This window comes from Trifolium pratense, linkage group LG2 (assembly GCF_020283565.1).
Source record: "Trifolium pratense cultivar HEN17-A07 linkage group LG2, ARS_RC_1.1, whole genome shotgun sequence".
Classification (NCBI taxonomy): domain Eukaryota; kingdom Viridiplantae; phylum Streptophyta; class Magnoliopsida; order Fabales; family Fabaceae; genus Trifolium; species Trifolium pratense.
This window is the reverse complement of record NC_060060.1, coordinates 22068560-22140648: the sequence shown is the minus strand read 5'-3', so window position 1 is coordinate 22140648 and position 72089 is coordinate 22068560. Positions and strand designations below refer to the sequence as shown.

Here is a 72089-nt window from a genome sequence, read left to right as displayed (position 1 = left end):
GAGTTGGATTGAATTAATATAGGTACAAGTCGTCCTCATGTTTTTCTACATTATTGATTAGCATTAATAATTTTATTTTCACTAAGGACTTTTTTAAACGAGCAGTTTTACTAATTAACTACATTAGTATTATTTTGATGTAATACTCGGACCATGACTTATATAATATCAAACTTTACTTTTCCGTTGCGTATTTTGAAAAAGATTTTTACTAAAGGTAGAAATATATAAATAATGAGTTTGAGTGTTACATTTTCGAGAATCGTAAAGAATAATTGTTTTCAATTAAAATGCATATATAAACCATTAATATTAGTAAGTCTCTATAACTTATCAACTGATTTTTTTTAAATGTTTATGAGTGATCTATATAATATTAAATTTCAATTCAACAATGAATTTGGTAAAATTAGTATTCGTTAAAACATTATTGAGCGATATAACATTTGAATTATCTATAAAACCTCTAATAACAGCAATTGATCAAAAAAATTAAAAACAAAAACAATTCGAGAATATTTTTTTTTGACTCAAATTAAACGATATTCATTCATTCAAATTGATAGAGTACATTGATGTAATACAATTATAACGTCGCTAAAAACAAAAAAGATAAATATGCGAACAAACTCATAATATCCATGTTAATAGCATAAAACGACAAATTGCATAAGTCTACAAATTTAAATATGACTATATTGAAATGTCCGGAATATTCATGTCTTCAGATCTGTAGCGTTGATAACACTAAAGTTAACATTTTTTAATCTTCAGTAGATCAAACAAATCTTTCAACCTTATCCAAAGAAAAACATGGAACAAATTATATATCACATATTGTTTTCTCTTAAAAAATAAAAAAATACTGACATAAAGGCTAACATGTATTCTTCATGCATCCACAAGCAGAATGCATCTACAATTTTCTTTTTTATCTTGAGCTTTTGATGTTTAAAACATTCATATTTAATTTATTCTAAGTTGAAATAAAAACTGGGGAACATAGAGAAATCGGTAATTGAATCAGTCTAATCAATCCTAACAAACTATCACCGATCACCAATTAGTAAATGTCTGCAAGCACCACCTAGGGTTGAAAACTGACCGTCAATAGCCCCGTGCGATAAATCACAAAAGCATTCGAGACTCTTTTGAGCCAAACAGTCCCGTGTCAAGCCGAGAGCATGACGGGGATATTAATAAGATGGTAGTGGCGCGTTGGAGGCGAACTTGAAGCATCGCAAAACTTGCATTATCAACATATCTGAAACATTAGAGAATGAGAGAAACAAATACCAAACTCCCTGCGATGAACATCAACACCTGGATCTAACCATCAACATGTTATCAAAAATAGGCACCAACTATTTACTAATGTGAAAAACAACAAACTCAAGGCCATTTCTAGCCAATTAGTTCCAACCCATTTATAAAAAACTGAAGCAGATAACAAAACTTAAGAAATCTAGATATGAGATGATGCAACAACTGTCGCCAAAAATTTAAAGAAAAGAACCACCATCAAAAGGGTGGCAACATCGTTGAAAATTGAGAACCACCATCGAAAGGGTGGCAGCGTCGCCGACGTTACATCCCTCCGAGGCGATCACAAATCTTGTTGGGGTTTACAAATGATGCGGAGGGTCACACACCTCATCGCACAACTGTAGTTAAAGGCTACATCTTGAGAGTGGAAGTTGTGCGCGACAACGTGACAGAAGAAGGAAGCAGAAGAAATTGTATTAATTAAAGGGTAAAATTGAATATATAGAAGTACTTAAAGTTATATTTTTCATAATTTTTTTATAAAATGCGAAAATTATCATGAAACAGAGAAAATATTAATCAAAGTGATACTTAACGATTATTTTACAACCATCAAACTCTGAATTACCAGGATTCCATTTCTATGAGAACCAGAGAATTAAATTATGTTCAATTTAAATTTTAAACTCTTAGTGGGTGTTTGTGCCAAGTTATATTTGAATATTCCCAAAAATAAAATGATACAAAAATGCATTCATGTGTTTTTTACAAGTTTATTAAATTTTATTTCCAGATATCGTGGGTGTTTAATTAATGTGTTTTTTACAAGTTTATTAATTGGACCCTATAATAAATGATAAATACCATATCTTATCATCAAGGTGGGAAAAAAATAAAATTAAAAGTGACTACTAGCTAGAAGTTCTATCGTGGCAAATTTTCATAGTTGAACAAATGACTTTTGCTTTCGTTTTATCGAGCTAGACAGATTAGATAGGCTTTTGTTTTCCTACTTTTGTTTGTTTGTTTGTTTGTTTCCACAACCCTTATTTTTATTATCTAGATAGTGATTGTGACTTGGAAGGAAAATGCTTAATTTCCAAATATTATAATTGAAATTATTTAACATGGACTCCAATAAAAGGAGAATCACTCGAAGTGGAAATTAACCTAACTAATACATAATCAATGCACATTAAGTGTAGAAGATTGATGCTTGCTAGGAGTAGAAGACAGTGAAAGAAAATGACCCCAAATTCTCTAGCATATATGCATTCATATAGGGTGTCACTATCAATATAGAATGACCTTACAAAGTGGGCTCACTCTTTGCTAACTGAGGCGGCTCAAGATACCTCATAGTATTAATTTCATCATACCATTATATTTTGACACTCTTCTAAAAGACACATATCATTATTTACAATGAAGTTCTCCCATTTGAATTTTTATTTATTTTTAAATTAGGGTATTTTCTTTGCATAATTATATACTAATTTTTTGAGGTAATTAAGATTCATCTAAATTGACATCTTTTAACAAATATTTTGCATATTCGCATAAAGCTGAAATCCTAAACTAATTATTAAGCGATTCAAACTTCTAACACTTATATCACATGTTGTTGGTTCTTTCATTTAACTTTTTTAAACAGGTTCTTTCATTTTACATCAGTTTCTTGACAATATAGTAGACAATTTATATATGGAGGAATAAACTTCTAATAAAATAATAAAAAAACTGTAGTAAAAAAAAGTGTAATAAAATAATCATGTTGTCAAAAACTTGTTGTTAGAATATCATTACTCTATTAAAGCTATTAAGTCAATAACTATAAGCATCTTCCATTTTTTCTTCCTAATGGTGGTACCTATGTGCAACAAATACTTTTGGGTTAAACTACTACTCTCATTAAAACTTCACTCCTGTCGTATTAGACATTTACACTTCCATTTTCTAAAAGATTATTGAATTATATTTTTCTTCTCTCTTTATGTTAAAATCGATACCATCGCATGGACTTTGCCCTCTTTGTGTACCAAAAAAAGAAAAACTATACCATCGCCATCTCCCTTGTTAAACGTATTTATTTTTATTTTTTATTTTTTATCAAAATTTTAATATAATCAAGGCATTTTTTAAATTGTAATTCAAACATTCCTTAGATATAAAAGTATAATTTAGCGTAAGAGAGAAAGAGAAAAGTGTATATCAAATTTCACTTAAGGAGAAAAGTATAAATTTCACATAGAAGACTTTTCAAGTCTTCCATGGTATACAAATTGTAAAAAATATCATAACGGGTACAAATATTACAAAATCTATTGTTGGATTGAAAGTTTATATCACATCGATCATCCATAAATTTTTTAAAGAAATTAAAAATCATTTGATAAGTTATTGAGACCGATCAAAATTTACGGTTTATGGATTGTTATTGAATACCGTTAATCTTGATGGGTCTTAATAACATATAGAATTCTATTCAATCTCTTAAAAAAAAATTATGGATGATCTATGTGCATCATGAAAGACTTCATCAAGTCTTCTATGTTAGCCAAAACCCTCACTCTAATACTATATTTTCAAAACTATCTCTCCCTCCCTCCCTCCCTCCCTTCCCTCATATTCATGTTGGATAAAATAAGAGACTGACAGTTGGAAGTGGTGTGTTAGGGTGTTCTTAGTTTTATTGAAAATTTTAGGCCTTAATTTTTTTTTTTAGTTTTTGACATGATATATCTTTTTAGCATTGATTACTAGTAATAATTTTTTAAGGGCTCTGTTCTGGACCGGGTCTAATGCCCAAAACTCGCCATCCTACTCGATCCAATATTTTAGGAAAAAATTGACCACTTTAGAATCCATCTCCCTCCTCGAACTCCAACGGATAGATCCAACCACGTTGCCTCTCCTACCATTATTGAGAAGCTCATAACCGCCTCCCTCTCGTCAATGGCAGTGGCTATGTGTCGGAGGTTTATATGTAACCCTTCACTCGAAGGACTCAGATATACTATCTACATAATAATCTCTCACTTTACGTATCTATTAACTTGAGCGTCGAAGTGTTTGTAGTTTTTCCTCACTTCTACAACAACTAATTGAACGCAATGTGATCACTGTCTGTCGACCACTTCTTTCTGATCAGGTAGGATTAAGTCCATAATAATTTTACTTAATCGCATGAATCAATTTCAATTTCTTTTTATATTTTTTGATACCGTAAAACTTTTAATTTTATTGTTCTAAAATTTTAAAAATTCTCGCTTCAAATTTCACCTTATACTAAGGACCCTAAAACATAAGTGTGTGTGAGCTCTTGATCACAATTTTTCTTAACCATGAGCTTAATTAGCAACTATACTCTTGTCCTTGGACCACACACGAACGAGTTGTATTTTTTTTGGCAGGTGAACTTGTATTTATTAAGTGATGACGTGACAACACATGTTTAAAAATTGACTGCAAGCAAGGGGATCCTCGTGTACATTGCTCGAAGATACATAAAAGAAAAGAACGTTCTTACGTTGGTGTGAACTAATGACTCAAATGTGTGAATCAAGAAAAGACTATTCTTAGTAAATACTAATAGAGAAATGTGTGAACTAATGACTCAAATGTTTGGTTTTAGAGAAACTAATTAATGTTGAGATATGTCAACCGTGAGATAAGTCAGATAACTAATAAATTTTATATTGATAGGAAGAGTTGATATTGAACAATAAGTGAGAGAATCCATAAATCTAATGTCTTAAGATTTTGAGTGAAAGTGTAGTGTCAAAGTCACTTGTATGATTGCTCTTAGCATATGTGTTGATTCAACCCATATTGAGAGGTGTTAACTTGTTAAGTAGATAACACAATTCTCTGTGTAAAATCATGAAAATTTCATGTATAAGTTAAGTAGCAGAAGGAGTTTTTTCTTTTTCAAATTTATTATTTTTCTAATGTCCATCACTTAAGTAGCAAAAATAACATGAACACGAGCAGGGCGTGCGAGAAACATGGCTGCGCCAAAAGAAATTCCCTAAAAACTAACCAGAACCGGTCCTTCACAAATGATGTAAGTCGATCCCAAATAAAGAAAATGCAATGATTTCTCTTCCCCTTCACACACACACACACAAAAATTTCTCCTCTCACAGAAAAATTCGCAAAATGTTTTCCGAATTTTTTTAAAATTTTACACTAAAAAAATTTTCGAAAAATATTTTTCAAAGTTTTCTGAGGAGAAGAGAAATTTGGAGGGGAGGGGGTGAAGAGAAAATTTCAGAAAATGCATTGCAAATAGACAAAGAAGTCAAGCCCAAAATACATCTTCAAAATTTTAGACCATTTTTTTCCCACCACATGTTCTTCTCCCACCCCCACATATACTTCGGATTGATAAGTTTGGACAAAAATTGTGTTTTACTCTGTCTGAAAGTGTACTTCTGAACCAGTGCCTGGGATAACAGTAGTTTTCAAAATTTTCCCCAAAACGAAATACAACAGCTTCCAACCAAAAAAAAAAGTTGGGTGTTTGAACAATGTCATAAATATCTATAGTCTAGTCTACATTAAAACCTTGGACAAGGACTTTTATCACTTAAACAAATCATGCAAAGACTTTTTAAAGGTCTATTTAGTAAAAAAAATAAAATTAGTCAATACAAAAAGTCTTTTTGGTTTACCTGACAATTGTTTTAGTAGCCTAGTGACTAGAAATTCCACCTTAAATGTGAATAAGTGAACAATTTTTTTTAGTAGCCTAGTGACTAGAAATTCCACCTTAAATGTGAATAAGTGAAGTGTTCAGGGTTTGAACTCCGGCTCTTGCATAATATATGTGATGTCCCTACCAACTGAGCTAAACCGATGGACATTTACCTTACAATCTTATTTATGTAAATTATGTTACCCATAGATCAAAGTGATATTATGCAAGAAAATTTCGCATTGGGAAGTTTCTATTCCTCATACCTACCGAGAGACAAATTTATGTGCGGATACTCTCGCGAGTATTGGGTGCAGATTAGGAGATACTATATGATATTTTATGAGTCTTGTCCGACTCAAATTCGACATGTTTTTGATTTAGATGCAGCCGGATCTACTTTGTCCAGGCTAGTTGCTATGTAATTCTTTTTTGGGACTTAGTCCCTTCATTATATAAAAAAAAAAGAAGTGATATTCTTAAACCTTTATTGTTGTAAATAATTGCTTGAGGTTTGATTTTATTACACATCTATTGTGTTGTATTTTTATGGGCGAGGCATCCCACGGTGTGTTGAAATCTTGGGTAAGGGTAACGTGCCCCATGTTGTTCAAGAAGATGAAATATCCTTCTTTGTTTGTAGTTGGGTGGAATATCCAAAAGTTATTGCCATTTCAAACAAATTTAATGCAATCTTGGTTTAGAGCTTAGGCCTGGTTGTTTTCATTTAATTGAAAATTGCATTTATCTTTTGTTATAGATGTTTTTTTATAAGCAAATGCAAAAGATGAATTATAAGGAGTAGGTGTACTCAACCCTTACAATTCGTAAAAGCAATACTATATGTTTTGAATACATTCTAACGGAGCATTACACCAATCAGAAAAAACATAAGAGGAGCTATTTGCTATACGACCTATGAACCAAGATCAAGAGATAAAAATTATCTGATCCACTAGGAAATGCACATTAGCCAAGTTGCCTTGAAACATAACGTTGTTATGCGTACACCACATACACCAAGTTGCTGCTAACCAAATTATATGATGTCCCTTTGCATACTTGTTATTTTTCACTAGTGAGCCAAACATGTAAAAATGTTTCCAGCTCTCCTCAAAAGGTATAGAATCAACATTCAGCCATTTGTAAAATTTGCTCCACACTTGACTTGAGAAAGAACAAAAGAAAAATAAATGGTTGATGTCTTCGTCTTCTCTAAAACATAAAACACAACATAATTCTCTTGGATTAACAAATGATACCTTTACTCTTCAAAACCAACCGAGTCGGGAGTTTTGCTAATAATAACCGCCTCCCAAAGATACATACTTTAGATGGAACTTCGTTCTTCCATAAAAGTTCCATAACGTCGTTTTCCTCTCCTCCTATAGATGTGGTTGGTGCATGTCTTGCACCACAACATGATTTTGTTCATGTGTACTAATTTTGGATTTCTATTTATCTATATATATGTCTTGCAATATCTACGGATTTGGTTTTTTTTTTCTTTGTTACAGTAGAACGTTGTAATAGATTGGAATTGTCTGATCTTCAATCGGCGATCAAGTATATTCTTACTTAATTTTATTATGTGTAATCTGAACTGTTCGATTTTAAATCAAGCTTTTTTACAGCTGCAAATTGGGTGCTCCTGCTATACAATCCATATTTACCTTCTTTTTTGCTTCGCTCATACGTACATGCATACGATACGACACACACCACTATTGTTTCATTGACTGACATAGAGCTTTATGACTACTTTTGCTTTTCATTCCATCTGGTTGAACACAAAGTGAAAAAGGGAAAATTATTGTTGTTGTTTCAAGAGACATATTACAAGTAGATAATGGTGAATGAACTTATAACTCATAGCACTTGAGCTAGTAAATTAAACTTGCAGTATTTAATTTAATAAAATTTGTTGGTGAACTAGCTAATAATACAAAATGATTAACTATAAGCTTGTAAAAAAAACACTATTAGCTAGTAAAAAAGTTATAAGCTCAAGAGATAAATTTGTTCTCAAACAAATCAATTTTAATCATATAAATTTATAAGCTATAAATTCAAAAAATTCCTTTTAAAGAGTCCTAATATGCATTTAAACACCTGGTTGATTTTAATTTGTGCAGTTTCATCCTTGTTTAGAAGTGATTTTTATAGTACTTAGGAAAAATGGCAAACACAATTTAAAACTCACAAACAAATACAAGATTTTAAGTTTGGACTCAGATGAAAATGTTCGGCCTGACAATATCGGTTTTGCCATACAAGTGATTTTAGAGATTGAAAAGTTAGTAACTGTGATTCCAAATTATTGTAATTGACACGAGTTAGCAAAGTACATGAAATTTTGTTAACATATAAGTCTCTTATAGAAGGACAAAAAGTGGTATGCACCCCTTATACAAGACAAGATATATGCCATTGAAGTAATGGTTTCTTAAGTACATTATAAAAAAAAACTTTGCAACCTAAATTTTTTGTTGAATCTCTGCCAACGGTCGTAGGCCATATTTATTATGAACGTTGTGCTTAAAATCAGTAAAAAAAAATGTTTTTTTGTCCATAATTTGACTACACTTAATCTTAATAGTATTAAATACTTATATTTAGCAGATGTGTATCTTTCTGTAACATTTTATATTCTTCCAAACGACCATTGTCACATTTGTTTCAAAAGGTTGTTTTTATTTTTAGCAAAAGCGCACACCATATCTTAGAGGGTGAATTCTTCTGAACACGGGATAATCACTTTCTTTTCTATCCACTGCCAATGGCAAAGGGCCAAAGACATAATATAATAATATAAATTTTTAATTATTAAGATACATATCAAGAAAACTCCTAGGTCTGCATCACATTTCTACATTTAAGCTACACATTTAGAAAACTCCTACGCCTATTTTACATCCGAATCCACATGCTGATGATTCTGCTTCACTATGGACAATTTTGTAGAAAAGAAAAACCTTCTCTAAACATAATTTAGCAATAATCTCTTTATAAGGTAACCAACTCTCGTGCGCTGCAACTCGGACAAACATGCAAGAAGATTAGTGATCTGCGTGTCCGTGAGTCTGATGCTTTCTGCAATAAAATAGCCATTGACATTCTGTCTTCTCTACGCAGATGACCTGAGGCAGCGAGAACAAAATCGTAAGTTATCTCTTAAAACAATTAATAGAATCATAAATATTTTGGCAGAGTGGCGGGATGCCTGTAATGGACCGTGATTCAATGGCCACCCTTTCCACATAAAAATTGTGAAACATTCAACATGTTTTACCCAGTTAACCACATACTGTTATGAACTAGGCTTACTCATTCCGCAGTTATAACAATCTTAAGTCATAAAAATATCATTAATGAGCTCTGCACAAATAACCAGGGTCTTACTCATTCGCAACTGGCGTATTAGTGTCAACTGTTACTCATATGTAGTAATTATGGTAGAATATAAATATTACATTATTGAAGTCCGTAATCAATAGTCACAGTCCACAAATAATTCATTACACAATTGAAGTATATGGAGCAACAAAATATAATGGTGGACGGTACTGTAGTAGTGTTAGTGTAGTGTCTGTATTCGCAAGATAACCACTAAACTCACTTGTATTATATAGTTACCTGATATTTTGGCTTCTCAGTACTCCACTTGATGGAATGCCGTCAAATCTGGTGGAACTGTTACCTTGTGCACTCCCAGCATCTTGAACAAAGTTTTTAGACATTTTATACGAATGATGCCCTGAACGACCTTTCAAATCGCTTTGAATTTCTGCTAATGGATTCACAATATATCCACCCTCATCCCTACGATGCTGAAATCTTTTGCTATTTGTAGTTAATATTTCTTTGCTTCCATTTCTATCAGTTGCATTATGCACAAGATTAGTTGATGTTGAGCTTCCAAAAGAGAACCTTGGCGTTGTATACCGACTTTCTGTCTTCTTCCAGAATTTAGAACTCAAAAAGTCAGTACCAGGTAGCTTGCAACACATGTCTTCTATGGCATCACTATTGGGAATCCTGCCACTTGATACGGCCAAATCATATGATATTTCATCCAAGGCCATCTCTAGACCATATACACGTGTCTCCAGAGAATTCATCCCATTTTGAGAGGTTCCAATAAATCTCTATATATTGAAATAAAATTTGAAAACACAAGTTAGAAATATATACTTACATGATTTGTTCATGAAGACGAGTTTTCTGAGATAACATTTGAGAAAAACAATAAAAAAAATTTTGGTGACGGAAAAACAATAATTTACTACAGGTAAAAATTGCTTAATTACAAGGAAGGTAGTTCTAAATTCTGAACATTGTAGAAGTGCAGCATTCATCCAAATATACCAGTGGGGGGTGAAAAGGTGTGAGAGAACTGTGTATAATGGCATTAAAAAAAAGAAAAAGAACTGTGTATAATCGCAATACGGTGAAATATTAGAAGCAATAAATTGTGTTGCCACTTGGAGTTGAAAAGTTATATATAGGTAGACGTCTCATTACCATTTGATTCATAATCATATCTTAAAAAAGTATTATATATATAATAAAATATTTCCAATGAGACAGGTAGAATGTTGGCCAAATAAAGAAATAGATTAGTAGCTAAAAGGATGTCGTGATTTACTACAGAAAATTTTCGGTTAATATATGCAGCTTGTCAACCCGGAAAGGAAAACACCATCCTTAACCAGAAAGTAAAAACACAAATAGGATAATCAAAGAAAGTAAAAAGTAGGGGTGATGAAAAACCATGGATAGATGATGGATCAAAGTTGTAAAACACTAAGATAGCTATATAAACAACGAATCTAAAGCACAATATAAGTCAAATTAGAAAGGAATAGAACTAGCCTAACCAAGTTAGATTCAACAGAGTAAAAGGTAGCTGTATCAACACGCAACGCAATATACCTGAAGGAGGTCTAACAGGTTTGATTGCTGGTTTTCAATTTGAAGAAGTTGTTCCCGGATCAAAGACAAATCCTCAACATCTTGTGGGCTTTCACAAACATCATTTACATTGTTGGCAGTAACATCTGTGTCAAGCTGGTCATCATCAGAACATGGAACTACACGAGCTTTAGAACCACCACCAAACTTCCGCAATTTCTCGTCAGATATTTTGCTATAGAAAACTTGCTTTACATCAGCTTTTGAATTTGTCGCATTCAGATATGAGGCTGACTTTGAAGCTTCAAGATCACACCTTTTAATATCATCTTCGTTGGTCGTACTCGTATTTGAAAGGGAGGACTTCAATACTGGCATTTCAAGTTTGTCATCGGATGATTTGTCATGATCCCGCCGCTGGTACAACGTCCCCATTCTTGAGTCCTTGTCATTACTCTTTAAAAGACTCCCTTTTTTGCCAGAGGATAAAACTGAAATGGTAGATGGAGGGGACCTGATTGAAGGGACGGTTTTCTTTGGTTGGGACGATTTAGAGCCAATAAAGGGTGAACTTTTGGTCACATACTGACCTTTACCATCATCAGTGCCTATTAAAAAAAAAACATGGATAAATTTTATACAGAAAATATTACAAAAGACTCATCCCGATCCCATGATTTTTCACCACCAACTAACTTTAAGGGGATTCCAAGCCTATGAAATACTAACACAAACAGACATGAAAATATGACACTGACATGTCGGCACCGATAATAATTAGCGAAATGGTATCATAACCACATATGTAGGGGTCATGTCTCCAACACATGTCAAACACGCTTTGAATCTATAATGTCAAGTTTTACTTGGCTCCAAATTGGCTCACATCACAAATTTAATAGTAATTCTCATTACAGGTGCATTCTTAATTTCAGTTCAGCTAACCAACTAATAGAACCCCACATGAAGATTCACATCACTACAAAGATCATTCATGGAAATTAAATTAAATTCTATGACAACAATTAAACCTCACCTACTGAAGCACATGCAGGTTTAACCGGAGCAGGAACATTTTCAGAAATATCTTTTACTTCCTTCCACATATCCAATGAACGATTCATAGTCTCTCTAACAACTTTAACCTGCAATATCACATCAACATTCAACAACACTACTATAATTTTCATTTCCTTTTTCCACTTTTAAATATCACCATTTTCAAAAGTGTATAATCTTAAAAAAATAATAATAATTGACTGTTTAAAATTTTAAATTGACTTATTTGAGCTTATCTGTTGGTATAAGTTTTGTGAAACTTTTTTGAGGAATAGCTTATGGCAATTTTCATAAGTTTTTTTCAGCTTATTTTCATAAGTTTTTCAATATAACTTAAAAAAACAGGTGGTAGCATATATTAAAACAATTTATCATTTAACATAAAAATAGCTTATGTAAGCTTATACATAAGCCCTTTTACTATAAGCTGTTTATCCAAACAGATCCTAAGTTACCTTATCAAATCTTCGATTCTGCAACGAATCCAAACACAAAACCTTATGATGTGACGCCAAATCTTTCTCCACCGAAGCCACCTTCCCCAACGCCTCGGCGGCGGCTTTTCTAACAGTCCAATCCTCACTTCCGAGGAACTCAACAAGACACGGAACCAACCAGTTCATCGCTGCACGACTCGAAGCACCACCAACAGCAACCACACTTCCGATCAGCACCAACAACGGCGCCTTCGCCTTACACGACTCAGTCTTCAGAAGCTTCCCTAGCCTCGGAAGCGTTGTACGCCGGAGCGACTCCACATCCGGCTCCGGCGCCGCCTCAACAGCCGCAGCAAGACACAACGCAGCTCCGATCTGCGCATTCGCGTCCTGCTCCATCGCTAAAGCGTCCATAAACGGCCTCAGAAACGCAACAGAGAACGCCGGACGAGTAATGCGCGACGACATCTCAGCAACAGCGTCGACACAAGCAGATCTTACAACGGAATCCGGATCTCGCAACCGTCGGAGGACGGTGGCGATCATTTTAGACAAAAAAGGAGAAAGAGCATCACCGTGGAAACGCGAGAGAAGACTCAAAAGATTAACACATTGTTTACGAACCGGTGATTTGGAAGATGAATCAGTGTTATGAATGCATGAGAGAAAAGAAGAAAACGAGTCTTGGTTTAGCGTTTTAGCGATGGATTCAAGCTCTACGGTGGCGCCGGCGAGTGTATCCCTGTCGGAGAGTTTGTTGAGACAGTTGATGACTCGTTGCCGGAGCTCGTGAGTGGAAGGTGTGCCGGTGAGTTGAGGAGGGCCGCTGAGTGAGTGGCGACGCGAGGACATTGTTGTCTTTTTGGTCGGTTATGGTGAGTCAGTGAATGAGTGAGTGAGTGAGTCAGTGACTCGGCATTCGAGAAGAAAAACACGGTGGTGAAGGAGAATGAAGTAGTAATTGATGATTATTGAAGTGAGTGTATGAAACGGTGCGTTTAGAGATGAGAGTGATATTTTTGGCGGCAGAGTTTGGAAGAGTTGTTTGGTTTTTTTGTAAAGGAGTTTCGTTTTCGCCGCTGCGCTTTTTATAGCTATTATCAATGCATAACGGTGTGTAGTGTAAAATAAGTCCGTTTGGATAAAAGAGTTACACTTTTACTTATCAATTAATGCTGTGCTAGCTAAATCTAAAGTGTTTTTTTTTGACAAAAATGCTAGCTATAGTCATAGTTGTGTTCTATAGTTTTTTTTCTTGACAATAAGATTTTGTTTTATAGTTAGATTAGATAAATAATTTGAATTTTTTTTTTGACAAAATAAAAACAAAATGGTTAGAGATTTGATCACTAGACTTGTGGGCTTTTTTAAATTCGATAAAAAATTACCATAAAAATTGTAAAAGGAAAACATTTTTAAATGGATATTGTCAATTATTTTTATTTTGGCTAAAATGTAGATATAATTATATTCCAAAAAAAATGTAGATATTATTTATTAAATTATGTGTGTGACACCATATTAGGGTCATGTTAACATGTGCACAAATTGCACATGTTAAGCTTCTAAATATAGAAAATTGCATTTAATGTTCGGAAAAAAATTTAATGTTTAAGAAGTTAAATGCACAAATTTCAATATATTATTTCTACTTTTGCTTCCTTAACATGTGTAATTGGTGCACATGTTAACATTTTCCTTTTTTTTTATCGGAGAAGAGGGTGATTTTCTTCTCCTCTCTCAACCTAGCCATCACCATTTTTATTCTAATGGTGGATTATAGTCAATTTTGGCTAAGAATCATCCTTTTAAATTTTTTTGAAGAAGATCATCCTTTTAAATTATTTTTTTATAATTAAAAAATCAGCGCAATTTTTAAAAATATTTAATATTTTATTTATTTTAATTTGGTGTATTTTAATTCTCCATCTTGGTGTATTATTCATTTGTTTTAAATTTGTAGGATTATTTTTAATCTAGTATAGATCCAATAAATAACTAGTTTGAAACTGAACAATGTGTCTACTTGAATTTTCTGCTTCAGTCTGTCTGACATTCACATGTATGAAATGCCACGTATACAAGTAGAAGGAAGTCGTATGAATGAATTTAATTTACTACATATGATTAATCTCAAATGTGATACCTAGTTCCCCAACATTATAGATTGACCATATGCTTTATGGTTTATTTTATACTCATATAGGAGTATATACTAACAATGATCAGTGTGTTAGGAGAATACCAGCACATGATCAAACCACATGTACTGCAGACTGCAAGCCATTGCAAAGGGCACAAGTTTCTCCCATGTGAGATTTGGAACTTGTCAATTCTAATCAATAGAGCTTACTCGTCACCGATTAATTCAGTCGATTTTATAGGGTCTAATCTTCAATCGACGATCAGAATTCATTATCTCGTGATATACTAACAGCAAATCTAAATCCCTCCTTGAGTGGTATGTTTGTAGTTTGCCATATACTTATAGGATGTGTATTGATTTGCTAAAAAAATAGGGAATGGACCACCCTGTTTGATTTGAAACTGGTTATGAGATTGAACAAATTAGGTAGCAAAAGTCAGGATAAAAACAAGATTTTTTGTCCCTCACTGAACCACAAGATAACTTTTTGTCCACCGTAGAACTATAAAAAATATAAAACACCAATTTTATTTTCGACTATAAAAATATTATCGCCCTATATCTCTCCGATACAGTTTTGTCATTTCTGTATTATCTTGTTCTGTCTAATCTTTAGTATTTTACGAATCAAATGCACCCATAGAGTCTCAAAGGCTCGAGTCTCTGCAGTTGTGCGCTCGATTTATACTAAAAAAATTAAATAAATTTAGTCTGCTTGGTAATAATGTGTAGCATGTGAAAGATGAAAGGAGGAAATCATATAGGAGTATACTATAGTATTGTGACAACATCACATGCAAACTATAAGGACTTAACTTGTAATGTAGTCACGTGACCCTTGAATATGGATATTCATTCATTGTATTTTACCCATTTTAAAAGCAAAACATATCGATTGGTTGGGGGCGAAGATGTTATTTTCTTTTCAATTAGTTGCATTGCATACAACTTTGCTGCTACTCCACAATTGGAGAAGACCTTTGTCATCTTTGCCTAAAACAAATTCAATATGCGTAATATTCACATTTAAAAACTATAAATTTAGTGACCAAGAAATAAAAATGGGGGCTTCTATGGTACAATAGTAAGATTCTGATGTACTGATACATTAAAATGTATTAACCAATAGTAATTTGACATGCTGTAATGGTATTGACAGGTTGGAACAATTAAGTTTGACTTATATTTGTAAATTTAACACCACAAAACATCTGCATTTTTCACTTTTCACCACCAAATTTTCTTGTTGATGATTTTGTTCATCATTAATTCCAAACTCTCTACATTCATACCCGACCAGATGGTTCCGATGTTCATCATTGAAACATCATCTCTTCCGATGCGCCTCTCTTTGCCGACCAGATCCTCTACCATGACAGCGACACCGAGAACCTTCAACTCTGTAACTTTGATGGTTACGATTTTCACTTCTTTCTGGACTTTTGAATTCCTTTTCTTCATTTAGATGTGCGATTTTCTTCTTTGAATTTTGAATTCCTTCGTAAGTTCAAATTGAAACTCAATTTTGAATTCCTTTTATTTTATCGCAGTTATATTTGATTATCAGTTTATTTTCTCTCTTTTCTCCATATTCTATATTTTTACAATTTCCATTCCTTTTCAAATTGAAACTCAACTTCTATTTATTCATTTTTAATTAAGTTGTTTCAGATCAAATTAAAACCTAATTTTGTATTCTCTGGGAAAATTAATTGTGACTATTTTCTTAAAATTTAGTTACACGACTATATGCAATATTCATGCATGGAGATTTTGTAAAGATTCATTCAATATTAATGTACAGGAGAGGGCGACTTTGGGTGTTTGTTATTTCTTATGGTTGAATAACTTAGAGATTCCTATATTGAAAGAATACTACTGTGTGTTTGATATTCAGTAGGTATTGACTAGAGATGGTGAGAAAGGGGAGTGCGTGATTGAGAAATTGTGGTTGAGGAATTGGGGTTGAGAAAGGGGAGAAATTGAAGTTGGGGTTTAGGAGTGGTTGTTCTTCAATTGTGTTGATGATTGATCGTGAAACTATAGTTAGGTTTAGGATGAATTTGTTCTTTAATTGTGTTGATGATTGATCGTGAAACTATAGTTAGGTTTAGGAGTGGATGAATTTGTTCTTCAATTGTGTTGATGATGAACATAAATTGATTTTTCAAATTATTAAATTAAATATTGAAATACAATTTGTATAATTTATGGGGTTAAATTTTTATACATAAATGTACCAATACAACAAATTTAGTTGACTTTTAAAATATAACCTATAAATAATGATGTGGACAAAAGTTAATTTTCTATTGGTTGAATTGGCTATTGTACCGGTACATCAAGTTTTAGTGAAAGCACTGTAGAATTTGCCAATAAAAATTTGTCATATGCATTTTAATTTTTTTTTTTTTGAAAGTATATGCATTTTAATCTTTAAATTTATAAAAGTCGATCAATATAATCTCTAAGATTTTGTGAAATATCAATCAGACCATTTAATCATTTTCACAAATTTCGCACTCCAATTTTAAAGAGATGGTTGTTTTTTCTTTATGTCACAAAAGACTATTTACGTCAACATGTATAACTTTTTATTTTTAATTTTATGAATGTTTACTAACAAAATGTTTTGATGGAGGAGTACTATTGATATTTTTCAATGGAAAATGCTGCATATTAATTACAGAGGATAAGTGGAAGAAAGAACTATCGTAAACTTTGATCTCCTATCCACCCTCGATTTCTGCCAAATAGATAGGTAAATTGTTTCGAGATTTTATGGAAAGAGAAGTGCTATATAGACACAAAAAGGTTGGACAAAAATACGACATCATATTTTTTGAGGCATGATTTAAACACAAAATCTCCGGACAAATTTTTGACAATGTATGGGCATTAGAGTGTGCACGGAAACCAATAAAGTGGATTATATTATTTAAAAATTGAAAAAAGTATTTGGACAGTATATTTGTCCGATTTGTGTTCATAAATTGTGTCACCATAACATTTCTCATATTTTTTCCACTCACAGCACGGATATCGAGATGTGCAACAAATATTAAAAAAAGTAAAATGTGTAGTTTTGTTAAAAAATTATGTTTGAATAACATTTTCCTTATGAAAACATGTCGCATACTTGTTCTTGTGTTTCGTTGTCAAGTTCCTTCGTAATCATAGCTCTTTTTCTATTTAAGAGACTAAATTTTCACATATTTGAGAGACTATATTGACCAACCCATATAATTTCAATGACTAAAATGTCTATTTAGTCAAAGTTTGTCACTAATTTTCTCATCACAATTTAATGAGTTACATAATAATTTTATTTTATACTTTTTTTGCTAAATTTCTGTAATTTACATTTTTTTTAGTAGTAATTCACTAACCCCTAAAAAGAGTGCATTTTAAACAGAAAATGTTTAATTTTATTATTTTTTGACACATTTTTTGTCGACACCTTTTCATATTTAGTTTGAATCTTTACATTTTAATTTGAGTGTGTGAGTTTTGTTACTAATCTATTAGAGGATATGAATTACATGCGGTTAAGACATGGTGCAATCATGCGATCAGTGTATTATACACTCTTTGATTGAAATCGTATAGATTTAACACTATAAAATGTATTGATCTGATCCAATGATTAAGATTCAACTGAAGTAATTATTTGACCGCAAGGAATTCATATCCCTATTTAAAAGAAGGAAAAAAAAAGTGCACATCATTAATCAATTACCCAATAACTAAGCAAGAGTTATGAAAGGTGAAACAAAGGAACAAGAAGAACAAAAAAATAGTGAAAAACAAGAAAGAGCAAAAAAGCACTATACCATGGTAGCAACATCTAGAGGAAAATAGACAAATTAAAGATGCTATCTACATATCCGTGATTTTAGTTAAGATAAGATGCAATAAAGAGTTAAGGCATGAAACAGATAACTCAATGTGTTTCTACAAAACAGCTATATATCATATTCATATAACCCAAAATTCATGGAATAAGAAAATGACATAGATGTTGATGAATACATGTGATCATTTGTTTTTCCATTTTCGTGACAAAGACTAGACACTTTTTTTGGCTTTGTGGTGTAGTTATCGCATTATGGCAACACTGCTTGAATAAAAAATAATTAAGAAAATATTAAAAACAAATTCTTTTATTTACTAATGATGTTAATGACCAATTTACGATTGTATATTCCAACTTGAAGAATTTCACATCTTGGTAGTTTAATGTCACCAACATTTCTGCACTAATACTATCAATTGATCAAAGTTAAGTGAAATATATAGAATGTATTTTGGAAAACAATTGTGGTTCACCTCTCAAAATAAAGAAGTTCAGGTATATTATTGTATAAGGTCTGTGATTTTTTTTTCTTGTGTTAACTCTGATTCTTAAGAAAAAAAGCTTAATAATCTAAAATTTGGGTGCAGGTAAATAAAAACACATAGTGGCAAATTCAAAACTACAAAAATTACAAGAGGAGAAAAGAAAAGATAAAACAGGACAAAAACAAACGATAACAAGCTACGAACAATTAGAGAGAAGGGATAATCATATGTAATGCCTAATAGTGTCCCAAATGATCATTTTTTTTTAAACTCGGTATTCAGCCTTAAGCCAGACTAATTCGAGGGAATCAATCTCACAGCACACTTGCAGTGGGCTGCATTTAAAGACAGAGTTAAAATTGACACTAGAGATAATCGAACCTGAGACCTTGCAATGAACATACTCGAAAGACTCAATTCAACACTACTAGACCAACCCAAGTGAGTTATATTTTTCATTAATTTTTTTTTTACAAAGTGAATTTTCATTAATTAAGTCAAAATATAAATTCAATTTTGAAGCAATCACCACGGAATATAACAAAGATACAACGCATATATGGAATATAACAAAGATATATACAACGCATACACATGATTTTATTTATCGTTTGCATCATTGTACAAATTAATTATTCATAGATATCACATTTTTCTCCCTTGTCTTCATCTCTTATTTTTCCTTTATCCTCTCAATTCAAAATTTGAAAGCATATTATGTTGGAATATTTTATAATATTCCAATAATATTATGTGGGCAAATATCTTTATATAATTATATTAGCTATTTATTAATTAGGAGCCTTAATTGATAAGTGATCAAATAAAGTTAAAAGGCTTATTAGATTTCTATTTAGAAATTAATTAATTAATTGGATATGGGTTCAATATGAGTGGATGTCAGGATGACCCATTTCGGAATAATGGGAACCCTAATTGGCCATCACACTATATATAGGCTATGGTCCCCAATATACCGGACACACCGCATATTGACTCTTCTCCCCATCTGAAGAGTCCTAAAGGCATAAGGAGTCCTGGTTGAGGAAGAACCACAAGCCAACGGGTGTTCGTCATCCGATATTATTTCAGGTCAGTTCATCAAGTGGATTCATCTATCCAGGTATTTCTATAATCCTTGATAAATCAACATGTCGTAGATCCTGTTTTATATACATGCTTATGCTTATTTGGCTTCCGCACTAAAGTAAGATTATAGATTTAATCTTTGTTATTAAGAGCATGTATATGATTAAATTATTAAGTTAATTCCAACATATTAGGCAAGGGAAGATATGGCCAATATATACAAAAGGCCTCTATCAAGGGATAAGAATAAGGGCAACAAGAGAAGTTAGATATTGAACATAAACTTGTGATGATATAAATTGTATGAATTTAATGAATATGTTTATTAAAATGGACCATTGTATTGGACCATATAAATGTTGTTTCAATGAGAAACAAGACCCCATCTATTGAACTTGTCTTTGAATTAGTACAAATACAAATGAATTGGCCTATAGTAGTTCACATGGGGCAAGTTGCAATTGTAGACTAAAACCATAGAACACATTGCACATCACTGCGCTTAATTATGTGCATTTTCCTTACTAAGGTGACATCTTCACATGGTTGTGGAAGAAGAAAAATTAAGTATAGTATGGGGTGATGGTCCATTATTTGATTATTGATTGGGGAGATAAATTTGGTACAGGAAGGGAGCATCTCCCTGAAAACATTCTCTTGTTTTCACAATGACCTTTCATCACGTGACACTTGGCATGCAATCAAGATTATGGCCCTAAAATATTAAAAAAATAGGTTAATGCTGTCTAATGCCAAATTTTAAACTTATCATTTACTCCCTCCGGTTCTTAATATAAGAAGAAGTTCACTTTTTAGATATATTGAAATATTGATATATCTAAAAAGTAATATTCTTCTTATATTAAAGACCGAGAGGAGTATAATTTATGGAATGTCCTCGAAGGGACTTATGGCTTATAAATTATAATAAGCTTATATATATATTGAAAGAAAAAAAAAACTTGTTTATAACATTTTTACTTATGAACTTATAGTTTACTTTTATTAGAATATAGCGTACTTTGATAAGCTAATTCATTTACTTTATATCTTTTTTCCCCAATTTTAACTTTGTCTTCTCGCAAAAATGTAAATATTAAACGTATCTTTCTTTTTATGATATTTCATATTTTTAAGCTAGTTCAACCGTTAATTATATCAAACAAGATAAATTCAATCAGCTAACTCATCCGTCATAAGCTCATTAACTATTCACTATTTTTTACAAAATAGAATCTTAATCACATTTTAGTCTCCTATTTTTATTTACTCGCAAAATTGGTCCTTCCATATTTTTTTTGAATGACAATCGTACCCGGGACAACCGAAATCATAAGCCAATCGTACCCGGGACAACCGAAATCATACCGACCACCGATGAACCTTAGACCAAACCTCCCAAGTCGTGGAGCAAGAAGCTAACAAGTGGTCCTCCGTTTCTCTACCCTCCTCACACAACACACATCCCACATTCAATCGTTCAAAAGTGAATCCTCTCCTCATCAAGTTTTCCTTAGTAGGTAAACGACCGAGAAGAGCTTGCCATGAAAAAATAACCACTTTGGTCGGCGCCCAACTATCCCAAACTTTAGCATTAACACCCGCGGGGATCAAACCAAGGAATGAAGGCGGAAGGAATTTTCCATACAAAAACATATACATGGCCGATCCCGAAAATTGACCTCCCAATTCAAATGACCATGAATCAACCGCCTTTGTAATTGATATCGATGTAATTAATTCGGACAACTCCGCAAACAAATTTTCCTCCCAAGAAAAGAAATTCCTACGCCACGCGAACTTCCAACACCAACTCTCATTCACCCATTCACCCATATCTTTGATTATCATAGCCGATTGAAGTGACATTTGGTATAAACGCGGGAAAGTATCACAAAGAGGAGCTAACCAACCCAACGGTCTAGCCAAAAGGACGTCGAACCACCACACCTGAGTTTCTTGGAAATTTTTTGTTGAATCCAATCTCTCACCTCACTGCTTCGAACCCCCAATGAGAATTTGTTGCCACGACCAACGGACAAATTCGCACGCCCAACACCACCATATTTTGCTGCTAAAACATTTTTCCACATAGAGCCAGCTGGTCCTTCCATTTCCATATATTTTAAACTCTATCTGGTTTGGTCCGTTCAAATTTTTGGACTTAGAAATAGTGGCATGACCTATTTTCAATGAAGTGGCCTATGACTTGATGATGTAAGATAATATAGGTGGTCAGGTGGATTAATTATTTATATGTCATTAATTAAATTACCAATTAACAAATGAATAATTTCTAAAATTAAAACTACATTTTTAGAGTTTTTTTTTATAATTTCACTTCGTATGATACGTAATAAAAATAAGTTACGTCACTGTTTTTAAGTCAAAAAATCATAGTGAGGGACTAAAATTGGTGGGTTTTAAAATGAAATGACCAATTTTGTGAGCGAGTGAAATGGAAAATATTTATTTTTTGAAATTTTTAAAATTGATCCACACATTTTTCAAATTTTACAAATTGGTCCCTATTAAATATGAAATTCTGGTATCACTAGAATGATGTTACCGCAGATGTCCCAACAACTACTTTATGAATAATGTTGTTTCTATTGTTGGCACATCTTACATAACATATAAAATACTGACAGAAAATAAATAAAGTGCACAAGTAATTGTTAACCCAGTTCAGCCAACTGCCTACTCTGGGGGATACCAATCCAGGAAGGAAATCCACTAATAGCTCTAGTTACTAAGACCTCCAGCAAACCCTAGGATCTACGCCTTAAACTAAGACCTCCAGCAAACCCCTGGTTTACGCCTTATAACCTCGACACTACTCATGCAACTTCTGCCTAGGAACTCCTAGACATGAGATCCCATCTTACTTCCACTCACACAACACAACCTGTGTTGATTATACAATGTTAAGAATGATGTGGCGACAACTTGCCAAGACAACACTTCACTTTTGCTTAAAAGCTTCAAGTGAATCACACACGGTAAACTCCGTACTTCAAAGCTTAGGAGTAACCTTAAAATAATAAACTCACTTCTTAACTCGTGTTATAGAATCCACAAGCAAGAATTACAATCAAACAATAAAAGACTCAACAAAGACTCAATATGTGAACTAATATTTTCCAATGAGATACTTAGTCTTGAGCTTGGTCTTCGTATATATAATGATCTAGCACGCTCCTCTTTCTTCATTACTGATATGACGCTCCTTGTAGCTCATAAAAGGTGATCTGATTTTCTTTTGATCTTCATCAAGAATGTATAGAAACTTTCCAAAAGTGTTTAAGGACTTTATAGGATAATTGTGATCATACCGTTGTATCATTAAGTCTTATCTTATCCTTAAAGTTCCTGATCAGATCAAATCTCCATTGAGCGTGCTCTTTAAGTGGATTTCCATAAATAGCAGATGCTCTCATAAATGCGCGAGATTTCCTTGAATAAATATGATGTTGTAACATGTTTTCCAACATCTTGTTAGTATATTTGTTTTAGCAAAATTAAGCCAATTCAAATATCCAACAATCTCCCCCTTTGGCAATTTTTGGCTAAAACAATTTCAGGCCATTACCTTGAGAGATATAAAGAGCGCAATCCTTCAAATCACCATGATCACACAAAAGAAGGAATGTTAGAGCATCATTTAAACAAAATTTCACATAGGTGAAAATATATGCATCAGAGGCAGCAGCAGCGGAGTTATCATCAATTAGCCTCGAGCAAAATAAAACGTGGTATCAGAGCAAAACATATATCATATGTCATATGTCATCAAAGGTGTTGTGACATATGGGAGCACATCTTCTAGCACATGTTCGTCCAATCAGGGCAACATCCATTCAGTAGCAAACTCCCCCTGACTTCATCAGCTTGTGCATCATCTCAGGGTAAAATTTTTACTCCCCCTGAATACTTGCTTACTGCTACTTAAAAACATGTCATAATAAAAGACACAACAACATGTAGCAGAAACAAACAAAGCAAAGTACTACTCCCCCTTTTTAGCCACAAAAAGTGCCAAAACAGGAAAGTTAAGTATCCAAAGTGCAGAAATTAAAAGTACAGACCATGCACTCAGAAGGTGCTAAAATCCAGGGCACAAACAACCCACAAAAACAAATAGCAAAGTTCAGTAAAATATTAAACAGATTACAAAATCATTCATCATCACTACTGTCAGAGGCTTCATCCTCATCTGTAGCAGTAGCATAACCTTCATTCTCATCTGCATTGTTTTGATCACCTGTAGCAGCCACATTTCCACTAGCTTTCACAGGTACCTCATCAGCTTCCAATCCTTCAATCATCTTTAAGAACACATTCTTCCTTTCCTCAAGCTCAGCCTGCTGTTTATCTATTTCCTGACATTGAATCTTTAAACCAGCAATAATCTCCCTTTTGGTCATAACACCAGCTCCAGCAGCAGATGTCCCAACATGATCAGTAACATTGTGATTACCAAAGAGCTTATGATGAAAAGTAAAACCAGATTCCCTTTTCTTGGGAGTGTCAGTCACAACCTTAATGTCTGGGTATTGGGCCAAGATAATTCCACATAGCAAAGATGGAAATGCTATTGGCATCTTCACAGCTGTTGATCTAATATGCTTAATGGTTTGATCAAAAATAAAGGTTCCATAGTCATAGTCAAACTTGGTTCCTACAGCATATATAAATCTACCCAGGTTGGTTGCAACATTGGTTGCATGCTTGGTTGGTACCCAATTGGTTGACCCTATCCTATTGAGGATGGCATACTTAACATTCAATTTACTCGTGGGAATTAGCATCTTTGTAGGCCAGACCTTAACCTTACCACCAGTTATCTCAGCACTCACAACATCATTAGCAACCTCTAATTCAGCCTTAGGTTCTATAGATCTTCCTAAGTAATTATTAATCACAACAGGAGAAAAATTGATACATTTACCTCTGACAAAAACTTTGTGGTAGTCCTTGCTCAGTGGGTTGTCACATTCTTCAGGAATGTTTACCAGAAATTCTTTCACAAGCAGCTCATAACAGGGACTGAAGTCACAGACTGTCTTCATCAGACCAGCTTCCTTGATGTAGTCAAAGATGTCTTGACATTTGAGAGCATCTTTGGTCAGTTCCCTTTCAACAGCCAATCTCCTTTGGTAAATGTAGTCCCATCTCAGTGCAAAGGCAGCACGATGGAAGGAAATGTTATCACAGGGGGCTTCTTCAACACCTTGAGGAGCCTTCTTCACAGTAGTCTTCTTAGGGTTGGCAGATGAGATGTTAACAACATCTTCAGCAACATCATAGTCTGAGTCACTAGATGACTCCTTCTTTCTCTTCAGTGTTTCCTTCTTCTTGCTGGGAGGGGAGAAAACCTTACTCCAACCTTTGACTGGTCCAACACCTTTTGTTTTCACTCTTGGTGCAGGAGTCTTGCTTGCAGTGGCCACAGCCTTCCCTGTACAGCTTCTCAACCTTTTTGTTATACCACCAGTTGGTTTAACAGCAGTCTTGGTGGTGACATAATCATCAACATCTACTACATCTTTCTCTTTTTCTTTCTCAGGTTCTGCAGGCTTGTCAGCTTCAACTTCTTGCTCATCTGTAGGGATGGACTGGTTACTTTCTTCAGATTGAGTGTCCCCTTCATTATCAGAAGTACCCTCATCAGCAGTTCCAGTTTCCTCATCTGTGGACTCAGATGTTGTGGCAGTTGTCTCAACATCCTTTTCAGCAACAGTTTCCTTCACAGGTTCTTCCTCAGCAGTAGCAGTTTCAACTTCTTCATTCTCATTCAAGGATGTTTCAACATCCTGCATAACAACTTCTTCAGTAACAACAGGGGTTGATTTTTCAGCCACCATCTCAGCAATTGTTGGTGATTTCTCAGCAATATTAGGCTCAACCTCTGTAGGAGTGTCTTCCATCTCAGTATCAACAGGCATATTATTCAGATCTCTCTTCTCAGCATCAGATCCCAAATTATCTTGATTAGGGTTACCAGCAATTGAAATAAGTGTTTCAACAACTTCAGAGACAGGTTTAGGGTTCTGAGATACTCCTTCGTTGGTTTCAGATGTTTTCTCAGATGTGTTAACATTCGAATCAAACACCAAATCAGACATAGACAGAGAAAACTTAGATTTGTAATCCCTTCTTTTCCTTTTAGAACTTCCTTTACTAGATTTATTACCCAAAGGAGAGATAGCATCACTTACTTTGATGATTTCTTCCTTTTTCTCAACAGATTTTTCTTTTCCTTTCTTCTCAGCGACATTTGTTTGAGCTTTGGGTTTGGTAGCACAAACAGTCGTAACAGGAACGGCGTCCTTGATGATCTTTGAGGAATCGATCTTCGCCTTTGATCGAGTAGAACGGCCAGTCTTTGTAGTTTGTGATGATTCAGACATGTTTGAACGAAGGTCTTTGAGGTTTGAGAAGTTGAATGGATGAAGGTTGTGGTGAGAAGCAGTTGAATAGGGTTCACGATCAAAAATTAGGTTTTTAATGAAAGTGTATTGATTGCGTGTACAGACACATTTAAGGGAAGTTTGTAATGATTTCCCTAAATTAGCGTGCATTGAATGATGGGAGAGAAAACAGTTTCCTTTTGCACGCCTCAACTGCTGTAACTGCTATGCTTCTTCATGCAGGCAAATTCCCAATTTGCCCCTTAAAAATTCAAATTGATTAGCATCAAGCGCCTTTGTAAAAATGTCAGCTAGCTGTTCACTTGTACCAATGTGCTTGAGTTCCACACAATTTTCTTCAACAAGGTCTCTGATGAAATGGTGCCTGATGTCTATGTGTTTGGTTCTTGAGTGTTGAACTGGATTTTTTGATATATTGATTGCACTCAAGTTGTCGCAATATAATGTCATGACATCTTGGTCGACATTATATTCTTTCAGCATCTGTTTCATCCACATTAGCTGGGAACAACTGCTACCTGCAGCAATGTATTCAGCCTCTGCAGTAGATAGAGACACACAATTCTGCTTCTTGCTGAACCATGAGATTAAATTATCACCCAAAAAGAAGCATCCTCCTGAAGTGCTCTTTCTATCATCAGCACTTCCAGCCCAATCTGCATCACAATACCCTATCAAAGTTGAGTTCTTGGTCTGGGAATACAGAATCCCATAATTACTCGTGCCCTTAATATATTTCAGAATCCTTTTGACTTGTACAAGATGGCTCATCTTTGGCTTGGCTTGATATCTTGCACAAACACCCACAGCAAAGGTGATGTCTGGTCTACTAGCTGTGAGATACAATAGACTGCCAATCATGCTCCTGTATAGGCTTTGATCAACATCAATGCCATTTTCATCTTTGGTTAGCTTTAGATGAGTAGCAGCTGGTGTTCTCTTGTGTGCTGCAGTGTCCATTCCAAACTTTTTGATCATGTTCTTCGCATATTTGCTTTGAGAGACAAATATGGTGTCTTCCATTTGTTTTACTTGCAGACCAAGGAAATATGTCAGCTCACCTACCAAACTCATTTCAAACTCTGATTGCATTTGTTGTACAAAATGTTGCACCATCTTTTCAGACATTCCACCAAATACTATGTCATCAACATAAATCTGGGCAATCATCAGCTTCTCTTCTTGTTCTTTAACAAACAAGGTTTTGTCATGGCCTCCTTTTCTGTATCCTTGACTAACAAGAAAATTTGTCAGCCTTTCATACCAGGCCCTTGGAGCCTGTTTCAGTCCATAAAGAGCCTTCTTTAGCTTGTACACATGATCAGGATTAGCAGGATCTACAAAACCTTTTGGCTGCTCCACATAAACTTCTTCATGTAAGTACCCATTGAGGAAGGCACTCTTGACATCCATTTGGTACAGCTTAAATTTGAAGATGCATGCTATACCAAGAAGTAGCCTAATAGATTCCAGTCTTGCAACTGGCGCAAATGTTTCATCAAAGTCAAGTCCTTCAACCTGAGTGTACCCTTGAGCCACTAACCTTGCTTTGTTTCTTGTTACAACACCATTTTCATCTGACTTGTTCTTGAACACCCATTTTGTGCCTATGACATTAACACCATTGGGTCTAGGAACAAGATCCCACACATCACTTCTTCTAAACTGAGTTAATTCATCTTGCATGGCTTCTATCCAGAACTCATCAGTGAGAGCCTCTTTTACATTTTTAGGCTCAACCTTTGAGACAAAACATGAATTAGTAACCACTTCATTTGTCCTTCTTGTAGCAATTCCCTGGTTAGGATTTCCTATGATGAGATCCTTGGGATGGTTCTTCTGTATTCTTATTGAAGGAACTTTACTCACAGGGCGAGGTGTAGGAATGGTTGATTCATCATCTGAATCTGATTCCTTCTCTGCTACAGCTTCTTCAGATGTTGGCAAAGTTGTTGCAACATCATCTTCAGTATCAGATGTTTTAGCAGATGTCAAATCATCTATCACAACATTGATAGATTCTACTATTACCTTAGTTCTCTGGTTGTAAACTCTGTAGGCCCTGCTGTTTGTTGAGTATCCAAGAAACAATCCTTCTTCACTTTTAGGATCCATTTTTCTTCTGTGCTCTCTATCAGATAGGATATAGCACTTACTTCCAAATACATGAAAGTGTTTGACAGTTGGTTTTCTGCCTTTCCACAGTTCATATAGTGTAGTAGAAGTTCCAGTTCTGAGTGTGACACGATTGTGAATATAACAAGCAGTATGCATAGCCTCAGCCCAGAATTGATATGGAAGATGTTTTGCATGCAACATCACTCTGGCTGACTCTTGTATTGTCCTGTTCTTCCTCTCAACAACACCATTTTGTTGAGGTGTGATTGGGGCTAAAAATTCATGCTTGATTCCTTCAGAGATGCAGAATCCAAGAAAGCTTGCATTCTCAAACTCTTTACCATGATCACTTCGTATCCTAACAATAGCAGAGTTCTTTTCTCTTTGGAGTTGAAGACAAAGTTCTTTGAATGCATCAAAACTTTCAGATTTGTCTTTTAGAAATTCAATCCATGTGAACCTTGAAAAGTCATCTACCATGACAAACGCGTACCTTTTTCCTCCAAGGCTCTCCACTTGCATTGGCCCCATCAGGTCTATGTGCAATAATTCTAGTACCCTTGTTGTGGTAAGATGTTGCAACTTTGGATGCGACATCTTTGTCTGCTTTCCTATTTGACATTCTCCACATATACTCCCTTCCTCTATTTTGAGCTTTGGAAGTCCTCTGATTGCCTCTTTAGCTATTGCCTTTTTCATGCCTTTGAGGTGTAGGTGGCCAAGTTTTTGATGCCACAATTTTACCTCATCTTCTTTGCTAATAAGACATGTGGATACATCTTCTTCTTTAGGAATCCAGAGATAACAGTTGTCTCTAGACCTTACTCCTTTCATCAACAGCTCTCCTTGCTCGTTTGTAACTAGGCATTCAGCTTTTGTGAAGTTAACTTTCATGCCTTGATCACAAAGTTGGCTTATGCTGATTAGATTAGCTTTAAGCCCTTTTACAAGCAGCACATTATCAAGCTTTGGTAAGCCATGGTTTGCAAGTTTACCAACTCCCTTGATCTCTCCTTTGGCTCCATCTCCAAAGGTCACAAAACTGGTAGCATATGACTTCAAGTCTTCAAGATAATGTTCAACACCTGTCATGTGTCTAGAACAGCCACTATCAAAGTACCAGGTTTCTCTTGAAGAAGCTCTCAAAGATGTATGAGCTATTAGACCGGTGATCTTCTTCTTTTCTCTCCATTCCTGTCTTGTCGTAACATTAGGAAAGACAGGAGTATAGAATTCTTGATGAACTCTCCTTGGATATCCGTGCAGCCTATAGCAGAAAGGCCTAATGTGTCCTTTCCTGCCACAATGATGACATGTCCAGTTATAGAACCTGGGCATAGAATGTCCCATCAGATGTTGCGACAATCCTCCTGACACAAACGTGCTGTTGATTGGGGTATGTATAGTAGCATTGTTGAACTTCATCTGCTGCTTTACTCTTTCATGTTCAAAACCAATGGGCTTAGGTTTCCCATAGTTTTGTCTCTGTAACATTTCCTCAAAGGCATCAGTACCTTTGGTCATCATTTTAGCCACTTTAGTGACTTGATCTAAATCAGCATTTAATTTGATTACTTCTTCATTCTGTTTAGCAACTCTACACAGGAGGTTAGACTTCTCCATTTCCAGCTGTTGAATTTGACTACTCTGATCTTCAACCTTAGCATTGAGGTTATCAATGTTTATGAGTAAGTCATTTTTCTCAGCTTGTAGTTTACCATTGATCTTCTTTTGTTTCTCTAATGCTTTGCAAACTTCTATACTTCTAGTATGAAGATCTTTATAAGTAGCAGCTAGTTCCTCATAAGTTACCTCCTCATCACATGATTCTGAGTCAGATACACAAACTCCTGTTAAAGCATTAACAAACTTGGCAGATTCTTCCTCCTCTGAATCTGTATCAGACCATGAAACCACAAGACTTTTCTTTTGCCTTTTTAGAAAGGTTGGACATTCAGGTCTGATATGTCCAAAACCTTCACATTCATGGCATTTCATTCCTCTTTCATCTTCATTTGCCTTTTTCTGAAAGCTGGACTGTTTGTTGTTGTTGAGTCGACCATTTGGCTTGTGCCTTTGATCCACTTTCTTCATCAACTTGTTGAACTGTCTTCCAAGCATAGCCATAGATTCAGCTAAGCTTTCTTCACCTTCAGATTCAATTTGTAAGTCATCAGCAGCACTTTTTGAAGCAAAGGCTAGATTCTTATCTTTCTTTTCATTTCTCCTGTTTAAGCCAATTTCATAGGTCTGAAGTGATCCTATGAGTTCATCTAAATTTAGACTTGAAAGATCATGAGCCTCCTCAATAGCTGTCACCTTCATATCAAATCTTTTAGGCAAAGATCTGAGTATTTTTCCAACTAGCTCCTCATCTGAGATAGGTTTTCCAAGTGCATCAAACGAATTTGCAAAATCAAGCACATTCATCTGAAAGTCATGAATGGTTTCTTCCTCCTTCATTCTGAGATTCTCAAAATTGGTTTTGAGCATCTGAAGTTTAGATAGCTTAACTTTTGATGTTCCTTCATGAGCTTTTCTCAGAACTTCCCAGGCATGCTTAGCAGTAATACACCTCTTAACAAGCCTGAACATGTTTGCATCCACACCATTAAAAATAGCATACAAGGCTTTGGAGTTGCCAAGTGCCAGATCATCCTCATCTTTAGTCCATTCATCATTTGGCTTCTTGACATCAGTTTTATTGCCATCTTTGTCAAGAACCATTGGTGGTTCCCATCCACGTAACACAGCCTTCCATGTCCTGCTGTCAATTGATTTTATGAAAGCCTCCATTTTAGATTTCCAGTAATCATAGTTCTCAGGACCTGTCAGTAAGGGGGGTTTAGACACTGACCCTCCTTCTTTATCCATTGTACCAGAAAGTACTCTCCCTGGAGCACACCCAAAATAACAGAACAGGGTGCCTGCTCTGATGCCAATTGAAATTCTGGTATCACTAGAATGATGTTACCGCAGATGTCCCAACAACTACTTTATGAATAATGTTGTTTCTATTGTTGGCACATCTTACATAACATATAAAATACTGACAGAAAATAAATAAAGTGCACAAGTAATTGTTAACCCAGTTCAGCCAACTGCCTACTCTGGGGGATACCAATCCAGGAAGGAAATCCACTAATAGCTCTAGTTACTAAGACCTCCAGCAAACCCTAGGATCTACGCCTTAAACTAAGACCTCCAGCAAACCCCTGGTTTACGCCTTATAACCTCGACACTACTCATGCAACTTCTGCCTAGGAACTCCTAGACATGAGATCCCATCTTACTTCCACTCACACAACACAACCTGTGTTGATTATACAATGTTAAGAATGATGTGGCGACAACTTGCCAAGACAACACTTCACTTTTGCTTAAAAGCTTCAAGTGAATCACACACGGTAAACTCCGTACTTCAAAGCTTAGGAGTAACCTTAAAATAATAAACTCACTTCTTAACTCGTGTTATAGAATCCACAAGCAAGAATTACAATCAAACAATAAAAGACTCAACAAAGACTCAATATGTGAACTAATATTTTCCAATGAGATACTTAGTCTTGAGCTTGGTCTTCGTATATATAATGATCTAGCACGCTCCTCTTTCTTCATTACTGATATGACGCTCCTTGTAGCTCATAAAAGGTGATCTGATTTTCTTTTGATCTTCATCAAGAATGTATAGAAACTTTCCAAAAGTGTTTAAGGACTTTATAGGATAATTGTGATCATATCGTTGTATCATTAAGTCTTATCTTATCCTTAAAGTTCCTGATCAGATCAAATCTCCATTGAGCGTGCTCTTTAAGTGGATTTCCATAAATAGCAGATGCTCTCATAAATGCGCGAGATTTCCTTGAATAAATATGATGTTGTAACATGTTTTCCAACATCTTGTTAGTATATTTGTTTTAGCAAAATTAAGCCAATTCAAATATCCAACAAAATATGTAAAAAAAAATTAAAAATTGGTTCCTATAAATTTTAAAAAATTGTAAATTGATCCCTAGATGTTTAATTTAAGAATGAAGGTAATTGATGGGTCTTTTTTGCAAGAGCACGGAATCGCTACCAAGTAATAAAGTGATAAGTTATCGTCTATACATAGATTGTGCCAAAATTACTAGTTTTGCTTAGGAATTTAGAAAGTAAAGTGTTTTGCATTCGCTTTGTTGGTTTTGAGATAGTTTTGCCATTAAAAGTAAAGAACAAGTAAAGTAAATGACAGAGAAATAAATAGAAATTAAAATAAAAGGGTGTGCGAGTGGACACACGGGGTGGTTAAGTGTTTCGAATCCCTCCCTAACTCATGTTTGGTAACCGGCGTTATACTTTACTTCATTATTAGTTATTATCCGACAGATTAATTTCTATTAAAACAAGTCCAGTTTTATCATTCCTGATTTCTATTGCAATTTGAATAAAGTTTAATCAATGGTTGATAGGTTTCCCCTTGGTTTTATAGTATCCTCACCTTTAAGAAGTTCAGCCTTTAAAAAGGCGTCCTTACCTTTAATAAGTTCAACGTTTGACAAGTTCTCTCTACCTTGATTGATTAACCCAAAACATGCAGAATTTAACTAAGTGTAAATCTTAATCCTACCCCCTTCCTCAGGTACTGAATTTAATGGTCTCATATTGGTCGGTTGAATTGTCTTTAGTTTCGAGCCTATTAGCCTGTTGTCACGGGATCAGCTAATTCCCATGGGTTTGTTCTACAATGTGATCAAGATTAAGAACAAAGAATTGCCGAAACAAAATTGGTTTTAAAGCCCAAGTTTTAAATCTATAATGTTTTGATGATAACAATAAGTATTAAATGTACAATTGGTAGTACTAATTTCTTAATCTAGTGTGCAGAACCATTATAAGCAAACTCCGATGATCTTAAGTTCTGAAGAAAACAAACATGCTCTGAAAAAGCATGTTCTCATACGATCTCAGAAGCAAAGATGTTTTGAAAGATTGTTTTTTACTCTGAAACTACAGTGACTCAGAAAGAAAAAGTCTTCAGAAGATGATCAGTTCTCTACGAATGAAAAGTTACTATCATGACAGTCAAATTCAGAGAACGTTGGAGCCAAGTTACAAGGACCTTACTCAAGAATGGTATAAGCAATTCAAATGAATAATCAAGCTTATCAACCTTATTCCAATGTTGGGTAAACACAGAAGTGAAACTGTGAAAGTTTCTCTGTTTGGTATAAACACCTTATGTGTTAACAAAGTAGAGGAACCTCACTACCACTCTGGCATGTCAAGTTGCTTTCATCATCAGACTGCCAAGAAAACGTTAACTGGCTACCCAATCCTTGCACAACGTTCATATTCACTGAGCGTACTCTTTGAACTATATATTCAACACTTCATCATGAAGAAGAGCATCACATGCGCACGCTATCCATTGCACACTCTCTCTGATAATACAAGCACTCATCCTCTGAACCTTTGAATTTCATTCACATCCAAAAATATTTTGAAGTCTGTTTCTACTCATTGTATTTTAACTTTAAGGTTTCATTAGTGCTTTGCATTATTATAAAGAACTTTATTTCATTCTTAAGTTTGAGAAGTCTCTTACTGTGTGCTTGAGCATTGTGTATAAGTCTCTTGTTGTGTGCTTGAGCATTTGTAATCTTGTGTGATTATAGAGGAACTCCCTTGGAAGTGCAGGTAGACTGGACTACTCTTGGTTTGTGAGAGGAACCAGTATAAATTTGCTTGTGTCACTACTAGAAAAAAATCCAATTAAGACGGAATTTTGGGACGGAAAATATTTCCATCGCAACAGTATTCAATTGGGACGGAATATGTGACATATTTCTGTCACAACGGATTTTCTCTCCCTCTGATCTCTTTTATATTGTGTTTACTTTGACTTATCCGTTGCAATCTTTGATTAAGCTAAGTCTTCGAAAAAGTTTTAGTTTATCTTAAAACACAATTCAACCCCCTTCTTGTGTTTTCACACCTTCAAGAATTAAAGCAAGACAATTATAGAAAATAACTGAATAACAATCGAATATAAACTTGTTCGAACCAAATTACATGTCTCAAGCATTTATCAGGGAGTTCATCTACTCAACCTAACCTAGGAAAATAAAATTACAAAGACAATAAAAGAAAGGAACCTTGTTGCCTCGGAGTTCCTTGGCCCTCCTTGCCTTCTCCTTGGAGTTCTCCTAACTCTACTTGAGCTATCACTATTGTTGAGTGATTTCTGAATGAATTGTGAAGGAGGAGGACTCTATTTATAGTTTTTCAGTTGGATTTGAGCTTTTTCCTACGCTCCATCGTATCCATCGTAGCCACGATGACGTTCAAAATCGTCCCATCGTGGCCACATTGGATCATATCGTGGTACGATGAAGATTTTCTGTTTTTCTTCAATCGCCTTCATCGTGGGTACGATGGTACACGCGTTTTCTTGCGTTTTTGCCATTTTTGATGTTTTTTCCACTTTTCTTGCTTCTTAGCCAAGTAACTTCATTTCTCTAGGTTTTTGCTTGCTTTTGATCTTCAATTGCTACTAAAACTACTTAAAATAGTACTAAAACATCATATAATTAACTGTCATCAATAATTCTATTGAAACACTTAAAAAAGTTAAATATATTTTCAGTAACAGTCCCTAATGGAGACCTTTCTAAATTTAGTCCATGCAAAAATTAAATTTGTTTAATTATGCGTAAACTTGTTTTTTTAAATGATTTTTTAGGCATTTTAAGAACACTATAAATAGTTCATTTACTAAATGTTAATTTTTTTTTTGTTGCATTAAGTAGCTCAATTGGTTTAAGCTAAGAATTAAAAGATTGGGAGGTCCAAGATTCAAGTTTTAATAAAGGTGAAAAATACTAATTCGCAACTAATTACTAATAATCAATAACTTCATTTAAAAACAAAAAAAGTATTAATATTAATATTTTATTTTTCCTGAAACATGCGCATAACAACTTTAAATTGGGGCAACAAAAAAAATATTAATATTTTTTTTTAATATTTTTTGAATCATTTTTTTTAAGAGACCTACTACCATATAATAATATTTTTTTGGGCCCTTAAAATTGGAGGCCTGGCGCGCTAGGGCACCCTGCACCCCCTCAGGGACGCCCCTACCATTAGCTTTACTCGGATAATAACTCAAAGTCATAATCTTTCAGAAATTCTATCTATCTTATCTGCCTCATATTCAATTCTCTCTTTTATCAAATAAATACTTTAAACTCTCGTGATCACTGAAAACTTCAAATCTCGAGCCAAAAAGATAATGCCTCCAAATCTTAAGCACAAACAGCTGCAAACTCCAAATCATGTGTCGGATAATTCCTTTCATAAATCTTTAATTGTCAACATAAGAAACAACTTGACCTTTCTGCATAAGTACACCTCTTAAACCTACCTCGAAACATCACAATACACCACAATTGATTCATGAGGATCTGATAAAATCATAACATGTGCGGATGTTAACCTTCTCTTAAGTTCTTGAAAACTTTTTTGACATTGAACAATGACAAATATAATATGTATTAATATAAAAAACGGAACAAGTACGATAGAATGTTAAAAAAATAAAGACGAACAAGAAAACAAACCCATTTAAAATGCCTAAAATTTTAACTCCTTTCAAATTTATAATTGCTTACATCCAAACACAAAAATAAGTATACAAATGAAACTTCAATAATTGTACATAATCATTGTTCAGCACTATCGTTATCATATATATTAAACCAGTTTTATTTGTGGGGTTGACTCTAGCTAGTCCCTAAATTGTTTCCATTACAATAATCCAGGACACACCATATGGGTATCACAGATCGTTTTCAAATAATAAAAACAGAAAATAAAATTTACAAAATTAACTCGCGGCTTTGTTTGTGCGTTTATTTTTAAAAGAGAAGTGAGGCGAGAAAGAATACTATAAAATACTTTTTAAAATAATTTTTTTTAAAAATAATAAATGATCACATAATATTTTGATTGGACTTAGATTATTTAAAAAATATATATATTTTTAAGTGTTTTCAATTTAAAAAAGAAAAATAAGTTCTTCTCTAACTTTTTCTCCAAAAACCACTCGCAAACAAAGCATGTCCTGTGTTTTCTAAGAGAAAACGAGTCATTTTGGTTGGATTTTGATTAAATTAATTTTAAAATTCTCACTACGACAATAATCAATGTAAGAGTTGTCCTCTTTGTTTTCTTTCTTCTTTTCATTTTAAATTTAATAATGCTCTACCAAAAAAAAATTAATAATGTATATGAATTTTTTTGTCAAATGTTTTTTTTATTTTTTTATTTTTTGAACAGTCAAGCAAAACATATGTATATATAGATAGAAAGATTGAAACAAAGTATAAGTGGTACTTAACCTACATGGCTACATATGTCGGATAAGTACAAATAATACTCTACTAATCAAAAAACAACGGGAAAAAACAACCAAGCTAAAAGGAACTAAAGAAGGTCCCCAACAACCCCGAGACTAATAAAGTCATCTAACTATACAATCTTGAGGATTCACACACTATTCATAATAAAACACGGAGAGCAAATAATATAGTGAACATAATTTCGCTTTTTAAGATGAACAAGTGAATTGAAGAATCTTGAATTCGAATTCAGCATGCATACAACTAAGTCATGTTCACAAAAGCTACACTATAATTTTTAGGTTAGATAATGATGTTAGGAATATTACTATTTTTTCAAAACGAATATTACTATTTTTTTCAAAAGAAAAAGAATATTACTATTATTAACAGGATTTAGAATTATCTGAAACTTTTTATTAGAAAACAAAATATGTACTGAAATATGCGCATTACTTAGGAGTTCACTAATGGTGGTCCTTGGTCTGTGTTGGCTCTGTCCTTATTCTGCCAAAAAAAAACATGCTGCTCAATAATTAGTTATTGGTATATTTTACATATTAATTAAGTTATATTATAATCAGATAATTATTTTGATGATTCCACATTTCACATGGAAACCACATAATAATCATTAGTTTGGTTTTTGTTGTCATCTTTGACATGAAAGAGTCTTTTAAATATCAAATTCAGATTGAAAAGTATTAAAATAGTTGGTCTTTTTTAGGGGAATTTTTTTATTAGTTTATGTAATTTTTTATATAATTTGTAAAGCTGTATGTGATGAGGAAGGCAAACTAAAAATCATTTGCTTATGATAGCCAGCAACTAGATACTTTATTATAGTTTTAATCATTGAAAGAATACAATGATAATTGATCTGGATAGGGTAATGCATATTGTATTGATGAAAAGATAAAGGAAATGTATAATTTTACCAATTATATGATTTTAAGTTGTTTGAAATTATTAGAAAAGTATGTTTAGAAATGGTATAACAATATATATACTTGTTAAACTATTGTGATGACATCTTTTGGGTTGGGTTAATTAGTTTATATAAAATTAAACTTTAACTTTAAATAAATCTATGTTAATAGATAATACTGTACTGATGCTTTAATATGTCTTTAGACCATATATATAGATATGTAGTCTTTAAAAATATACTTGTAAAACTAGAAAACATCAAACATTCTTGATACTGGATGAGTACTAGGTAAGTGAAGCCGCCGTGACCATCAGATTAGTATTAAGTGAAAATCGTAGTGGATGTCGACTCTTAAAAAACGTGATACAATGATAGAAGTTCCACATTGAATAGATAAAATTATTCAATGTGATACTTAAATTATAAGAATATTCTCGCATCTATTGAACTAATGAGTTCCCATAATTTGATTATAAGTCCTAGCAGGATTGTATTGACCCAATTCGATGGGTTTGATGAGTCGGTGGAAGCCCATATTTTAAGAAAAGATGGTCATGTTTGGTAAAAATAGCGAATGACTAATAAGTTAACTAATAACTTATAAGTTATAGTTGATGGCTGATATAGCATATAACCTTATAAGCTAATTGAAGGATTTGGTAAAGAATTTATTGTGATTAAGGATAATTCTTGCTGGAAAAGTTGGTAATGGCTACCACATTTAGTTTTGGACTGACGAGTGGTGTGGCAAACCATTGATCCAAGCCTTAGACCTTTAATCTCAAGATGTTGTTGATTTTCCTCAATTGATTAGTAACTATATAGTAGACAACCATTGGTAGACGCCTAGTAATTTTGATGTTCTTTTTCCGAACCTGAGGAATCTTGTGCAGCAAGTCACTGTTCCTGCTAAAGCTTATAGTGATAAATTAGTGTGGAAATCTTCTGCTGATGGAGAGCTTTCATTAAAAACTGCTTATGAGTTTAAGAGACGTCATTACCCTATTCTTGATTGGGCCAAAACCATTTGGTGCATTGATATTCCGCCCTCTAAATCTCTTCTAGCTTTGACACTAATGCACAATAAAATTGTAACAGATCATAACCTCAAGCTTCGTAGTTGTAGCCTCCCATCAATTTGTTCTCTTTGCTTATCTTGTGAAGAATCTTCTTTTCATTTATTTTTTGAATGTAGATTTGCTTTTAATATTTGGTGTTAGCTTGCTTCTTTTTTGAACTTAACCTTGCATATGGATTGATTTACAGAAGCTTTGTGATAGAGGGTGGAATGGAACCCTCAAAGCAACTTGGTCATCAAAGCTGCTATTGTCTCGCATGCATTTAGGGAAGGTAATAGTTGCGCTGATAGTCTAGCTAGAGTGGGTGTGAAAGTCGTTAACCTCACTATCTAGTTTGATGTTCCTCCGGTCAGACATAATTCAGAAAAATATTAATATTAATAAATAATCAGAAATAATTTTTAATAATTGTTAGAAGTGAGGGGGTGTGTTAGAAGTCTCACATTGGCTAGAGATATGACAAAGATAATCTTTATAAGTGTAGTGCAAACCTCAACCCTCAAGCTAGCTTTTGTGGTTGAGTATAGGCCTCCAAAATTCTAATAATATAAATAAATCATATTCTTAATTCAATTACAGAGTCACTCTCAAATATAATTTGCCTCAACAAATCGTTAGTTGATGTAGTGGTGATTGACACTGAACTTAGTAGGAAGAACTACGGTTCGATCTCCTGCAACTGCGACCGGAGGCGGTCTAGTGGATCTGGTGGTGAAAAACAAAAAAAAAAATATAACTTAGCTTCAAATTTTTGGTGATAGCTTCTTGCATGGCTTCCAATAAGATTAAAGCCTCGATCACACCTTCCAAAATTGAGCCATTTTCCTTCCTCCACATCGTACTTGCAGACACAAATCTACCTACACAGTCACAAATACACCACACCACCCTCCACTCGTCAATCCCGCTTCACCATGAAACCCAACCTTACATTTCAACCAACCGTTTATTGGGGGCTGCACAGTAAACTCTGTTGTCTTTGTGTGTTAAACAGTTATTTAATTATTATTTAGTTAGTTTTTATGTGTTTATATGATAATTGTAGTAATTAGTGGGATGAAGGTATTGAATTAGTGAGGGAAACTATATGATATAATTATTTTAATTTAATAATTAAATTAGGAAAATAAGAAGGATATAGAGATTTAAAAAATATAAAGAGACAGAGCGCATAAAATAAGTTTATAAAGAATTTAGTGAATTTTAAATAGAATTTTGTGAAGAAAAATAGAAATTAGAAGATATTGGGATAAGCGGGTGTAAATAATAAACATGGCAGAAGAGGGGTATAGTGTAGTAATAATTATGTTGGGCTAGTAGGAAAATAAAGTGGGGTGCGTGAGCATTAGTAAAGTAGGGGTGTAGATGAAATTCTTTTTTTTGGTTGAGAAATTCTGTCTTAAGAAAATTAGTACGAAAAATAAAAGAGAATCAATTAGGAGATATCTTATGAATTTAGGAATCAATTAGGAGATATCTTAGGAATTTACGAAAAATAAAAGATAAAAAAAAATTGATCTTAGGAATTAATTAGGATACGTTTTAGAAATATATTTTAGGAATTAAATAGGATATATCTTAGAAATATATTTTAGAAATATATTTTACAATTGTATTTTTTTTGGAATTGATGAAGATATATTCTAGAAATATATATATATTTTTTACGGTATATTCTAGAAATATATTTTAAAAGGATATATTTTAATTTTGGAAACAAATCCCATAAGGATTTCCCTTATTTTTAGAAAAAGAAAGTTAATCATTCCCTATAAAAATACTCGAGCCTACTATCGTCTTTCGAATTAAGGAGGGTGTATTGGATTAAGATTTCAAAGAATTTTAAAAGATATTTTTGTGGAAAAAGAATCTTATGGTATTCAATCAAGACTTTTATAAAATATAAACAAATCTTGTGGTATTCAATTAAGACAATTAAGATTTTTTTTCAGGGCAACGAAATCAGTGGGTATTCAATTGAGATTTCTTATGACTTTTAAAATGTCTCTAGGTATTCAAAAGTCTACCGATTTTGATAGATTTTTGTGTGAAATGGATTTTGAGAGACTTTTTTGTTGAGAATATAAATACTTTTGTCATCCAACAATCCCACTCAAACACTCGAGACTTTTCTTTTCTTCCATAGACTTTTTTCTGCCGGCAAAATTGGAGTTCACCTTCTTTCTTTTACAACCTCCTATACTTTTCAATCGTCTTGTTGAATGACTATTATATATCATCCCAGTTTAAAATTGTTCATCGTATACATCCATACGCAAGAATAGACAACCAAACTATATGGTTCATTTCAATCTATGACTAATGACCGTGAAAAATTTATGTAACATAATTTGCAACTTTTTGCAACCAAAAGAATAAACGATTCTTAAGATAATTTGATACAAATTTCTCATAAAAAAGAAAAGTCTTCGTTATTTTTTTTTCATTGTATATTGATTCGTTGATTCTGGTATATTGCAATTTCTGATAATTCGATACAATCTTCTTTTTGGAATTTCATCATCGTTGCTTTTTTTTTTTTATGATTCATAGTTTTTTTTTTCCTTTTTTGTTTTGTTTGATTCATTGAGTTTTTTAAGGAATAATTCATTTTCATTGATTATTAATTATTGATTGATTCATTATTTAGAAGAAATTTGTATCGAATTTATTGAGTCATTAAAATCTTAAAAGTCTATATAGTACCTTGAAATCTCAAAAGTATGTGTTATAAAATCTCACAAATTCTTGTGTTAAGAATCTTGATTGTAAAAGTCTTTCAAAAAAGTCTCACAAAATCAATACAATCTCACAAAGTCTTTTAAAATCCTCAAGATTTTTTTTGTCAAAATAGTCTTTTGAAATGAGTTGAAATCTCAATCCAATACACCCCCCTAAGCTTCCGATTTTGTTGGTACGGTTAGTATAATTCTGAATTAGGATTAGAAAATATTCACAAAAATTGGAGAGGAAAACAAAGTTACAGAGAGAGCACATGTAACACCGGGACTTTTAGAATTATTATTTAGGGTGCGTTTGATTTGCCAAAAAACAGGAGACTGGACATGACAACTTTTGTTGTAGTCTGTTTGATTTGAAATTGGTTATGAGACTGGATAAATTAGGTAGCAAGAGACAGGACAAAAACAATTAGGGCCAAATTTTTTGTCCTCACTAAACCACGGGACAACTTTTTGTCCACAATACAGCTATAAAAAAATACAAAAATACCTATTTTATATTCGAATACAAAAATAATTGTCGTCCTATATCTTTTCGGTACATGTTTGTCATGTATTATCTTGTTCTGTGCGGTCCTTATTATTTTAAGGATCAAACACACCTTAAGATTTTAACACCCGATTTTTAGAATTATTATTTATTTAAGATTTTATTTTATTAAGAACCAATTTTTTATACAAGACATTATGATTATTATAAATTAGCCATGGTCATCACTATTAGGGCTAGGATATTTGATAACCAATTTATTAAATAGAACCATAGACTTGATTAAATTAAAATGACAAGAGTACTCTCACATCTTGATATATTCGAGTATATATAGAATTAATTTGAGCGTGACATTTGAAATTTTATTAATAATCAAATATAGCTGACACAAAAGATCATTACTGCATGATCAATATTCAAAAATGTATAAATCAAATACAAAAGATAAATTAGGGACATTTGGGTCCTCCTTCTTTAGTTTTCATGTTATTATAGCAAGGACATTCTTCCTTGTGACCATATGTTCCTGATGGAACACACAAACATCTTGTACAACAGTAGTTACAATAAGTTATACATGCCTTGTGGTACTGTGTTGCTGAACATCGAACATCACATGCAGCCGCGCATTCTGAAAAAAAAATTTATTTTTTTCTAAGAGATTCATATTAGAAACGCCTTATTATTAAAAGAATATTTTTTTTGTCCTAAAAAAAAAGAAGAAGATGAAATCAATACCTTCGGGTTTAAGAGATCCTTCTCCGCCAGCCTGTAGATTTTTTTATATTTAGAATAGGGAAAAATGTTAAAAAAAAAGTCAATATATTGTTATACACATGCAACTAATTCTTGGGATTATTTTAAAGCATTGTCTTTCATTTTAACAAACTTAATGACCATCATAAGTAAAATTTAAATTTTCAATTATAGATCTATGATGTAGGGATGTAGGAATCACTTACGTAGACATCTTGGATCACACAAGCTGCTAAAAGCATGAAAAGAAATACGCAAGCAAATTTAGCCATTAGAACTTTTGTTGGTATTTTATTCTCTCTTTTTTTTTTGTATATATAGTCTCTCCTAAGACTTGAGTGTTATATAGATGCAATTTATGAAACCTATAAAATTAAAAACAAACCGTAATGATTTTGCAAACGTCAAATTTATGATTTTCCTTTTATAATTCAAAGTGAAAAAAGAAATAATTGATTTAGTAACATAAATGCCATGTTTATATATGATTTTTCAAATGATGAGTTTCTGATTTTCTTTTTATAATTGACAGCAAAAAAGAAATAAATGATTTAGTAACATAAATGCATGTTTCTGTTTTTTTTTTGTGACAAGCGAAATGCATGTTTCTTAAAGACATAAATGCACGTTTCTAGTAACATATAACTAAATGATTGAAAAATTGAAAAATATAAATACACGAATCATAAGTTGCTCGTCAAATGATCCATTGGCATTTATTTGCTATAGTACCGTTGGCAATTATAATTACGGCTAATCAAGAGCAGTGACGTCTCCGAGTTTTTGGAGGCTCTGTGCGAAATATGAAAGTAACATTTTAATAAAAAAAAAAAAAAACGTAATTGACTTTGGGAGAAAAAGAATGATGGGAGTTGGGAAACTATGTGAATTGAATTGGGAAACACGATTAAAATAGTAAAATTGTGATTTTTAATTTCAAATTTTAGAAACTCTAACTTATAAAATTTAGTTTTTACCTTTGTTTTAACTTTAATGGAGTTTTTTAGAATAGAATGAGTCAAGGAGGAGTAGGTTAACGCCGCCGGTGATGGTGGCAGGTGGATGCTGGTGGTGGAGGTGAATTAATGGAGTTTTTGAGAATAGAAAGAGGAGTTAGTTTCTTGTTTTGATTTTGATTGTACATTACACGTTTCTCTTCACTGTTATTTTTTTTTTCCTTAGAAAAACGGGTTGGGCCTTACAACATGTTCTAACATAAATAATTAATTTTTACACCCCCTAACTTACTAATACTGCTACCATATAATTTTTTTGTGGCTCTAATTTTTAAGAGACCTTGTGCCACGGCCCATGTCGCACATGGGCCTGGGCCGCCCCTGATCAAGAGTGCCTGTATCGTAAAATGCGTTTGAGAGAATTCATATGGCCATTCTTTGGGTCATGTATATGTAAACAAACTTGGCGTAGTGAATCAAGAGTACCTTGAATAATGTACCGTAAAATGCGTTTGACAACATTGATATGGCCATCCTTTGGGTCATGCATATGTAAATTACTACTTTTAATTATTTTAACATGTACAAAATTGTACATATTAGACAATTTTTTTTTCAATTTTTTTTTTGAGAGTGTTCAAATGTAAATTTTTTGATCAAGTGCCAAGTAAGAATATCTCCGTTGGTGATGACCGTTGGTGACGACGAGGATATGGGGTTTGTGAATTTTTTTCATTTTTTTTCTTATTAATTGAGAATAAAAACTTATTTTTACCGGTCACTGTTATAAGCAAAACTTCTTAAAAAAAAATTATTATAAGCAAAACATAACTTTTTAGATTCATTGAAAAACTGAGGTATGACTTAGATACATCTATTTTTCAACGAATATGAAAAACTGTTTTTTTTTTGTTGCTTATAATAATAACCAGGCCCTTTATGTCTCGTGGATTTGTTGTTTTTCCTTAAATAAATTTTAGCTTATGATAAAAGAATTAATAAATTGCTAGTTGTAATTTAGTGAAGGATCCATCGGGTAGAACTCATGAGAGTCATGACTCATGACAATATGCATAATGCATATTTGTGATGACAAATTGATGAACCCTGGCACGACCGGTGCTTGTTACGGACATTTGAAAGTCTTGTCATGATTAAGCCCTGCATTTGAGGGTTGTGGATTCAAAATGACACCAATATCTACTCAGCAACAGTTTTGATATGTCAAGCCACGTCGAAGGTGCTTCATTTGAACCAATAAGTCATTGCCATGATATCATAATAAAACTTGTAGTTTATCTAGTTTGACAATTTCTCCTATATTTCTGGTTTTGAGCTGGCTTCTTGATTTTCTTGTCAGTCTATTAGAGCATTCACTTGGCAAGGTCATTGAGAACTTAAAGTTTATCATGCTTCTTTTTAATTGTGAAACTTCTCAATATTACACCCAAAGACATGACTTGTGAGTAGCTTATTTTCTTGTTAGTGCTATTTGTTATGTTTCATTCAAGTTTGAACACTAAGTGTTGGATTTTCTAGTTCTTTGGCAGTAAATTTTTTAAAGAGTTACAAGCTTGTCTTATAGCTTTCAAAGAATTAGCTTGATGTGGTGAAGGTCAAATGACATTTGATGTAATTTTGTATGGGTAGTTCAATGACAATTTTCTAGAGGTATGTCAAATTTGTTTACATTTCGTGCTTTAGCAGATTATGAGCCAATGATTTTTCTTCAATTGTAACCCATAGGGAGTCATTGAATTTAAATTCTTTCTTGTATCTTCTTGTATACTATGAATAACTTTCAGGTTAAGAAGCTCTACATCCAGAGGAAAGATTAAATCAAATATTCGAAAAAGATCTAATGACAGAGTGACTTAGTTAAATGGGAAGAAATGATCCACGTTGCACTCATCTGTAGACATTTTAGGTGACTCTGTTGATCATGTGTAATTGCTTATGCCTCTAAGCATTAGTACTCAGGCACCACAAGAGCTAAACCAAGGCTTTTCTCTTGTACTAAAGATCAACGATTTAGAAATGTGTGTGTACTTCATACATGCTATAAGCAAAGGATTAAGTTTGAAATTTTGAGTTGTATTTTGTTGTTGGATTATTTTATCTCCCATACTTGGTTATGTTGTAGTGCACGTCACTTATTTCTTATGTGTTGTTGATTAATAAAATTTGTTTAGTTTTTTTTTTTTTGTTATCAAAGTATAGTATTACAAAATTTAGACAAAAAGGATTATTATTTTTATTTGAAAAAGGACTTATAATAGCGCTTCTGGGCACGGGCGCTATTAAAGGTTGTTTGCTGGAAGGACTATAATATCGCTCTACACACGGGAGCTATTAAATAAGTGACATATAATATCGCTCTTAAAATAAAACGCTATTAAAATTCGCTTCCAAAGTCTTAGTAGATGTCGCTTCCAAAGTCCTCAATTATTTTTTTGTGAGAGTGATCAAATCAGGGACGGATTCAAGGGGGGCAGGCAGTGGCCAAGGCCCCCCTCCCCCACATATATGTATATAATATATATATTATTATGTCTCAATTATCTATCTATAACACTTTAGTTTGATATTATGAATTATACTATGGTAAAAATAAATGACTAACATAAAATATATCGGTTCTTAAATATATGAAATATTAATTGTCAAATAAAGTGTATTGAAATTACAAAATATTCTCAAATATGTCTATTTATTAGTAATTTTTGGACAAACTGACTAACATAAAACATATTCGAGGACCAAACTAACAAATGAAAGATAAATTTGAAAATGAAAATGACTAACAAAAAATATGTTTAAGGCTCAAAATAATTGTTCTTATTTTCGGCCCCCCGTGCAATAAGTTTCTGGATCCGTCCCTGGATCAAATATAAATTTTTTGATCAAGTGACCAAGTAAGAATATCTTCGTTGGTGATGACGAGGATATGGGGTTTGTGAATTTTTTCATTTTTTTCTTATTAATTGAGAATAAAAACTTACTTTCACCAGTTACTATTATAAGCAAAACTTCTTAAAAAAAAACTATTATAATCAAAATATAACTTTTTAGATTCATTGAAAAACTGAGGTATCTGATTTAGATACATCTGTTTTCCAACGAATATAAAAAACTATTTTTTTTTGTTGCTTATAATAGTAACTAGGCCCTTTATGTCTCGTGGATTTGTTGTTTTTCCTTAAATAAATTTTAGCTTATGATAAAAAATTTAAAAATTGCTAGTTGTAATTTAGTGAAGGATCCATCGGGTAGAACTCATGAGAGTCATGACAATATGCATAATGCATATTTGTGATGACAAATTGATAGAACCAATTTATTATTTATTTAAGATTTTATTTTATTAAGAACCAATTTTTTTTACAAGACATTATGATTATTATAAATTAGTCATGGTCATCACTATTAGGGCTAGGATATTTGATAAACAATTTATTAAATAGAACCATAGACTTCATTAAATTAAAATGACAAGAGTACTCTCGCATCTTGATATGAAATTCGAGTATATATAGAATTAAATTGAGCGTGACATTTGAAATTTTATTAATAATCAAATATAGCTGACACAAAAGATCATTACTGCATGATTAATATTCAATAAAGTATAAATCAAATACAAAAGATAAATTAGGGACATTTGGGTCCTCCTTCTTTAGTTTTCATGTTATTATAGCAAGGACATTCTTCCTTGTGACCATATGTTCCTGATGGAACACACAAACATCTTGTACAACAGTAGTTACAATAGGTTATACATGCCTTGTGGTACTGTGTTGCTGAACATCGAACATCACATGCAGCCGCGCATTCTGAAAAAATAATTTTTTTTATGAGATTCATATTAGAAACACCTTATTATTAAAAGAATATATTTTTTTTGTCCTAAAAAAAAACGAAGAAGAAGATGAAATCAATACCTTCGGGTTTAAGAGATCCTTCTCCGCCGGCCTGTAAAAAAAACGTCAATATATTGTTATACATATGCAACTAAATGAACTAATTCTTGGGATTATTTGAAAGCATTGTCTTTCATTTTAACAAACTTAATGACCATCATAAGTAAAATTTAAATTTTCAATTATAGATCTATGATGTAGGGGCATGTAGGAATCACTTACGTAGACATCTTGGATCACACAAGCTGCTAAAAGCATGAAAAGAAATGCGCAAGCAAATTTAGCCATTAGAACTTTTGTTGGTATTTTATTCTCTCTTTTTTTTTTTGTATATATAGTCTCTCCTAAGACTTGAGTGTTATATAGATGCAATTTATGAAACCTATAAAATTAAAAGCAAACCGTAATGATTTTTCAAACGTCAAATTTATGAGTTTCCTTTTATAATTCAAAGTGAAAAAAGAAATAATTGATTTAGTAACATAAATGCCATGTTTATATATGATTTTTCAAATGTTTTTTTTTTTTTTTTTTTTATAGCAAGATTTGAATTATAAGGAGTACAGTGAGTACTAAACCCTTACAATTCATGAACAACCTCCTTAGCTACAAAGAAAACAACCTAAGGGATTGTTACATCAGTCAGGAAAAGTCAAATTAACATTGCTCCCTAAACGACCTATGAACCAAAGCCAAGCGATATACATAATTTGGTTTACTAGAGAGGAAACATTAAAAAAAATCACCTCTAAATAAAATATTATTACGTATACGTCAAATGCTCCATGTTGTTGCCAACCAAATAATGTGCCGAAACTTTTTGCTAGTATTTCCGTGTAATGAGTCTCCAAACATATTAAAGTGACCTGGGATATTATTACAAGACAAAGATTGAATCCCCATCCATTTGAATATCTTATTCCACCCTTGAATAATCACGCTACAGTTGAAAAATATATGTCGAGTTTCTTCCACTTCCTTGAAACAAAATACACAACATCTATCATGTGTGTTTATGATGACTCCTTTGTTGTATAATGCCTCCCTAGTTGGTAATTTTTCAAGCAACAATCTCCAACCGAAAATACTAACTTTCGATGGAACATGATTCAACCAAAGAGACTGCAAAGCTTTCGCCGTGTACGGTTCTAGATCCGACGCACCAGACCTGTTATGCAAATCCTTGTATGCTGATTTGACAGAAAAAGAACCAACAACATTTAAAATCCATCGTCTTCTGTCCATTACACCCCTTCTTGGCTGCACTTCCTGCAAAATTAATTGTAAATCAAGAGATGTTTTTGCTTCTATATCTGTTAGCTCATCTGTCCAATCAACATTCCACACCCAACTGTTGCTAGCCCAAACTCCCATGGAGGAGATCACACTGTCTTGTCGCATAGTTTTGTTATATAATGATGGAAACAAGTCACGTAAAAGTGCTGTGCCTAACCATTTTTCTTTCCAAAAACTTATATCATTGCCGTCGCCGAAATTACTACTGATATTTTTGCAGTTACCTTCCTCCGCACTTCCTAGCTTCCAAATATCCCGCCACCAAATTGAGGCATGTTTAAGGTCTTCCCTCCCGCCACCATACAAAAAATTATCAACAAGATATCCATATCTAAAGCTCAATAATTCGTACCATGGAGCCGTACTATATATCATTCAAACATCTCCACTTCCATTTGCATAAAAGTGATGAATTAAATAGCTCCAAATTTTTTATACTCAAACCTCCTTTATCCTTTGGTTGGCAAATATGTTCCCAACTCACCCAACACATTTTGTTACTATCCACTCCGCCTCCCCACAAGAACTTTCTTTGGAGAGTCACCAATTCCTTTAACACACACTCTGGAGCCTTGTAAAAAGAGAAAAAATAAAGCGGTAAACTAGATAGTACGGAGTTAATGAGAGTGACTCTACCTTCTATGGATAGGTGTCGGCCAATCCAAGCATTGAGTCTATTTTTCATGGAATCTAAAATAGGAGTCCAAGTGGCCTTTCTTCTCGGATTAGCACCAACTGGTATCCCAAGAAAGCGAAAAGTATAGATTCCACTCCACAATCCAAAAAGAATGAAGAAGCACACAAAAAACTACCATCAAGGTTAATTCCATATAGTTTGCTTTTATACGGACACAATTTCAAATGATTTTTCAAATGTCGAGTTTCTGATTTTCTATTTATAATTCACAGCAAAAAAGAAATATAAGATTTAGTAACATAAATGCACGTTTCTGTTTTTTTTTTTGACAAGCGAAATGCATGTTTCTTAAAGACATAAATGCACGTTTCTAGTAACATATAACTAAATGATTGAAAATTTGAAAAATATAAATACACGAATCATAAGTTGCTCGTCAAATGATCCATTGGCATTTATTTGCTATAGTACCGTTGGCAATTATAATTAGGGCTAATCAAGAGTGCCTGTATCATAAAATGCGTTTGAGAGCATTCATATGGTCATTTTTTGGGTCATGTATATGTAAACAAACTTGACGTAGTGAATCAAGAGTACCTTGAATAATGTACTGTAAAATGCGTTTGAGAGCATTCATATGGCCATCCTTTGGATCATGCATATGTAAATTACCACTTTTAATTACTTTGACATGTACAAAATTGTACATATTAGACAATTCTTTTTTCAATTTTTTTTTTTTTTTTTGTGAGTGATCAAATGTAAATTTTTTGATCAAGTGACTAAGGAAGAATATCTCCGATGGTGATGACAAGGATATGGGGTTTGTGATTTTTTTATTCTTTTTCTTATTAATTGAGAATAAAAACTTACTTTCACCATCACTATTATAAACAAAACTTCTTAAAAAAAACTATCATAAGCAAAACATAACTTTTTAGATTCATTGAAAAACTGAGGTATCTGACTTAGATACATCTGTTTTCCAACGAATATAAAAAACCGTTTTTTTTTTTTTTTTTTTTTTTGCTGCTTATAATAGTAACTAGGCCTTTTTGTCTCGTGGATTTGTTGTTTTTCCTTAAATAATTTTTAGCTTATGATAAAAGAATTAAAAAATTGCTAGTTGTAATTTAGTGAAGGATCCATCGGGTAGAACTCATGAGAGTCATGACAATATGCATAATGCATATTTGTGATGAAAAATTGATAGATTTGTATTGAATGATTGTGTAAAAGTAGTTAACACTGTCATTGTATTTCTACTCAAATAAATCTCTTAAATTATTTTTTTATTGATATCAATTGCTATCACTAACAGTGTAATTTTTTTACACATGCATATAATTAAATCACATCATAGTGCCACTTTTATAGGTTAGTTTCTAAATATCTTCATAAACATCTACATGACTTGTTTTTATTGGATGTATGTATAAATTTGTTTACACCGTTATTTATATAAACTAGTAATAGACCCGTGCTATCGCACGGGTCGTAACGTTACACATATTTTTTTTTTAAGTTACACTTTGCTAAGTCCACATTTTTAAGTTACACTTTGCTAAGTCCACATTCCAAAAGTAATCAAATTCTATATTCATTAATATATTAAGTAGTATGATTATTTCAAAAATAATTAACATTAATAGTAATTTAACAGTGAACACCAATTTAAACATAGGCACAAATCATGGTTAATACAAAGATTTTAATACAAATAAGTTAATGTATGGATACATATCAAGTTCAAATTTCAAACATACATTTTGTTACATAACCTAAAGTAGGCATCAAAAGAGTGTAATTTTTTTACACATGCATATAATTAAATCACATCATAGTGCCACTTTTATAGGTTAGTTTCTAAATATCTTCATAAACATCTACATGACTTGTTTTTATTGGATGTATGTATAAATTTGTTTACACCGTTATTTATATAAATTAAATTCTTGTATATTTTATTTAATTTTTTTATCACTCTTAACAATTTTTTTTGGTAAATACTTTTTTATCTGTATTATCAATATTTTATTATATTTTTGTTTCAAAGTTGTTGTAATTTTTATTCAACGCTATAAACATTTTTTTTACCTTATTTTATCATGTATATATTTATCCACAATGCATATTTTTTATCATAATTTTAAATCTAAATTATTATATTTTTTTAGTAAATTACATTCACCTCCTTTGAAATTAGGTGATTGAATTTTTACACTCTCATTCTCTCTTATGTTAAAATATACTTATGTGATAACAATTAACTTTAAGCCACTATTTCATTTCAAAAACTTTGAAGTCACCATTTAAGTAATTAAATTTTCTTTCTTTAAAAATTTATTATTATATTATGATTTTAGAATATAAAATTCAAAATAACATATTTAATAATAAATTTAAAAATTTATTATTAAGTCATGTATGAATTATTTTATTATGTTTTTATTTTATTTGTGTGAATAAAAACAAATTTCAACAATATTTCTTACATAATATACGTGTAAAATTTTTGTGTAAACATCTAAGTATGATGCTTGGTTATTCCTTAATTTGGTTTTAATTCATGAGTTTCAAAATTAAATGATGTTGGTTTTCTATTATTTTAATAAATTTTTAAAATATTCTACAAAATCATTTTTTTTATTTTTTTTATTGACAAGAATACTTTATGATTATTAGTCACAGTCATGCTAGAATATTTGACAAACAATCTAAATCAAACTGATTAGAATGCCACTCTCTCATCTTGATCATATGAAATTTAAGGAAATAGAATTAACTTGAAATATAAATTAAAAAAAAATTTATTTATTAATAAGTAGCTGAGAAATGCATCGACGAAGATCTATGCATGAACAATATGGTAAGAACAACAAAAGATAAATTAGGGACATTTAGGTCCTCCTCTCTTAGTTTTCATGTTAGCATAGCATGGACATTCTTCCTTGTGACCATATGTTCCTGATGGAACACACAAACATTTTGCACAACAGTAATTACAATAGGTTTCACATGCCTTGTGGTACTGTGTTGCCGAACAACGAACATCGCATGCACCCGCGCATTCTGAAGAAAGAAAAATAAAATTTAAGAGGTTAATATTAGACAATGTTATTAAAATAATATTGTTTTCCTTAATTTTAAAAAAAAGATAGAATTCTTACGTTCTGGACGAAGTGATCCTTCCCCGCCGGCCTGTAGAGTTTTATTAAAAATAGAAAAAAATTTAAAAAAGATGTTAGTATATATGCAACTAATTTTGGGTTTATTTGAACACATTGCCTTTTATTTTAACAAATTTAATGATCACCGTTAGTAAGAATTTTCAAATTATACATCTATCATGTAATTAAGAGGATGCTGAAAAATATTAAGAATGAAAAATACAGAGAATGTGAAGCACTTACATAGACATTTTGGATCACACAAGTTGTGACAAGCATGAAAAGAAACGCACAAACAAATTTAGCCATTAGCACTTTCGTTGGTATTTTACTCTTGAGTTTTTGTACATAGTCTCTCCTTAGGCTCGAGTGTTATATAGATGCAAAAGATGGTATTATACAATTAATGCTCTATTGTTTTGGTCAAACTAATTTTCTCTTTTAAACAATAAAAAATTATATCTTTGACTGAAAAATATAGACTACAAATCATGACAGAAAATATTTGAGCGACCAAAACTTACTGAATTTTTCTATAAAAACTAAAAACAAAATTTAAGATACATACAAAGACAAAAAACATATTTAACTCTAAAATGTAGTAAGTCGTATGTATTTAGTCAAAATTCTGATAAGATACATTTGACTTTCTCAATATTTTTTGCTTTATTTTATTTTTGCAAGAATATATATATTAATGAATATAATAATATATTTAGTCAAAAAAATATTAATACACATATGGTATATTTTGTCAATATTTAATAATATGCCTTGCCAATAATATTGAATACTACCTTTTTTATTTATTTTTATGAAATATACTACATTTAATTTAATAAAAACACACTAAAAATGTGTACCAAAAAAAAAAAAAAAACTCAAAACTCATAAATATATGCAACACCATATAGATCTAGTCTATGTGTATGAATATGGAGTCATACTTCAAAATGCCATCAATAACCTATGTTGCCTTGTTTTTTGCTATTGCCTTTACATCTGGCTTATGCAATGCTTTTGATTTGGTTAACATACATGTTAATTTTTCAGATGGGGCTTCTGTTAGATGCAATAGTAAGAACAATGGTCTCACTAATCAAGGGTTTGGCTTTGGTTATGTGCATTTGAGTGTTCCTATTGGCCAACGTGAAATTTGTCATGCATGGTTGAATAATTCAAGTGCCTTGTTCACTGCATATGATCCACAATATGATCAAGGTCACCCTTTTGTCTATTGGGTGGTAAAGCAAGATGGATTGTATCATAGTTGGGACAACAAGAACTTTTTGAAAAAGGGTGTTTGGAATGTTCCTCCAATTGTTGAACACTAAAATAGTGCTATGATCTTTTGTGCAATATATTTGATGGAGCATTGAGCTCGAGTAATTTTTGTTATTTTGAGCTTTGATTATGCTTCTTAACCTAATTAATGTACAAAAATATTAATAAATCAATTATGTTATTCCAAAAAAAAAAAACAATTATATGTGTACAATAAATTTTGGTAGAGATCAGAGACAATTTAACTATTTTATCTGTAAATAGGAATTTATGTGGAGATTGTCATGCTTGGGAGTTGTGTGGGACTAAGACGGGGAAGAATGCCCTCTTGAGGGTGATTTGAGAATGAGAATGATGGAGATCATAACACCCCCTCCCTCCAATTGAAATACCTAATTTTGTGACGAAATTATATGGGAACGAGAATTTGAGACGGATCTGTCTGAATGGTAATAGAGATGAAATTTTGGGGAACAAGACTTGCCTACAGTTTTTAATGGAAAAAAAATGACAACAATAAGTATAGGCAAATTCTTATTTACCCATTGATTTCCCTACCCATGCTACTGCCCATCCTATTTTTCAAACTATAAATTTGAGCCACTGTTGATAGATTAGTACATGTTATTTTATATAATTGCATATTCGCCGGGTTCTCTATTTTTGATGAATTTTAGAGCAAATTATGGTGAACCAATTCGTGAAAGAATTGTGAACCAGTTCATGCGAACCAATTCACGGTTCACTGGGAGTTGGATGAATTATGTGACTATGAGTTTCACAGCTAGCAACTCGGGATTTCAGGCGTGCCACCAATAAGCTGCGGAACAACAAAGAAAATGATACAAATTTAATAATCAAATCTTCTATCCGAAGCAGGGGGCGGATGCAGGAAAATGATACAAATTTAATTTTTCTTTAATATTAGAATTATATATTTTCTTGGTAAAAAAAAAGTATTATATATTTTTCAACTTTTTACTACTTTAACTATTTATTTTCACGCACTTTCTATTGGGTTTGGATCCTCTCATGCTCTTTTGATACTAGCCTCTCTCATTTTTCTCATCTAAGAGTGATGATTCATAGATTTCCTCATCTAAGATCTAAGAGTGATGATTCATAGAGAATGAAACGATAATAGTTTAGAAGAGAGAAAACAAATGAATGAATGGTTGAGATTAAAGCTGAATGGAAGCATAAGAGAAAGAACACGACAAGATCCAAATCTTTTTCTATCTTAACTTTATTCTTTTTCTTTCTTAATTCATATAAGCATCAAACAAATTTTCTCCTAACATCTTTTGAGTTTTTTTTTCTTGCTATAGTGATATTCTTTGTTTCTCTTTTTATCTTCGGATTCCTATCTAACGACCCAGGACGTAATCCTGGACGTGAAGAATAATAAAATCTTTTTTGTTTTCCTTACTTATCTTGGATTTTGAACTCTTTTTTGTTTTTCTATCTATTTTACATCTTTAACTTGTAAAAACTAGTAAAAAAAAATGAAACAAACAGGTAAGAAAAACAAAAGAAAAAAATACCCAAAGTTCGTAATTTTTTTTAGTTAAAATATATACACTAAACTTTCTAGCCCCCACCAGAAAAAATTTCTCGATCCGCCACTGATCCGAAGTCATACAGACACAGATTATTGAGATGCAACCCAGCTGCAGCTGTAGCTCTATGCTGCAGTTCATTAACACCAGAATCTGCTATTTAATAAAACCTATATATACTAGTAATAGACCCGTGCTATCGCACTGGTCGTAATGTTACGCTGATATTTTTGAAGTTATACTTTGTTAATTAAAATTAAAAAAAATGAACAAAATAAAAGATTGCATTAAGACAGACATTTCAAAAATTGTAGAGGTTTTTCATTAAGTAGACATTCTTTCACGAAAACGACATTGTTTTTTGTTGTTGAGACGACAAAATACATTACATTCATAATAAGAAGTTTATTTGACAATAAGATACAATATTATACATACTGAGCAGTTGATTAAGTTCAAAAGGGATTTCAAATATTAGGCATTCAAAACAACTAAGTTAAAGTTAGATTAGTTTTCGATAGCAAAATGATGCAGGAACATTACATAGCACATGTTAGATGATATTAATCCTTACGTTCAATATGGACATTGAGTTCTCTGGTCTGTGTCGAATCTTAAAATCGTACCACCCATCAGCGATATGCTTTTCATATTCCCCTTTCTTTATATTTATCGTAGAAGTATAAATGTTGCATTGCATTCCAAAATTAGTGTCATCAGACCAAGGGTTAGTCCAAAATTAGAATTTACCCCGTGTAAAATAGTTTTTTTGAAAAAAAATTTAGTTAGAACTTGTCTCACATATGATAATTATTTTGAATGTTTTATCGGTGATAATTTATCCTGTATATGATAGTTAAAATTTATATATCAGTTAGAATTTACTCCGTGTAAAATAGTATTTTTGAAATTTATATTGTTAGAACTTGTCTCACATATGGTAATTATTTTGAATTTTTTATCAGTAATAATTTATCCCGTATATGATAGTTAAAATTTATATATCAGTTAGAATTTACCCCGTGTAAAATAATTTTTTTGAAATTTCTATTAGTAAGTGCTGATGTTGAGTGAGAGATTGAGTAATATATAAATATGTTTAATTTGAAAGTTGAATATAATAGTTTGCCTCCAAAAGATAACTCATGACAACTTGCAAAATAAAGGACATTGTCACATGCATTTATTTTCAAAAGTAACTAAGTGGCTTGATTAAAATGCAACTATGTCTTTCAATAAAGTAACATTTGCACTCACAATATGGAATATGGCTTAGATGGCTTGGTTAATTGTATAGTTTCAATTCAGTTACCAAATTTTTGGACATCAATTACCCTTACTTTGAACACATGACAAATTTTTATTTTTAAGTAAGGTTATTTTTGGATTTTCCAAAACAATCAACTTTCTTTTATATATATATATATATATGAATATCAGATCCAAAACAGAGATATTAGAAAAAAAAACAACTTCTAATTAGTTTAGGTATAATTGTTCCATGACAACCAATGCACCTCGTCTCGTGTACAACGAATTTTTGGTCTCTAAAATCTTTGCCAGACGTAATTTAGGCTGTGACCAATGCTTGACTCAAGAAAACAACTTCTACAAAAATATATAGCTTTGCATACTAGTGATCAAGTTGCCTAGATTCGTAATAAGTTTTCAAGAATGTTTACCCAACATCGCATAATTAATATATGTAAAGGTTTTAAATCCCAGGCCAGCAACACTCTTGTGCGTGGCTAATCGTTTGCAAGAAAGTCGATGGATACCTTTATATTGTTCCTTATTTTGATTCTATCAAAAGGAGCTTATCATCTTCTCAATGATCTACTCCCTCCGGCTTTTTTTGTAAGTCAAAATTCTCTTTTGCACACTTGTTAAGGAGTTATTTTTTTTATCTTGATTTTATGTGAAATTTATATTACAATTCATAAAATAATATTCTAATATATTAAATTTGCTATGTTTGTTGAAATTTTCTCACTAAAAATTAAAATTTATGAATCTCAAATTTCAATTTGCTCCTGGAGGGGCTGTGTGGCTTGGAGTTGTAGTTGTTTTACCTTCTAATTTGTTTACCTTGTTTTGAAAAAGCTAAATTATACTTGATACCTCTCTTGAGTTTGTATACTATGGAAAATCTTATATTTCAAAATCTTTAACCGTATATTTCAAGTACTTTTTCATCAAATTAGTATTTATAGTATAAATTGAGACTGTTGTGAATTCGGATTGAATCACACCAATAAAATAATTGATGTGTGGAGCAAATAACGATTAAGCAATCAAATAATGAGATCGGCAATAAAAATCACAAATCAAAAGATAAAGCGATAAAAGAAAAAGAACACAAGAGAATTGTTTACCCAGTTCAGTCAATGTGACCTACTCTGGGGGAGAGAGCAGCTCTCCGATCCACTATCAAACTTGTTCCTTGATTACAATGAAATTCACCACAAGAGTTACAAGATTTAGAGTTTTTCCTAAATCTACCCTAAGCCCGAATTTCTTCCCGTGACCAAGAAATTCAATATGAAAGTGTTTCCCAAGGTGATAGAATGTTTCCCTAACCCTAGAGTCTTCTCAAGATGAAATCTCTCAACCCTAGCCTTTTTGTTAGCCTTTGAAACCCTAAAATCCCCTTGAAAAAGTCAGAAAACGCATAACATATATATAGGCCCGCAGACACTACGCCTGGGCGCAGCCTCCCACGCCTGGGCGTGAGCAACCTGAGTTCAGCCCAGTTTTTTCACGCCTGGGCGCCAACTCCCACGCCTGGGCGTGAGCAGGCAGAGACTACCAAAACATGATTTTCTGATTTTTACATTATTTCAAGGCAATATTCAACAATTCTCCACCTTGCCTTTAAATCAATGGTGATGCCGACTTCTCATCAACCATCGTGCTGCTCTCTCCAACCTCCGTCTACTCTTCAACGAAGTTAATCAAGTCCAAGCAATGCTTGAACTTAGCTCTAGGTAACGATTTGGTGAACATGTCAGCTGGATTCTCCTCCGATGCAATTTTCTCCACCATGATCTCTTTTGTCTCAATCATGTCTCTTACAAAATGCAACCGAATGTCAATGTGCTTTGTCCTTTCATGATACACCTGGTGATTTGCCAAATGAATGGCACTCTGACTGTCACAATGTATCTTCACACATCCTTGACTAATCCCCATTTCTCCAATCATACCCTTCAACCATATGGCTTCCTTGACCCCTTCAACAAGGGCTATGTATTCTGCTTGAGTTGTTGACAAGGCTACAACAGATTGTTGATTGGCCTTCCACGTTACCGCTGTACCGAACAATGTAAACACAAAACCCGATAAGGATTTTCGAGTGTCTATGTTACCTGCATAGTCCGCATCCACATATCCCTCCAAAGCATCTCTTCCTGGATCAGTTCTTGTGTACTTCAGACCACCCTTCGAAGAACCATTCAAATACCTCAAAACCCACTTCAAAGCTTGCCAATGAACTTGGCCCGGATTTGCCATAAACCGACTTACCACGCTAATTGCATATGATAAATCAGGCCTACTACAAACCATGCCATACATGATGCTTCCAACCCCACTTGCATAGGGAGTACTCTCCATCTTCTTTCTCTTATCCTCGGATTGAGGACACTGTTTTATCGACAACTTTGAATGGTGACCAAGTGGCGTGTTCACTACCTTAGAATCTGTCATTCTAAACCGCTCCACCACTTTCTTCAAATAATCATGCTGAGATAAGAACAACTCACCTTTACTCCGGTCTCTCAAGATATCCATACCAAGTATCCTCTTCGCATTGCCAAGATCCTTCATCTCAAATTCACCATTTAGTTTCTCCTTGAGCTGTTGAATCTCTTGCTTGTCAGAACTTGCCATAAGAATATCATCTACATAAAGAAGAAGGTAGAGAATGACTTTCTCATTCCTCTTCATCATGTACACACAACTATCATAGTTGCTTCTCACAAATCCAGTCTTCAATAAGAAATCATCAAACCGACGATACCACTGCCTTGGACTCTGCTTCAACCCATACAAAGATTTCTTTAACAAACACACTTTTGAATTGTCTTTCACAAAACCTTCAGGTTGTTGCATGTAGATAGTTTCTTCTAACTCTCCATGTAAGAATGCGGTCTTCACATCCATTTGTTCTAACTCAAGATCATACATGTTAACAATCGCCATAAGTACCCTTATAGAACAATGTTTCACCACAGGTGAGAAGATTTCGTTGTAATCAATCCCCTCAACCTGAGTAAAACCCTTTGCTACAAGTCTTGCCTTATACCTTGGTGCTTCGACCCCTGGTATACCTTCTTTTCTTTTGAACACCCACTTGCTACCAACTACCCTTTTATTTTTAGGTAATGACACAAGCTTCCAAGTCTGGTTCTTCTCCAATGAAAGCATTTCCTCATTCATTGCCTTCAACCAGTCTTGACTATCTATGCTTTCTGATGCTTCCCTGAAGTTCTTTGGTTCCGAGTCTTGCACTTCTTCAGCTGCATTCAAAGCATAACAAATAAGGTCAGCATAACCGAGTCTATTAGGTGGACGAATAACTCTCCTCTCCCTATCTCTTGCTAGCTGATAGTCAGGAACAGTTGTTTCATCACTTCCACTTTCATCAGGTACTTGAGTCTCATCCTCCTTTTCCCTCTCATCTGTGGAAGGCTCCACCTCAAACTGAATTCTCTCCACCCCCGTTTCTGGTCTTTTCTCAAGGTCTTTGCACTTCATCCCCATTCGGGTCTCATCAAAAGTGACATCCCTGCTTATGATAAACTTTGATCCTCCAGGCTCCATCTTCCACAGCTTGTAACCTTTCACACCTTCAGGGTAACCAATGAAAACACACTTCACAGCTCTAGCATCAAGCTTATCTTGCTTGACATGTGCAAATGCTAAAGCTCCAAAGATTTTCAAGTTAGAGTAGTCTGCCGGCTTGCCACTCCAAACCTCCATAGGTGTCTTTAGATCAATTCCTGTTGATGGACATCTGTTGATCAAATATGCAGCAGTGTTAACTGCCTCTCCCCAGAAACTCTTGGGTAATCCAGCTCCCAACAGCATACATCTCACGCGCTCCAGCAAGGTCCTGTTCATCCTTTCAGCCAGTCCATTCTGCTGCGGTGTGTATGCAACGGTCTTATGCCTCTTTATACCTAGTTTCCTGCAAAACTCATTAAACTGCTCTGAAACAAACTCCAGGCCATTGTCAGTCCTTAAAAGTTTTAGTTTACTTCCTGTTTGATTTTCTATTAAGGTATGCCATTCTTTGAATTTTTCAAAAGTATCACTTTTATTCTTTATTATGTAAACCCATACCCTCCTAGAGTAATCATCAATTATTGAAAGAAAATATGAACCTCCCCCATGAGTAGACACAGATGCTGGACCCCAAAGATCCGAGTGAACATACTCGAATGGCCTAGTAGACTTATGCACTCCCACCCCAAACTTAACCTTATGTTGTTTTCCTAGAGTACAATTATCACAAAAGTCTAGTTTGTTCAATTTTTCTTTCCCTAGTAAACCTTGTTTAGATAGTTCAACTAAACCCCTTTCACTAACATGACCTAACCTCAAATGCCATAGTTTAGTTATGTCTGCATTTTCAACACTAGTTACTAATGCATTAGAAATAACAGTTGAACCTTCTAAAATGTAAAGACCATTCATTTTAGACCCCTTAGCAATTACTAATGCACCATTAGAAATTCTCATTACCCCACGTTCAATCCTAGTACAATACCCTAGATTATCAAACATGCTTATGGAAATTAAATTTCTTTTAAGTTCAGGAATATACCTCACATTCTTCAAAAGGAAATCACGATCGTCATACATTTTAAGACGAATAGTACCCATACCTTGAACCTTGCACGCTTTATTGTTACCTAGACGGACGACTCCACCTTCTTTAAGCTCCAAAGTTTCAAAGTACTCCTTTCTTGGACAAATGTGATATGAGCACCCCGAGTCCATGACCCAGCTCTTCTCAGGTTCCCAACTTGTAACTGTCAATGCTCCTGCACTCTCATAACCTTCCTCTTCACTAACGACAATTTGAGCTGACGAACTACCACCACCCCTTCTCTCAGGGCAGTCCTTCTTGAAGTGACCTGGTTCATGACAATGATAGCACTTTAACTTGCCACCACCATCACCCTTTGACCTAGACTTGGACCTATGCTTCTTTCCCTTCCCCTTACTTTTGTTCTCGCTTCTTCCTCTCGCCACATTCAGCCCTTCTCCGCTGTCATCAATCCTCAAGTCTCTCATCTTAGTCATCTCCTTGGTTCTCAAAGCCGATTGGACTTCATCCAAGGTGATAGTACCTTCTTTTCCATAGAGCAATGCATCCTTGAGGTTTTCAAATGACTTAGGTAAAGCACACAATAGGTGGAAAGCTTTGTCCTCGTCCTCCAAGTTCACATCAATGTTCGCCAAATCGTCAATAATCTTATTGAACTCCGAAAGCTGCTCAACCACGGACTTGTTCTCCGACATACGATAGAAGAACAACCGTTCTTTCAGACACTGCTTATGTGCCAAAGACTTGGTCATATATAATGCATCAAGCTTCGACCACATCCCTGCAGCAGTCCTCTCCTTTGCTACTTCTCTCAACACATTATCCGCGAGGCACAAGATAATGGCACTCAATGCCTTATCATTCATCTCGTTCTTCTCTGCTGCTGAGAAAGTATTAGGCATGTTCGCAATTCCTAACAATGCTTCTGAACACTTCTGTTGTGTTAATATTGCCCTCACCTTCACCTTCCACAACCCAAAGTCGTTACTCCCGGTGAACTTCTCAATGTCCCACTTAGAACCCATGATACTTAAATCGTTTGATCCTTTGCCCCACGGTGGGCGCCAATTGTTGTGAATTCGGATTGAATCACACCAATAAAATAATTGATGTGTGGAGCAAATAACGATTAAGCAATCAAATAATGAGATCGGCAATAAAAATCACAAATCAAAAGATAAAGCGATAAAAGAAAAAGAACACAAGAGAATTGTTTACCCAGTTCAGTCAATGTGACCTACTCTGGGGGAGAGAGCAGCTCTCCGATCCACTATCAAACTTGTTCCTTGATTACAATGAAATTCACCACAAGAGTTACAAGATTTAGAGTTTTTCCTAAATCTACCCTAAGCCCGAATTTCTTCCCGTGACCAAGAAATTCAATATGAAAGTGTTTCCCAAGGTGATAGAATGTTTCCCTAACCCTAGAGTCTTCTCAAGATGAAATCTCTCAACCCTAGCCTTTTTGTTAGCCTTTGAAACCCTAAAATCCCCTTGAAAAAGTCAGAAAACGCATAACATATATATAGGCCCGCAGACACTACGCCTGGGCGCAGCCTCCCACGCCTGGGCGTGAGCAACCTGAGTTCAGCCCAGTTTTTTCACGCCTGGGCGCCAACTCCCACGCCTGGGCGTGAGCAGGCAGAGACTACCAAAACATGATTTTCTGATTTTTACATTATTTCAAGGCAATATTCAACAGAGACTTTGTAATAGTTGATGAATACTTGATTGATGCCTTAAGACACAATGATAATACTCAATATAATGTGAATTAATATAAAAATACTGAAGATATTGTGAATTATTATTAATATAAAAATACAAGTGTGTGTTATACTCATCTCTTCTCCTTCCCCTATTTACATTTGTTTATGTTTGCTTACGTATATATTTAGATAATTTAACTTCACATTTCAAGTTTAATTAAAATGTAAATTAAATGTTTTGAAAGAGTCAGAGAACATAATTAATATGCTCTATTTAGAGAAAAAATGTTTTTAAAGGTAAGAAACAAAAACCATTTTAAATCTTTATGGCACAATTTAAACCTTTTTCTTTGTATTTCCAATGCTTTCAGTGTTAAGTTAAGTATCTTGAGTTGCTTAATGCAACCCACTATTTTCTTTGGAATTATCCTTGTTGCACCGAAACAGATTTTCCGTTGTCCATTTCAACACAGTTTTGACGCAGTATTGCATCAGGACCGTCTAATCTATAATGTACAGTCGAGATTTTATAGCAGGATTAATATGGACCGCCCGATCAATAATTAATGGCCTAGATTAAAAATAGTGTGAAAACTGTGTGATAATCTACCGTAGCAAATCTTGATCCGTTGTTGACTTAATTAGTGACTATTTTATCCATTTGAAAGACTAGTAATAACTTTGGCGTTTATGATTTAAGATTGTAGTTAATATAGGTGGACAACAAGGTAGAAAAGCAGATTTGGGTGTAAAATTTTCAATCGCCCCAAATCGCGGTTAGTTTTATTGGATTTATTTCGATGCATTATTTCACAAGTTAGTCAGATTGCCGGTTTATCCGTGTGTGTGTTCGGATTTCAAGTTTCTTTGAATTGTAAATCCAAACAAAGATAAGAAAGAAAGAAAATTAGAGATATTGGGAAAAGCTCAACTCAGGGTTCGGATCTCAGATCTATATCATTAATTAAGTCATAAAAAATAAAAACTTGAAGAAAAAATAACAAGAACAATATAGTTATAAAATATTAATCTTAATTAAATTTCATAGAAATACATAATAGAGATTTATGCATGACTACTAATGTGAGCACAATGGACTAAAAATTAGGGGCACTTGGGTGTTCCTCTCTTAGTTTTCCAATGATCATAACATGGACACTCTTCCTTGTGACCATATGTTCCTGATGGAACACACAAACATTTTGCACAACAAATGTTGCAATAGGTTATACATGCCTTGTGGTACTGAGTTTTTGAGCAACGATAGTCACACGCACCCGCACATTCTGAAAAAAAAGAGTTTGAGAATTGTCGTTAACATTGTAAATTAAATGAATTTTCAAATCTTCAAATAAAATTGCAACAAAAAAAAATGATGCAACAAATATAAGTCAAGAGTAGTACGTTCTGGACGCAGCGATCCTTCTCCACCACCCTAAAAATAAAACAGAAAAAAATAAAATTATGTGAGTGTAAGGTCAACTGGGAAACAAAATTTTTCAATTAGATATGTCTAGCTAGCAAGTATGTAGACATTGCAAAACAAAAAGTTTGAAATTAAGAACACAAAGAGCTAGAGAGATATCATAATCACTTACGTAGACATCTTGTATAACAAAAGTTATAACAAGCATGAGAAAAAAGGCATAAACAAATCTAGCCATAGTACTTATGGGATGTTTTTCTGTGCGACTTGTTCATGGACTAAGAGCTATATACAAGGACTTATATAGATGGATAGATGTAAATAACAACATAATGCAATTAATGAGATTTTAGTTCGAGACAAAATTGCAAGAGTCACTGTTTATTGCGAATAATAAATATGCACGTGAAACCACAATAACTATTCCTGTGTTATTCTTAATGTGGATGGAAATTATCCCAATTGTTCCAATCGATTTGGATTTGGTGGTATTTTTAAAAACACCTTTCGGCCACTATCTTGCAGGCTTCTTAGGTTTCATTCAAGGGTTATTCGACATTATGGTCGCTGAACTGTATGATATCTACAAGTGCCTCTTGTAGGCGAAAGACACGAGTATAAATGAACTTGTTTGTTACTCTTATTCTTTACATTGTGTCTACCTCATAAAAAATTCATATGCCAAGTATCATATTTATGTTGTGTTGATCCAAGATATAAATAGCTACACTCCCAAACCAATGTTTCCATTTATCACACACTTAGAAAGGAGAATCAATGTGTATATTTCTTTGCTAAACTTGTAGCCTCCTCAGATACCGACTTCATCTTGACTCATGCTACATCTTTAGAAGGCGTTCGTGATCTTCTTAAAAACGACGCTATAAGAAATATTTTTAAAATGTTTTTGTTTTAATATTGTGATGTAATTTTCTTTCCTCAAGACCTGAACTAAAAAACAAAACCTTCATCGTTGGACTTTGAGCATAAATTAAGATCTCCACATTATATGTAATTTTTTTTTATGAGCATTAATGGAGTTACCCTGAAAAAGGGAAAATGATATTGTCATGCAAATTTTCAAAGAAAGGCAAATAACTTTTTTTGAGTAAATTACACCCGCTTCCCTTGAAAAAATTTGAATTACAGTTTTCTCATCTCTTATGTTAAAATATAAACTTTAGTCCATTTTATCATAAATTTCTCTACTTGACCAAGACTCAGAAAATGACTAAATTCCGCTAATTATCTGCATCTGCTTCGTTCAGTCTTGCTGCCGCTACTTGTTCCAAGGGATCCCCAAGTAATATATTTATATGCCCTCTCATATTGGTATCCCATGTCCTGGTTCTCCTTATCCTTCTCCCCAGATTCGAGGAGAGTGGAATGAAATTTAAGCATCATTCAATGGAGTAAAGTGAAATTTTGTCTAATAAATTTATATTATAAGAGATAAGAGAAGTATATATTTTAACATAAAAGAAGAGAGTAATATAATTTAAACATCTATAAAAAAAAGGGACTATAATTTACTCATATTTTTTTGAAGCGGCACGGTCATATATTTATTTGGAAAGATGACAAAGGTAGAAATACTGGTAGATTCAATTTTTTTTTAATGGCAAATATATATATATATATATATATATATATATATATATATATATATATATATAAGATGATACATGGGAAGAGTACAAAACATAAAACATAAAGAGAGGTCAAATACTGGTCAAATAATATGGTCAAATATTGTTTCGATAAATTTTTTTATGGTCAAGTTTATGCATCCAATTTGGCACGTCCAGATAATATGGTCAAATATTGTTTCGATAAATTTTTTTATGTTAATTTTATCGAAACACTTTTCAAAAGTGTGTCGGTGTTAAAAAAATTGTGAAACTAATTTTGAGTATTTTGAAAAGTGTTCCGGTGTAATTGAAAATTGCAGAATATTTTTTTTCATGCCGGAACACTAATGCAAATGTTTTGGTACTAATGCAAATGTTCCGGTTTGTAATAATAGTTTTGTTATTTTTATTTTGTTCTGTTATTTTTAAAAAGATTTGCCTCAAACTGGCGATACATGTCAAATGTCGGTAGATACTACAGATGTTTATACAACTAATGAAAAATTTGATACACGGTTGTTATCACATGGGCTTGAGCTGTTGGAATTGCCAACAAAGTAAGTATTATTAAGGTTGTCAGAACCGGACCGGTCATCGAACCGGCGAGCTCACCGGTTCAAGGTTCAATTGGTCGGACCGGGTTCAATCGGGGTCGAACCGTTTGTAATTAAATATATATTTTAATTAATATATAAATAAAAATATATGAATAATTGCTCAATATTTCATAATTTCACACATTAAAAAGATAAAATATCACAAGTCAAAATAAAATAAAATTTACAATTCAAACCAAATGAAAAATAGATGAAAAACAAAAACCTTTCCTGTTCCTACGACGTTGTTGTTTTGTTTCAGTTTTTTTTAAAAAAAAAAAAATTAAAACGACGTCATTTTGCCCTGTTTTTTTTTTAAAAAAAATAAAAAATCTGCAAAACCGGTTGAACCGCCCGACCTGTTCGCCGGTTCGACCCCGGGTCACACGTTTTTTTGCCGGTCGGTTTCCTATCCGTTTTTTGCTCAAAACCAAACCGTTTTCATGACCGGTTCACGGTCCGACCGACCGGTCCGGTCCGGTTTTGATAACCTTGATTTTGCTACATGATGTTTTGTCAGATCTTCAATACGTTTGTTTTCATTTGCGGTTAAACACAACTTACGAGGATGATCTGCATATTGGTCAGGTAGCCCGTGGTTGTGAACTCCACATTTAACCTGAACTTTCCATCCTGAACCATCAGTTGAAGGTGTGACTCCAATTTTGAATGGACAGTTACATTTTTTTGATGCAGTTATCGTCAAACTTTCTAAAGAGTCTTATTTTCCACCTTTATCAGAGACCAAAATCAACTTGTCATTTTTTTCCTCTTTTTCCGTTCTTTTTATCTGACTTAGTTATAATAATACTGACTTTGTTGGCAATTCCAACATCTCGATCCCATGTGATAACAACTTCTAAGGTATTAAATTATTCATTAGTTGTAAAAACATCTGTAATATCTACCGACATTTGAAACGTATTGTCGTCAGTTTGAGGAATATCTGTTTAAAAATAACATAACAAAAAAAAACTGTTATTAAAAACCATAACACTTTTTTGGTTCGTTCAACATACCGGAACACTTTTTAAAAGTGTTCCGGTATGAAAAAAACATTATGCAATTTTCAATACACTGTAAATCTAATTGATTCTGAGATAATACAAACCAGAACTGTTCTTGTTGTTACTGGAACACTTTATAGTTTACCAAAACAGTGCCACAAATTTTTACATACCGGCACACTTTTGAAAAGTGTTCCGTTAAAATTAACATACCGAAAAAGAAAAGCTTGCCGGAATAGTGTTTAACAGGAGAGTAATACTTTCCATACAGTTTATCGAAAAAGTGATAAAATGACAAAATAAAAAATGATAAAATATACTAGAATAAGATAAAGGTAGAATGAGAATATTTTAAAAAATGTTGGGATAAAAGGATAAATTTTGGGATAGAAAAAAATTTCTCATTGCTTTAGTTTGAGGCCGGGCCTGAAAAAATCTCAAAACTTGTTCATTTCTTTTCATAGTTTTCGGCAACTTAAGTTCACCAAATATGTTCATAGCTCAAAAACGAAAGTCATCAAGTTTTGACAGGTTAATAGCTTTTGACTTATTATGCAAATCAACGTCTACTGCTTAGAACATCCTAGTTGGAGTGCCATGTCAGCATATTATAAGACACATCATCATATTTAACAGATGTTTAACGGTTTGGACTAAACTGACTAACGAAATCAACATTCAGAGAATTTTTTTTTTTTAATTTTCGTTCTTTCAAAGACTTAATTAACGGCGAGTGACACTTTCAGGAACTAAAATACCATTTACTCAACCTTAATTTGATATTGTTGGTTTTTTTTTTTTAACTGCAAAAATTTATTAATAAACACTACAAGGTACAAGATGTACCAATAGGCATAAAGTACGACACAGTGGCCAGGGGTCAATAAGAAACCCCACTATGCTACAACAGTTACAATAATAAAACCACAATAGGACAAAGACTAAAACTAGAAATCAAACAAGAGCTTCATCCACTCCCCTAATTTGATATTGTTGGTGAATTCCTAAAGTTTATGTTGAGAAGATTATGTATAAATGTGATATGTTTTGCTCCTTTTTGTCTAGCTCTAGTACATAGAACGTTGAATTTAATAGATTGGATTTTTGGTAGTATGTTTGTGTATCAGTTCTTTATGTATATTGTAGTTTTTTTTTTAATCTTTTCAGTAGGACACAGTTGCATTATTATAACTCATATCATATGTAACTTAAATCATTATTCACATGCAGTTGGAGTTTTAATTAAATCACTATTCACATTATTATTGTTGGGAATTGCCTTGAAAACGTGGAAAAAACTGGTGCCTCGGGCGAAAACTGCGCAACAATATATATTTGTCACGTTTTGGCAGCCGTAAGTGGGAGAAAATGTGAGGTTTTTAGGGTTTCTTCATCCAACATCAATCTAGATCAAAAGGGGTTCCTTTTGGGTATATTCTAGGGTTGGAGAAGTGTTTCTAACACCTTGTAATCACTTATAATTGAAATCTCTTGGTCACGGGAAGAGATTTGGGAAAATAGGGTTGAAGTCTAATTCTTGTAACTCTTTTGTAATGAATCTTTGTAATCAAGAAGGAAGTTTGATAGTGGATTGGAGTGTAACACCCAAACCCATTATTTATATATTTCTACCTTTAGTAAAATCTTTTTCAAAATACGCAACGGAAAATCACATTTAATTTATTGAATATCGGTTCGAGTATTACACTCCTCTATCAAAATAATACTAATGTAATTAATTAGTAAAAATAGTGTTTATACAAATGTTAAATCAACTAATGTATTTATTAGCTATACAAAACAACCTAGATAAGGAGACTCTATATACATATAAAACCCCTTTTCCCGTGTCACAATCAGAGCGGAGCTTCACCGACGACTCAACATCGAATACCATAAAACCTGTAAATCTGGACCCCCAACGATCCAGCACATAACACATAAAAGAGAGTTAGATAACATACTCAAAATATAAGTGTAAGTAAATGGTACTTAAACACTTCTTCATAAAGACATGCATAATCATACATTATACATATACACCACCATCATTCATGCATATTCTTCATTTATCACATAATCAATCATCCACAATTATACACCAAACATATAGTTTCACGTCGTCTCGGACAATACCAAAACATCAACAAATACACATAACTCAATTACAAATAGGAATACACATAAAGTTCCTAATGTAATCTAACACCACAAATACACGGTTCAGATTATGGTCATGACGGACCCTGCATTGTTCATTTTATAGTCATGACGGACTCTGCTCCTCACATACGGATTAACAATCAACATTTACCAAGTACGTGTCAAACATTATTTATCATAAAATGCACACATAATCCCTAATGCAATCTAATGCTTCACATTCATGCTATGTCCTCTAGACACCTCTAATGCATGTGGTACCATCTTCTTTATTAGAGTATCTCACCTCTAATATCCTTCTTTATCGGATAAATATAATCCGATATCCTTCTTTATTGGAATATCCAATATCACATATATTCATGAATGCATGTATATGTTTTTCATGAATTCACTCACAATCATTTTAATTAGCATTAAGCTCTTCATTTACTAATGTGGAACACTATCCAACATTACTTCTTTATTAAGATAACACTATACCTTAATATCCTTCTTTATCGAATAACATAATTCGATATACTTCTTTATTAAGTTAATTAACACCTTAATATACTTCTTTGACATTTTAACAAACATCATCAACACAATCAACAACAATTATATTCCACACACATAATCAACAACTATCATCACAATACAATTAATCATGGTTATAAACACCTAATTGCATGTTAGGATACCTTAAATCCATGTTACAAGTGCCTAATTGCACTTAAAACAACTATCAAAAAGTTGCTGTCACAGTGCTGTTCGCTAAGCGAACAGGTAGCGAACACGTGGCGAACACGTGGCGAACACGTGGCGAACACGTTCGCTGTAGCGAACAGGTAGCGAACGCAAACAGACACAAAACCTCAACTGGCGAGCAGTTGGCGAGCATCTGGCGAACACGTTCGCTGTAGCGAACAGGTAGCGAACCACACCAGAAGAACATCTGTTCTTGAGTTTTCAGAAAATGATTTTTCACTCAAAATCACCCAAAATCCCATTTTTCATGTTATAAACCCCAAATATGTTCATATTCAAGTATAACAAGCATATCTAAACACAAAAGGACAGTTCATTTCACCGATCTACATCATAAACATCGAAAAAGTAGAGATTAAACACTTTTTCATCAAAACTCTCAAGAACACTAAGTTCTTGAGTTTAATCTTTCATACAACTCGTTTTTACCATAGTTTTCATTCATTAATCATGTTAAAAGCATGTTAAGCATATTAAGAACCTTAGGAACGATTTCCATCAAGAAAATCCGTTCTAAGCTAAAACGAAAATGGGGTGGAGGAAGTTCGGGTGAGGAGAAATCGACATTCTCCCCTTCCTCGAGTCACCCACGAATATGAAATCTACTCTCTTACCTTGGATCGACGAAAGCTCCACGATTGCTCCTCGAATCCCTCCTCCAAGCTCTGCCCTAGCTCCTTGAGCTCTCCCTTCTCTCTAAACTCTCACAAGAACAAGAAAAATGAAATGTTTCCTCTCTTCCCCTTGACCATATGGCGCCCCTCACAAGTCCATAAGGCCCATTGGGCCTCAAGCCCAATTGGCTTGGCCCAACTCACGTTAACTCTCACTAACTCGTGCGTTAACTAAAACTCTCGATAAATAACTTAAAGTTACTATCTTACTTAAAAACCACATCACCAAATAATTAAACACTTAAATAGTGAATAATAAATTTGGGTCGTTACAACTCTCCCTCACTTAGAAGATTTTCGCCCTCGAAAATTACGCGACTAAAACAACTCCGGATAACTCCTGTATCCGAGCCTTCAACGAAACGCTCAAAACGCTACACATACTAAGTTTGACAAAATTAGTTTATCCCATCCAACACAATTTTTGTCCATTTATCAACAAGAGATCAAGGACGGCCAGTTCCTCAATTTGTCGATAAATATTCAACAATCATGATATCGGCACAAACCATTCTGAAATTCTGGTATAGCAGAACCAGATGTTGTATAGAATGTCGAGACATCTGGTCTGACATGAATAACACGGCA

At 33.3% G+C, this 72089-nt stretch overlaps 5 protein-coding genes across 5 annotated transcripts; all 5 read right to left on the bottom strand.

Annotated features, from left to right (window-relative positions):
* Positions 1-8687: 8687 nt before the first annotated feature.
* Positions 8688-13619, bottom strand: LOC123906851 (TORTIFOLIA1-like protein 4). Its single transcript, XM_045956864.1, has 5 exons — positions 12394-13619; positions 11916-12024; positions 10901-11487; positions 9602-10113; positions 8688-9105 (listed from the first exon to the last, which is right to left on the bottom strand). The coding sequence occupies exons 1-5, from the start codon at positions 13225-13227 to the stop codon at positions 9093-9095; spliced, it is 2055 nt and encodes a 684-aa protein (XP_045812820.1). The 5' UTR covers positions 13228-13619; the 3' UTR covers positions 8688-9092.
* A 28961-nt stretch (positions 13620-42580) lies between these two features.
* Positions 42581-43159, bottom strand: LOC123906850 (gibberellin-regulated protein 12-like). Its single transcript, XM_045956863.1, has 3 exons — positions 43094-43159; positions 42870-42900; positions 42581-42762 (listed from the first exon to the last, which is right to left on the bottom strand). The coding sequence occupies exons 1-3, from the start codon at positions 43157-43159 to the stop codon at positions 42581-42583; spliced, it is 279 nt and encodes a 92-aa protein (XP_045812819.1).
* Positions 43160-47494: 4335 nt separating this feature from the next.
* On the bottom strand, positions 47495-48051 carry LOC123906849 (gibberellin-regulated protein 12-like). The gene is made up of 3 exons (XM_045956862.1): positions 47986-48051; positions 47785-47815; positions 47495-47676 (listed from the first exon to the last, which is right to left on the bottom strand). Exons 1-3 carry the CDS (start codon positions 48049-48051, stop codon positions 47495-47497), a joined length of 279 nt encoding a protein of 92 aa, XP_045812818.1.
* A 4535-nt stretch (positions 48052-52586) lies between these two features.
* Positions 52587-53175, bottom strand: LOC123906848 (gibberellin-regulated protein 12-like). Its single transcript, XM_045956860.1, has 3 exons — positions 53110-53175; positions 52867-52897; positions 52587-52768 (listed from the first exon to the last, which is right to left on the bottom strand). The coding sequence occupies exons 1-3, from the start codon at positions 53173-53175 to the stop codon at positions 52587-52589; spliced, it is 279 nt and encodes a 92-aa protein (XP_045812816.1).
* An 11168-nt stretch (positions 53176-64343) lies between these two features.
* LOC123906847 (gibberellin-regulated protein 12-like) lies at positions 64344-64918 on the bottom strand. Its single transcript, XM_045956859.1, has 3 exons — positions 64853-64918; positions 64659-64689; positions 64344-64540 (listed from the first exon to the last, which is right to left on the bottom strand). Exons 1-3 carry the CDS (start codon positions 64916-64918, stop codon positions 64359-64361), a joined length of 279 nt encoding a protein of 92 aa, XP_045812815.1. The 3' UTR covers positions 64344-64358.
* Between the last annotated feature and the right edge of the window lie 7171 nt (positions 64919-72089).

Excerpts from the sequence above, each read along its gene's own strand:
- LOC123906851 (XM_045956864.1), bottom strand. The coding sequence starts at position 13,227 with ATGTCCTCGCGTCGCCACTCACTCAGCGGCCCTCCTCAACTCACCGGC. Across the intron at positions 11,488-11,915 it reads ACCTGCATGTGCTTCAGTAG|GCACTGATGATGGTAAAGGT; the intron begins GTGAGGTTTAAT and ends TTTTTTTAATAG. Across the intron at positions 10,114-10,900 it reads ACCTGTTAGACCTCCTTCAG|AGATTTATTGGAACCTCTCA; the intron begins GTATATTGCGTT and ends TTCAATATATAG.
- LOC123906847 (XM_045956859.1), bottom strand. The coding sequence starts at position 64,918 with ATGGCTAGATTTGTTTATGCCTTTTTTCTCATGCTTGTTATAACTTTT. Across the intron at positions 64,690-64,852 it reads TTGTTATACAAGATGTCTAC|GGTGGTGGAGAAGGATCGCT; the intron begins GTAAGTGATTAT and ends TTTTATTTTTAG. Across the intron at positions 64,541-64,658 it reads AGGATCGCTGCGTCCAGAAC|AATGTGCGGGTGCGTGTGAC; the intron begins GTACTACTCTTG and ends CTTTTTTTTCAG.
- LOC123906849 (XM_045956862.1), bottom strand. The coding sequence starts at position 48,051 with ATGGCTAAATTTGCTTGCGCATTTCTTTTCATGCTTTTAGCAGCTTGT. Across the intron at positions 47,816-47,985 it reads GTGTGATCCAAGATGTCTAC|GCCGGCGGAGAAGGATCTCT; the intron begins GTAAGTGATTCC and ends TTTTTTTTACAG. Across the intron at positions 47,677-47,784 it reads AGGATCTCTTAAACCCGAAG|AATGCGCGGCTGCATGTGAT; the intron begins GTATTGATTTCA and ends TTATTTTTTCAG.
- LOC123906848 (XM_045956860.1), bottom strand. The coding sequence starts at position 53,175 with ATGGCTAAATTTGTTTGTGCGTTTCTTTTCATGCTTGTCACAACTTGT. Across the intron at positions 52,898-53,109 it reads GTGTGATCCAAAATGTCTAT|GCCGGCGGGGAAGGATCACT; the intron begins GTAAGTGCTTCA and ends AAAACTCTACAG. Across the intron at positions 52,769-52,866 it reads AGGATCACTTCGTCCAGAAC|AATGCGCGGGTGCATGCGAT; the intron begins GTAAGAATTCTA and ends TTCTTTCTTCAG.
- LOC123906850 (XM_045956863.1), bottom strand. The coding sequence starts at position 43,159 with ATGGCTAAATTTGCTTGCGTATTTCTTTTCATGCTTTTAGCAGCTTGT. Across the intron at positions 42,901-43,093 it reads GTGTGATCCAAGATGTCTAC|GCTGGCGGAGAAGGATCTCT; the intron begins GTAAGTGATTCC and ends AAAAATCTACAG. Across the intron at positions 42,763-42,869 it reads AGGATCTCTTAAACCCGAAG|AATGCGCGGCTGCATGTGAT; the intron begins GTATTGATTTCA and ends TTTTTTTTTCAG.